Source organism: Oryx dammah, unplaced genomic scaffold (assembly GCF_014754425.2).
Source record: "Oryx dammah isolate SB20612 unplaced genomic scaffold, SCBI_Odam_1.1 HiC_scaffold_2, whole genome shotgun sequence".
Taxonomy (NCBI): domain Eukaryota; kingdom Metazoa; phylum Chordata; class Mammalia; order Artiodactyla; family Bovidae; genus Oryx; species Oryx dammah.
The window spans coordinates 39,570,105-39,642,193 of NW_024070186.1; the positions used below are offsets into that span (position 1 = coordinate 39,570,105).

Consider the following 72,089-nt stretch of genomic DNA (forward strand, 5'->3'; position numbering starts at 1 on the left):
GCAACTTTTTTCACCAGTGTTTAGGGGTTTCTTTTTCTTTATATGGGGCATTTCACATTCTTCTTGAGTAATCAAAATCACTGCAATTAAGTTAGTTAGGGTCTCATTGAGAAAAAGATTTCTTATGAGTATTAACCTTTCATTTTGATATAAAGTTATTAAATCTCTATATAAGAACTGTCACATAGATTGTTAGATATTTCTACCACTTTGGTATGATACAATATGATAGCCCTATAAACTTGTCTTTGACTATATAGTGAGAAGCTTAGCTTTGTCTAAACATAATACATAACATATTCTAAACTATGAGAGATTAAGAAAACAAAAGGTTTCTTTTTAAATGTAAATCAGGTTACGTTAATCCTCTGCTTATAACCCTCCCGTGGCTTTCCATTATATTTAAAATAAAATAAAAGTTTTTTTGCTTGGCCCCTGCTCCCTGCAGATGGTTCCAGCTCCCTCTCCACCACACACTGGTTTCCACCTCAGGGTCATTGTCTGCACCTGTCTCTCCTCCTTAAATGCTGGCTATTGACATTAAGCTTGCCCTTGACTCAAAAAAGTCTTTCCATAGGCCCACCTGCCACACACCTAAGGTGCCCTGGCTTCCATCTTCCATGATTGTTTTCTGTCTTCTTAACTCTTGTAAATATTTGAAATTACAACTTTTTTTTTTTTTTTTTTGCTTTTCAGTGTTTGTTTCCCTATTAAAACATAAGACCTTTAGAACAAAGGGACTTTCCTTTTCTAGTCTAATTCATAAGTGTTTTCCCAAGTCTAGAGAAGAGGCCAGCATATAGTGGGCTTCTAAATATTTTTTGAATGAAGAAACAAATAGATATTTAAAGCTGTTTATTCAGGGACTTCCCTGGTGGTCCAAGGGTTAAGACTTTGCCTTCCAGTGCAGGGGGTGCAAGTTTCATCCCTGCTCGGGGAACTAAGATCCTACATGCCTAACAGCCATAAAAACCAAGACAGAAGCAATGTAACAAATTCACTGAAGGCTTTAAAAAATGGTCCAGGTTAAAAAAAAAAAATCTTTAAAGCTGTTTGTTCAAAATATAAGGCTAATGTTACCAGAAGATTTTCTTTCTTTCATCAAAATATAATATTTCAGATGAAATATTAAAAAGCACAACTATTTAAGCATAGTAATTAAGCTGAAAGAAATTCAGTGGAGAATACTTGGATAATGCGAATGAATCATTACCACACAATTTCTCTTTCTTGGAAATATGCATTTTTGTGGAAAAGGTTGATTATCTTTTCCTTCAAGGGTAGAACCGCTGTATTGACAGAGTACCTATACAGCAAGTAAGAATGAAATTTTTATAAACAAAAAAATCTAGAATTAGATCAGTCGGTGAATGAATATATGCAATATGCAAAAAAAGAAAAATTAGTATCAAAATCCAAAAAAAGACAGGGTGAAGATGGAGAAAATATCCTAAATATTTGAAGATGAAAATATATTTGTATCTGGTCAACTTAGTTTAAAAATAGGTAAGTACCACAAAGTGGATGCCACAATAATCACAATATGATTATTCATTAGGATTTGATGGCCATAACTGGAATGACCTTTCGGTTAGCGTTTCACCTTGATTTTGCACTTTTCCCCTAGTTCCCTTCTTTTCCAAAGATCCTAGGCAACAGATGGAAAGAGAAGTATTAATTTGCAGAGAAGCAGCTTGTTACATGGACATTTTAAGTAACACACAAATCCTTGTACAAACATGGATCATGAGTTGTGCTTTTAATGAGAATGAATGCTGTCAAATTTGGATTTCAAGTATTTTAAAATTAAATGCTAAAAGTGTTTTGTTCCCAGTGACTAAAGAACTAGTTAGTTTTTAATTAAAACATAACTTCAAATACAAAGTAGTCAAGATTCCAGCTGTGCCTTTCAACCTTTTGTTCCTTTAAATTAAAAGTAGTCCCATCAGCCAGGTTAGAGTGACCATCAGATTATTAGCCAACAACACTTCAGGTCAGTTCAGTCGCTCAGTCGTGTCTCTTTGCGACCGCATGAACTGCAGCACGCCAGTCCTTCCTGTCCATCACCAACTGCTGGAGTCTACCCAAAACCATGTCCATTGAGTCAGTGATGCCATCTAACCATCTCATCCTCTATCGTCCCCTTCTCTTCCTGCTCTCAATCTTTCCCAGCATCAGGGTCTTTTCAAGTGAGTCAGCTCTTCACATCAGTTGGCCAAAGTACTGGAGTTTCAGTTTCAACATCAGTCCTACCAATGAACACCCAGGACTGATCTGCTTTAGGATGGACTAGTTGGATATCCTTGCAGTCCAAGGGGCTCTCAATGGTCTTCTCTAACACTATAGTTCAAAAGCATCAATTCTTTGGCACTCAGCTTTCTTTATAGTCCAACTCTCACATCCATAAATGACTACTGGAAACACTTAGACCATCCTTTACGTCCAAATAACATGTATATAAGTTTCTATTCAAACATTTTTAAAAAAACTTTGTAAGATGATAATATTAACATACAGAGGGAACTATAATCCAGAAGTCTAGAAATTGGCCATGTCTTTCAATGTTCTTTTGTGAGTGTTAAAGTCATAACTTAAAATTATAGGTATATCATCACTCGAAATGATACATAATCACAACTGTGCATATGCCAACTTCATATACACAAGGACAGAATAGACAGTGATGATTCACATACCAAAGGATATACTATTAAATGTTTGTAAATAAATAGCTCATCTATGACAGGATACGTCTTCTTCCTAAAATCATGTACACCTCATAAGTTTGTTTTTAATTAACAAATTGCATTGAAAATATTATTGCCAATAGCATCACATTCCCAAAGACGCCAAAGATACTATCTTCCCAAAGACGCCAAAACAGTGCTACATGTATTATCTTTTTCCATCCATTCTTTCTCTGGGGTTGGAAGTTTAACACCCCTTTACTACAGTGTTGCTTCTTTTTAGTAACGGAAACTGAGGGATTAATAAAGACTTCTCAGTGATCACAAAACAAAGTGATAGCAAAACTGGAGATTACTCTTGATCTCAAGTTCTCTCCAATTAGGCAATGTAGATTAATTTTATTCCAAGTGGTAACATAATGTTTAAAAAAAAAACGGTGGGGGGGGATATAGTCATTAATAGATTTTATTTAAGCTAGATTTCAAAACCACAGAGTTAATGTGTTGGCTTCTAAATTAAGTTCCATAATAAAAGAAAGTAGGCTTTAATAGGATGTTATTATTTAGTTCAAGATGCACCCTTTTCTTTCATCAAATTGCTATATTTTGCCTGAACGTCAAAGATCTTTGGGACTCAAGGAAATCTTCAATATTAAAAAAGGACATCATTGTTTGCTAGTATATCAAACTTTACAAGAATATCCAATAGAACTTTTCTTAAATGTGAAAATTTTACATACTTTGTTCTCAAAGTTTGTACATCTCAATCAGATTATCAGATTATATTTTTCTTTATAAAAGTATTCATGGGATTTCACTAGCCTTAGGCCTCTTCTGTTACATTTTTTTTTCCTTTTTGGAAAATAGTATAAAATGGCTTCACTGTAAGGGGTTATTAATAAGATATTATTCCAGGAATGAGACCCAAGGTAAATCAGAATAATAAATGAAGTACTTATTATTTAGACAATCGATATTTATTTCTAACAAATGCTCTTGGAACCTGAAAATTAGTCCTCCACTTTGTGTTTTTCTAACAATTTAGTGATTAAAATTATAGAAAATAGGGACTTCCCTGGCAGTGCAATAGTTAAGACTCTGTGCTTCCACTGTAGGAGGTGCAGGTTTGATTCCTGGTCAGGGAACTAAGGTATCACATGCTGCATGGTGCAGTCAAAAAAAAAAAAAATTTTTTTTAGTATAGAAAATAAATACAAGTTATTTCTAAATTCCAGAAAAATTTCTTTGCTGGAATAAAAACCATCCAATTCCTAATTCACACAAGATAATGCTCAATAAATGTCACTATCTGACTGGTAGTATTAACTCTAAAGAGTTACTTCTCTTTACCTAGGCAATTGCTTCATTTTTACTGAAAGTATAGCTTTCTTTTCTCTATCCCAGAGTGTTTAGATTATATACTATTACTATTTTAAATATAATATTCATTCATTGAGAAAAAAAAAAGTCAAGTTTTCTTGAGTATCTCTGGTTTACATCCCAGGATCTTGTGACTATAAAATAGTTTTCCATCTGGGAATCAATGCTTTCAAACTGTAGTGCTGGAGAAGACCCTTGAGAGTCCCTTGGACTGCAAGGAGATAAAATCAGTCAAACCTAAAGGAAATCAACTCTGAATATTCATTGGAACCATTCATGCTGAAGCTGAAACTCTAATACTTTGGCCACCTGATGTGAAGAGCCAACTCATTGGAAAAGACCCTGATGCTAGGAAAGACTGAAGGCAGGAGAAGAAGGGGATGACAGAAGATGAGATGGTTGGATGGCATCACTGATTCAATGGACATGAGTTTGAGCAAACTTGGGGAAAAAGTGAAGGACAGGGAAGCTTGGCATGCTGCAGTCCATGGGATCCCAAGGAGTCAGACATGACTTAGTGACTGAACAACAAATTCATAAGGGTAGATGATAACCTAGTAAAATTCGGGGGTATGATGCTCTCACATGATGAAAAGATCTTTCTGCCATAATTGTTTCGTGTTTTGTTTTTTTCCCAATCAGTGGAAATACTCCTTAGTTTCTAAGTCATTTTTCCCTCTGCATTGTTCTTCCTAAATGTACTTCTCATACATTGCTTCAAATTAAGTCTTTGAGGGAAGAATCAAGCACAGAACAGTCAAGCTGGAAGTGCTAGAGCAGTAACCAAGGATTCCCACAGTTTCCAACTGCAGTTTCTGGATCAGGCAAGAAACAGGATAGTTGCCTTAATACAGCTAGCCTTGAGTTTTGGTACTCCAGGGAGCTTCCCAGTTCCAGTGAGTTATACTACCAAGTTACCTATTATGAACCTTACACACACATACCCACACACATTTGTTGTTGTTTAATCACTAAGTTGTGTCTGACTCTTTTGCAACCTGATGCACTGTAGCCCACCAGGCTCCTCTGTCCATGGGATTTCCCAAGCAAGAATACCAGATTGGTTTGCCATTTTCTTCTCCAGGGGACCTTCCCAAGCCAGGGATTGAACCCATGTGTCCTGCATTGGCAGGAAGATTCACCACTGAGCCACTCAGGAAGTGCCCCCCCTCCAGCATACACATACATACTTGCATGTATATCCTGCTTTTAGTTACATGTTGGCTTTTAATTTTTTGTGGGCCAACCAGAAATTACATAGCTTTTTGTAGTTTCATCAGAGTTATATGATTTTTTGTTCTATATAAAATTTCAAACTTATGTACATAAAGCAAAATTCTTTTCATTTCTTAATAGAAATTTTATGCAGTGAATTCCTTACATTTTTAAATAGGAAATGTATAAAAGAAGCTAGGGCCTTAAAAGCTTTTGAAAACTTACTTTCAAGAGAACTATTAGTTTAAACCCACAAAAATCCTTCAACAGATAAATAAAAATTTTAACTTTATAGATATCATTTTTTGCTAAGGTGCCTTTAACATCTTTAACTCTATCCTTACTAGAAATATAGCCCATTACTGATGTCTTCTAAGTTACCTTTGTCATCACTTTCATTTCATAATATATCCTTTAAGGAGAAATAGTCTTATGGATTACTTAACATCTTAAATGTTTCCTTTAAATGTAAGAGTAGCATAACAAGCAATCGAGAAATTGATGTGGGGATTCCCCTGATGTGGTTAAGAATCCACCTTCCAATGCAGGGGACATGGGTTCAATCCCTGGTCCAGGAACTAAGAGTCTACATACCATGGGGCAATCAAGTCCAAGCACCACAACTAAGGCCTGACACAGCCAAATAAATAAATTGTGGATCACAATAAACTGTGGAAAATTCTGAAGGAGATGGGAATTCCAGACCACCTGACCTGCCTCCTGAGAAATCTATATGCAGGTCAGGAAGCAACAGTTAGAACTGGACATGGAACAACAGACTAGGTCCAAATAGGAAAAGGAGTACGTCAAGGCTGTTAATTGTCACCCTGCTTATTTAACTTATATGCAGAGTACATCATGAGAATCACTGGGCTGGATGAAGCACAAGCTGGAATCAAGATTGCCAGGAGAAATATCAATAACCTCAGATATGCAGATGACACCACCATTATGGCAGAAAGTGAAGAAGAACTAAAGAGCCTCTTGATGAAAGTGAAAGAGGAGAGTGAAAAAGTTGGCTTATAGCTCAACATTCAGAAAACGAAGATCATGGCATTTGGTCCCATCACTTCATGGCAAATAGATGGAGAAACAGTGGAAACAGTGGCACACCTTACTTCTTAGGGCTCCAAAATCACTGTAGATGGTGACTGAAGCCATGAAATTAAAAGACGCTTACTCCTTGGAAGGAAAGTTATCACCAACCTAGACAGCATATTCAAAAGCAGAGACATTACTCTGCCAACAAAGGTCTGTCTAGTCAAGGCTATGGTTTTTCCAGTAGTCATGTATGGATGTGAGAGTTGGACTATAAAGAAACCTGAGCGCCGAAGAATTGATGCTTTTGAACGGTGGTGTTGGAGAAGACTCTTGAGAGTCCCTTGGACTATAAGGAGATCCAACCAGTCCATCCTAAAGGAGATCAGTTCTGAGTGTTCATTGGAAGGACCGATGTTGAAGCTGAAAATCCAATACTTTGGCCACCTGATGTGAAGAGCTGACTCACTTGAAAAAACCCTGACGCTGGGAAAGATTGAAGGCGACAAAGGATGAGATGGTGGGATGGCATCACCGACTCAATGGCCATGAGTCTGAGTAAGCTCTGGGAGTTGGTGATGGACAGGGAGGCCTGGCGTGCTGCAGTCCATGGGGTCGCAAAGGGTCGGACACGAATGAGCAACTGAACTGAAGTGATAGACATATATGTATATATGAAGTTGTAATAATATAATGTAATTGGACAAGCAGGCATACAATATTTACTTTTCCAAAAGCTGCACACATAATATCACCCATTGATCACCACTTTTAACAATCTAGAAAATCAATCCAAAATGAAGTTTTTATAAACTCATATTTGATGTAACCAGTTGATCTAACTTATTTATGGAAAACTGTCTCTAACAATTACTGAAATTACAGGTTGAGTAATGAAACATTCCATTAGCTATTTTTGCCACAATAGCAGCATTATGTTACCCCTTGGTTCCTTTACTCTCTCCCACCCCCTTAAGAAGCAGGAATTTTATTATGTCGTCTTATTTCACATCCTGACCTCAGTCATTTGGTTTGAAATACATGTCTCCTAAAGTTTAATGACATAGACATATCCTTGTATATTATTTTCACCTAATGACCTAAAAAAGTTCTCTGAAATTTTAAATTATCAAAAATCCTTTGGGATAAAAAATATTTCTATTCTTCAAAGATTAGAGAACTGAATACAATAATTACCTTGATTTATGTCAGTCATGATATGATTGCTAAAGCTGTAATAGATATTAAACTTTGAATTCCATCAAGACACTTTAGATTTTACCTAAACAATGTGTCAAAGAGCCACCTTCCTCTTTTTTTTTTAACTATTTAAAAGAATGACGTTACCATTTTCTTTTGCCAGAGAGTAACTAAGTGGTGGTAAATTCTCCAGTACTTGCATAGCTGCTTTTTGGACAGGAAAGAGTGCTTTCTAACTTGCTCCGATTGTTCACGGCCCAATCCAAACCATCTAACACTCTGGCTCTAACTAAGAGTTTCAGAATAAACAAAAGAAAGAACTACAACTATTTAACGCAGTAGGTTCTACATTTATGGAGCCCATAAGCTGATTTCATGCTGAAAGTAAAAACAGTCTCAAGATGTTTAAACGAACTCTTCGATGCTGGAATCACAACAAACTCAAGAAAATTAGGAATATGTTGGTAACCTCTAATCTTTTTTTAAACTGACCTCATCCTGGGCAAGTAACCATCTCCTGATGCCATTGTTGGAGACTAAAATTTCTGGCTGAAAGATCCTTTTTCTGACTCAATCTGGCTTGCTATTCTTGGTTAATCGTCCCCATTTCTCTCAACATTTCACTCTTCTGACTATAGTGGATAACATTCATTTTCAGGAAAGGCTTTTTATAAGTGATTCGGTTCCTCCAGCCGTCTCCCTCTTTATCCTAGCTAAATCCCCCAACCTCCATTCCTATCGCCTTCTTTCACTAAGATTTTGCTAAACATTAGACACAGCAAGCACATGACCTCCAGTTTCCAATGTCTCCGAATAAACCGATATAAAAACCTTCAATTGGCGCGGCTGTAAGTTTTCCTAGAGTTGGAATTTTAGAGTTTTTCGTTCTTCAACTCTTAAAGACCTACAGGGCAAATTTAAATTAAAAAAATTTTTTTAAATTAAAAAAAAAAACCGCTCCCCGTTTTTAACCTTTAGCCCCGCCCACTACCCCCCAGCCTCCACGCGAAACTCTGCAGGAAACCGGAGGGGGCGGGGCGGTGACGTCACGACGCCGGTGCGTCACGGAACGGCGGCGGCTGCGGCGCTGGCGGTGGCTGCGGCAGCGGCGGCATTTTAGTCGGCAGCGGCGGCGGCAGCGGGGCTGCTGCTCCTCCCAGCATCCCTGGCGCGGCCATTTCAGCCCCATCTTGGCCGAGGGGAGGGAGCTGCAGCCGCCGCTTCAGCAGTTTGAATTTCAGTTTCTACAGGGCCTGCGAACCGGGCGCACCGTGGAAGAGTCGAAGAAGCTACCGCAGCTACCTCAGACAGCCGGCGCGCCGTCGCTTGCCGGCCTGCCGGCCGCCGCCCCTCACTCTCTCAGGAGCCGCGAGGGGAAGGCCGAGACCGCCGCCACCGCCCGCTCGCGGGGGTGGCTCCCCCTGTATAGGGGAGGACCGAGCCGGCTTTCCCCTCCCCCGGAGCAGGTTTCCGCCTGAGACAGTCGACATGGCCCTGGGACTGAGCTCCGGCTAGAGCCGGGGAGGGAGGGCCGCCCGCCCGCGCCGAAGCTCCGCCACCCGCCCGCGGCTCCTGGCTGAATCAGGGATCCCTGGCTCCGGACTCGCCACTCCTACTCCTTCCCTCGGCGTCCGAGAGCCCGGAGCTGACGCCGGCACTGGTTCGAAGAGCCGGAGCGGGGCAGCACCGCCCCTCACGCCGCCGCCGCCTCCCCTTCGCCCTCCCACTCCCACCCCCAGCCTAGGCCTGTTGACCGCGCGGAGCTGGATTGACCACGGCGGCCCGAAGACGCGAGGAGGAAGCAGCCGACCCGCCCCTGGGATAGTGGTCTCGCCGCCACTGGGGGGATTGAATTGAGGCGCCGCGACTGCGGGAGACTAGAAGGAAGGAGGAGCCGCCGCACGAGTGAGACGTGGGCAGAGCCGTAGAGACCGACTCGGATAAGGAAACGGGAGGAGGATGTCTCACGGAGCGACCGGCGCCCGGATCAGCCCGTGACTCTTACAGCGGCGGGCCTCAGACCCCAGCACGGACGCGGACTTTGTCTTTGGGGGCCAGTGTTCTGCCCTTCCTGGTTTCCGGCAAGATCGCGGAGGAGCCGGGTGCCTCTGCCCTTCCAGCCTTTCTCACCATGTCCAAGATGCCGGCCAAGAAGAAGAGCTGCTTCCAGATCACCAGTGTCACCACGGCCCAGGTGGCTACTAGCATCACCGAGGACACCGAGAGCCTGGACGACCCGGATGAGTCACGCACGGAGGACGTTTCTTCCGAGATATTCGACGTTTCTCGGGCCACGGATTACGGCCCCGAGGAGGTCTGCGAGCGCAGCTCCTCCGAAGAGACGCTCAACAATGTTGGGGATGCGGAGACTCCCGGAACCGTCTCCCCCAACCTTCTCCTGGACGGACAACTGGCGGCCGCGACAGCCGCTCCGGCCAACGGAGGAGGAGCCGTTTCGGCCCGGAGCGTGGCCGGCGTGCTGGCCAGCACCCTGTCGCCGGCCGCCACCTCAGTCCCCTCCTCGGGGGCCCCCGGCGTCCCCCCGGTCACAGGCCCGTCCGCCACGCCGGGAACTGCCGCCTCATCACAACCCCCCACCACTTGTAGTTCGCGTTTTCGCGTGATCAAGCTGGACCACGGCAGCGGGGAGCCTTATAGACGCGGCCGATGGACGTGTATGGAATACTATGAGCGGGATTCCGATAGCAGCGTCCTGACCCGGTCCGGGGATTGCATTAGGCACAGCAATACTTTTGACCAGACTGCGGAGCGGGACAGCGGCCTGGGCGCCACCGGAGGATCGGTGGTGGTGGTGGTGGCCTCCATGCCAGGCGCGCACGGGCCCGACTCGGGAACTGACAGCTCCTTGACTGCTGTGTCACAGCTACCCCAGTCGGAGAAAATGAGCCAACCCGCCCCGGCCCCGCCGCAGAGTTTTGGCGTTGGGCAGCCGCAGCCGCCGCCGCCGCCCGTAGGTGGGGCTGTGGCTCCAAGCTCTGCTTCGTTGCCGCTGTTCCCGGGAGCCGCGGCCGGGCCGCCGCAGAGGTTGGCAGCCCCGCCGCCCAGCCAGGCCCAGGGCGCCGGGCCCCCGGGGCCCAACGGACAGGGCCTGCCACTGACGAATGTAACCCTGGCGCAGCCCGGCCTGGCCGTGGGCGCTGCCACCGCGCCCCCGCCCCAGCAGTTCGCGTATTCTCAGCCTCAGATGCCGCCGGGCCATCTGCTGCCCGTCCCGCCCGCCGGCCAGAGTGAGTACCTGCAGCCGCCCAGCCCGGCGCAGCCCTCTTCCGCGGGCGCGGCCGCCGGTCTCCCCGCGGGCACCGGCCAGAATGTCGCCTCCACTGGCGCGCAGATGATGGCTGCGCCCTCCTTGCCCGGAGAAGCGGTGGCCCCTGGGCCGGGCCCCGCGCCTGGAGGACCGGCCGCGCCGGGTCAGCCGGCCGGAGTGCCCCCGGCTGCTTTGGGAGGCACGGCGCCGTCGGGCCTGGTTCCCGCCGGGGTCGGGCAGCCGCAGGCCGCGCCTCCGCCGCAGATGGGTGGCAGCGGCGCGCCGTCGGTCGTGCCCGGCGGCCCTCTCGCCGTGGTGCCCGGAGTTGCCAACGTGCCTGCAGCCGCGCCCGCTCCCAGCGTGCCTAGTGTGTCGACCACTTCTGTTACTATGCCAAATGTTCCCGCGCCCCTGGGCCAGGCGCCGCAGCTTTGCAGCCAGCCTCCGGTCAGCAGGAGCGGCAGCAGCATCCAGCACGTGGGGCTGCCCTTGGCGCCTGGCACAGCCAGTGCCCCGACGAGTCTACCGCAGTCTGACCTGAGCCAGTTTCAGACTCAGACCCAGCCTTTAGTCGGGCAAGTTGACGATACTAGAAGAAAATCAGAACCCCTACCTCAACCACCACTTTCTCTCATTGCTGAAAATAAGCCTGTTGTGAAGCCTCCTGTTGCAGATGCCCTGGCAAACCCCCTTCAATTAACACCCATGAACAGTCTCGCCACCTCTGTATTCAGCATAGCTATTCCTGTTGATGGTGATGAAGACAGGTATGGAAATCTTATTTGAAATATTTGATGGGAATGCTTGACCAAACGTTGTAGTTTAGGATGCAGCTGTGGGAGATTCTTTTGTTTCTTTTTTCCAATTTGAGGACCTTAACATTTATAAATATAAAAGATAGTTTGTATTTAATAAAATTGATTTATCGGTTCTTGAAAAGACATTCGTTTTAGATTACTGATGTAAAAATGATAGAATTGATGTCATAGCTGTTTATAAGCACCAAAGTGGATAGGGATGCAACATTGTTGATTCGAAAGGGTGGATATTAGTTTAATCTTCTCGATTTGTAAGTGGTAGCTAGTAGGTTATGCCCCGTACGATTGTCCCTTTATTAGATGTCGATCACACTTGAACACTTAATGGGAGAGTGTTTTGTCAGTGTGAGTTCTGAGACTGAGACATAAAATGAGTTAAGACTTTCCCATTCTGGAAAACCAGGAGGCCCTGTAATAGAGAAAGAACCATGTAAGGTATCTCTAGTGTATCTGGAAAGGGTGGAGAGATAATGATGAAATGTCAAATTCGGCTTTGAAGATCCTGTCTTCAGCCCCTTAATAAAAGAGGATAGGTCAGGAGGCTTCCTAATGACTTCTTTTAAGATGCCTTTTTTTTTTTTTTTTTAAGGCAGAAAGTGTATTGGAAAGATGTTCTTATTTTCCATCAATCTTTTTACTGTAGAAAGGGGAGATGTGAGACTCTGACAGAAGGGAAAGCTGTAGTTCTTAAAAATTAGAGTGATTTTATAGTAAAAATATGAACGTTAACAACTGGTTCCCTCTGTTTAGGGGGGATGCTTTTTAAACAGTTCAAGGGCAGATTGGTGTATTGCCATACCAAGTCCACTACAGTTGATGTTTGGTTATGATTTAATAAGGATTTTAAGTGGTTTTGAGGAAATGTCACATGAAATTTTGACGTAGTATGTATAATGCAAATTTTAAAAAACTAGCTTATTACCAAAAATTACATTTAAAAATCACAGAGAAAGTTTCAGGTACTTCACAGTTAGAAATTTATTTTCTTGGGGTTTTGTTTTGAGAAAGGTTTTATTTTACCTGTGGTAAAGGATCAGAAGTACCTTTATAGATTTCTGAAGTAACTGGTATCTAGAATACGTGAGACCTGTTAAAACTTTTTCTTATTTTCTTCTGAGTTTCTTCACATTCTTTTCATTTTGAATTATCCTTGTATTTTTGTTACATACTTCCGTGGGTTTGAAATGCTCACTGAAATTCATCCTCTCTTCAAAGTTCATCTTTTTTTATAGGAGATTTGCTTGTGGGGTGTCTGTGTTTTGAGAACCCTTACAGAATACCACATGTCCATAAGTGAGCTCAACTAGTTACTGAGAAATTTTATGTGGATGGGACTAGCAATTAAAGACCGATTCCACAAGCCACTCAGAAAAATCCTTCTCTACATTTTCTGCCATATTTCACTTTTCACACATTGGTGCACACCTGAAATGCCACTTGAGTTTATTTGTTCACCTTTGGTAATAATCAGCAGGCATCTTCCCTTTTCTAGCTGCCAGAAGCCAATTTTTTTGATGGGTTGGTAAATAATAATTTGCTTACCTCTCTGTTCCTGTTGTACATCCCTCCACCTCATATCTCTTCAAGAAATAATGACTGGTTTCTCAGCCCCTCAGCACCCCAAAAACACATGCACACCTGTGAATTGAATGTATTTTTCTCTCCTTCATACCTCTCAGTTTTTTTTCAGTTACATTTGTCAGAACTTTAATGTGATGATATGGTATGAAGCAGAGAGATCTGTTGATAAATGGGAACTCTGGGTTATATCCTTTAGGATATGACCTCAAAGATGCATTTATTTCTTCTCTTTATTAAAAGAGTTGGTAATTTCAAGAATCTTATTTCCAAACATATGACTATCTGAATTACAGATACTACTCTATCAGTGTTCTTATCAATTTTAACAGTTAACCAGTGCTGGGGTTTTCCTGTGTATATCCTCCTATTTTAAATGTGGCACTTCCCTCCCCGACCCTGTCTTTAAAATCTTCATTGCTTATCAAATGTGCATTTCTAATTTTTGCTATAGTCTTCCATTGGTTTCTAATTTAACATGCCAATTTCCAAGATGTAATCTTACACATTTGACTGTTTTGTCACTAGACCAACACACCTGGTGAAGGAATAAATCCATTAAGTAGAAATAATTTTGGGGTCTTTTTAAATTTGTTTTTTAATGGAAAGCCTTTGTAAAAGAGAGCACATTTTAAAGGTGTATGCTTGAAATTAAGTAACAGTTTTTCCAGTGGTATGTTTAAATTACTGAGATGAGTACTGTTGAGGAGATTGTACTAAAAAAAATCCCATTAAATATCTTTAATATGATTTTAAGTTGCCTTTAATTAAAATCTTCATACAGTTTTATTTGCAGTCATTCAGATGTAAACAAAATACTGGTGTGAGAGGTCTTGAGTAGTCATTAATAGGTTGACAAATTTCAGATCCTTAAATATATTTTTTTTAAAAGATGTTTGCCTTTTAAAAAGCCATTAAGATGTTAGTAAACACAATCTTATTTCTCTGAGAAAAGGAAGGAAAATGGAAGATAAAAAGATTCAGGTGGTTTAAGTTGATATATTAAACACTCTAGTAGATATTGGTTCTGTTACTTAATACAAGGATCTGTATTGTCTCATTTTGAGACCATTTAATTTAAAGAATCAGACCTTATATACTATTCATATCTTTAAAGGGGCTGATGGTTTTGTATGCCAAGTAAGAAAAGTCTTGAAGTTCTCAGTTAACATTGCCTATTGAGCTTATATTGTTAATTAGCATAACATTTTATATCATTCTAGCTTAATGGTCAGTTGTTGAGATTATTTAAGTTGATTTTGCATAAACTGGAGGATATATATATAATAGTGGTTGAAAACATGATTCGTAAAAAATGCATAGACATATCTACAGTAAATGTTACAAAAAATTTTTAAACTACCTATAGACTTAACAGACTCCTATTTGGTAAAAGGGGGAGGTGCAAAATATTACTGGCCCTTTTGGAAAAGGAATACAGCACAGATCGTTTTCCATAGATAACTGCCCAATGTGAACTCTGTAGGCCACATTCCAGGAACTCATGAATGGCTGCAATTGTGACCTGTCAACTGCAACCAAAAGACTGTTGAAAACCTGATTGTAAGGATCCTCTAGTGGCAGATATCTTTATATCTTAATAGTTTTATTTGTGTAGTTTGCTAATGACTGCTGATAAAAGAGTATAAATTGTGAGTGTTAAGTGGTGTGTCTTGGTATGTGCTATAAACACAGATTTTGTTTGTATAGTTGTATATATAGATATGTGTATGAGATATACATATAATTTTTTAATGAAGTTTTTTTTTTTTTTTTTACTTGACATTTAAGAGAATTAGTAAATGTGTATTGGGAGGCAAAACTGTCACTCTTATCTGTGTTTTAAAAACCTGTAAGTAACTTCCCAGAGCTCTGAAAAAACTTAACTGCATTTAGTCTTTAAAAGTGAAAGCTCCTTACTTGAATCTGTATTTCTTTGGGAGCTTATGGTTCCTTATCAATATTGAATTTTGCCTTGTGGCTTTGTAGTTGATGTTTAAATCACATACTAGATACCATCTTATGCCTAAGTACTCTTACTAAGGATTTTGTAATCAAAGTTTGATTGACATCATATGAGTGACATGTTATTTAGTATAAAAACTGATACTGATGCATTCATCAGAGTGCCTCACTGGTATGCTTTAGTCATAAAACCTGGCTCTAAGTCAAGGAAATTATGATACATTTCCAGAAAGGCCAGTGATCAAAAAGTGCCTGAAATTCTTAAAACCAGGAATTGTATCAGCAGGCATATGGCCTTTTTTATTCACAGTGACACAGTTGTTTAAAAGTTTCTGTGAACTAAATTGTATGGACTGAACATGGGTTAACTTTTTTAGAAAATACAAGGGCTTTTATGTGTGTGGATAAGATACATTGCCAAGTAACTAATTTATTAAGTCTTTTTCTTGGAAGCGATGGAGGGTATTTTGAATTATAGTGAGAAGTTTTTCTTTTTTTTTCAGTACTGGTGGTGGGGTATATGTTTTCTCCCTTATGAGAATAAATGTAAGACCAGTCTGTTCTTTGGGAATTTTGATAGCACTAATTTGGAAATAATAAAACATGATACTAGATTTATGGCCTGGTACTTGGTAATTCAGTCGGTAAAGAATCTGCCTGCAGTGCAGGAGACCCAGGTTCGATCCCTGGGTTGGGAAGATCCCCTGGAGAAGGAAATGGCAACCCACTCCAGTATCCTTGCCTGGAAAATCTCAAGACAGAGGAGCCTGGTGGGCTGCAGTCCATGGGGTCGCAAAGAGTCGGGCACGACTGAGTGACTAACACACTTAGTCTTTCTCAGCACCAGAAGAAGTTGGAGGGTGCTCTGGAGTCCTCTCTAGAGTCCTCTTGTAACAAAGAGCTGCCCCACCGATCAGATGGTAAAGAAACCAAAATGAATCTCTTCCCTGAGGAATGGTTTGATAGGGGAGTATAAAAGAATCTTGACTTTTTTTTCCCTAAAATGGTAGAAGCTGAGGGATTTAGGGAGTAGGAAGTAATAGCAGATAACCAAGACAGAAGTAAATATAGTGAAATAATATGAAATATGGTCTCGAAAGGAATAGGAACCATACCATGTTACTAGTAAGGAACAGTGGTCTAATTTCTTCTTTTAATAATTCTTTTAGACCAGTATGTATTTCCTTTTCCAAAAAGATACTGTTTATTTCTTAATTGAATTACTCTCTAAATGGAAGAGAGGCTTTACAAAAACAGGTATAACTGGTTAAATGTAGCCTGAATAATAATGTTCTAAGGAATCTTTTTATTAGTGGGAAGAGCAGATTTTTAATAAGAAGTCTTAATTGTTGACAGTGTTGAAGGGATATGTGTAGCAAAATTTCTGAATTGTAATAAATCCCTTTTTTCTTTATACTAAATCAGTAGTCTTGTGATTTGAAGCTGTTATTTTAAATCATGTAATACAAATTACTGCCTCCACAGAGAATATGCGTTCCTGAATCATTTGTATAATTAATTAGGTCTTTACCAGAATAATTCTTGAACACACCAGATTATTCAATATTTGTTATATTCTTAATCTGGTTTTGCTTAGGGTAAAAATTGGGACTCCTGTGTAAAGATTTAGGAACAGTAATTTGTATCATTCTTATACATCATTTCGTGATTTTTCATAATATTTTAATGTATACTCTTCAGATTTGACTGGTAACATTAAGGTATATTGATTATCTGCTCTACCTCTAAAAAGTATGTGATTGGTTCTATTTTTAAATCAGGTGAATTAAATTTCATCTATGCTACTTTGGACTGCTTACCACTCAAAGCCTCAAGTCAGGTTAAAGTTTTTAGTTTTATGTCTTTGTACTCAAGCTACCTTTTGTTAAAAAAGAATGAACTCATATTCTTTAAGTTGTACATTTATATATGATGGTTATGTGAAAATTTTGTAGATCATTGAGTTAATAATGTTCACCATGGACATAGACAATTAGTAAAAGTCCTGATAATTTATACTCATCATAGTAGGCAAGACAAATAAGTGAAGTCTAAATGTTAAGTTACTTAAAGCCTCCTTTCCCATAAACTCTTACTAAAATCTGATTAAAGAATATAGATATCTAGAAGAGAAACAATGATTAATTTGTCAATATTATAAATAATGCTAGTGTGTTTTAAATGTTATCGGTAAAGATTTAGGCTATCCATCTTCATTGTTACACAAGTAAATTGTTTAATATGTGTATGAAGGATACTCAAAGTTTAAGGCTGACTGGTTTCTAAAATAGAATTAGAATTCAGTTTTAATAATTGGTATTATAAGTAAACCAAAACAAATCCATGTAATATGGTCTACCTAGCTTTTGAAAACAAAGGAGAGGGGGCTCTTGATCAAATAATCTATAGTGTGTTTAGTTATGTACCATATGGCATATCATGAGTGACCATTAAAGATGATGGAATCAAGAGTCTTCGGTTTTGATCCAAAAATGTAATTGCATGACATGGATATAATTAGAGAAAAGGAGACATTGGTTCAGGCCAGAAAAATTCATGATATAATAAGTGGTTCAGAAACTTGTGTTCTAATCCTGGCTTTTCCACCGTTTAGCTGATTTATTTGATCAAGTCATTTAATTTTCTTGGTTTTCCTCATTGGTAAAATTAAAGTTTGAGCCTTTGGTCAGACTTTAAGATTACCTAAGTCCATACATGAGAGAGCTGCCAACTTAAACCTTCCTCTTGGTAAAACCCCTTTCCTGCCCTTAGACTAATGTGTGACCCAAAAAATGAAGTTTACAAATACTCTGTAAGCAAGTTGAATGCCCAGGAAAAACATTTGTAATATGTCAGTCATTCAGCTTTCTCTGCGTTCTCTGAGTAGTACAAACTGAGATACAGAAATAAGACTTATCTTCTCCTTTAAGATCTCGGGATTTATGGAAACAGTTACCAATTGTATACTTCATTGTAGGCTGTGATGGAATATTTAAGTTATTAATGTGAACAATTTAGGACATCAAGTCAGATTTGTGTAGGGAGGGAATAGTTAGACTGATTTCTCTTTAAATTATTTTCTGCATAGGTAATATATTTATACAGGTTAAAATTCAAAATATGCAAGTATAAGTTGAAAGCCTTTCTGCCACCTCTGTTCTTCTACCCAATTTCTGTCCTCAGAAGCAACCCATTATTACTTTTGCATTCTATGGAAGCTAACTCTTTGAACTGAATCTTAAGAGTCACTCAGATTGGGTCACTGATGAAAGAAGCAGATGATTTTCTAAGTAGGAGGGCAGTTTTGTGTTACAGTGTGGAAGAGTAAGACTGTCAGATGTGGAACATGATGTGATTAATTTGACAGTAACCAGAGTGTTTAAAGGCTTAAATGTCACAGAAAGAAATTGAGATTTTTACCATTTAAGTTTGTGATTGCTGTTCTTGAAGTTTCTTGAAGCTTTTATTGTTTAAGTAGTATGTATCTTGGAACCATTTCAATACCCTTTTATAGTGATTATTGTATTTTTAATTAAAATCTTGTGATAAAGTTGTATATAAGGAAATCCTGGGGGAGATCTGAATCCCAGAGCTACTCCAATAGAATGGACTAAATAACTTGGTATATACCTGGCTCCAGGTTCATGCATTCTGCTTGCCTTAAGTATTCTGTTTGCCCCAGTAGTACCTTAATAATGGTAAACTATTTGGTATATGTTAATATACTCTACCAAAAGTTGATTTTTATATAACATATTTAGAAATCATAACCCTGTATTAAACACAGACCAGGCTAAATTGTTTTAGAGCCTATGTATACATAATCTCATTTCATCTTTTCAGCGATTGTAGTGACTGTTTTTCTCCCTGTGTTTATGGATTAAGGAAACTGAGGATTTGAGTCACATAGCTGTTAAGTCAAACAAGGCATAGGGTCAGATTCAGGCTTTCTGACTCCATAGCCAGCTCTTCGATATTCCCAGGGTTAATTTGATTACTTTCCTGGCTATGAGATAGGATAAAGGAAAAGCATCTGGAGACACTGATCTATTGTGTTGTAACCTTTTACCTAAAGAATGTTTTTTAAATCATTTAAAGTTTGTAGATGATAATGTTGGAGAGATGGCCCTTGTTCCTTTGCTTACTGTGTTTCCCTGGTTTCTATTTAGAGATTTCTAAAGTTGAGGTACATATGTTTTTTCTTGCTATTATAGTTGGCAACCCTACAGAGATAGTATCTTAGTTTAGCAGGTAGACATATGTCACATTTAACTTACTTTCTCAGGTATTACATTCATGTACTTGATAATTATCATGACAGACTACTCAGTATATAAACTCAGAGAATGTTTATTGTCTGTTGGTTTTGAAATTTTTTTTACAAATAGGAAAACAATGTTTTCCTGTAGCAGGCTGAAATAAATTGAGAGTAAGCCACACCTCAGTCTTTGAAGAAGTGCTTCTTTAGCTTTATATTTAAATTAGTATCTTATATTTATATATAAATACTTTATATTTAGTTTACATTGACATCAAATATGTTAGAAAAGTGGTTTCAATTTCTTGAGCAGAAGAGCATTTGTGTCCAAATCTCCAAAAAATTCAGTATTTCTAAAAAATTTTTAGTATCAGTTGCTTCTTGATGCCTTCAAATATCATAGACTATAAACTTGAAATGCTCCCCACTAACAGTGTTTTTCTTGGACTCTTGATTTCCTCAATTTTACGCCATTCCAAAACAAAAGTCTTTGATCTGACCCTTCAGTATTACAAATGGCCCTTTTGAAATTCGCCATCAACTAGGTTTCGTAGACTTGACTCCTTTAATCTGTGCCTGCTAATCAGTGTTTTGAGATTAATTGTTGCTGTTCGCTAAAAACCTCTCCATGTTTGGATAACATCCCAGCTTAAGTATTCCAGAAACCAAAAATTTCATATTTTTAAGACTATCTAAATGTTTATCCCTGGAATCTCAACTATTTAAAAAATTTTATACTGCTTAGATTGTATAACTCCATATGGCTTATTTATTTTGAATATATATGTAAAAAGGAATTGTTAACTGCCAGCTCTTGCAACCTAAATGTTTTTGTTGACATGTTTTAAAGACTTCTAAGTACATTTATAGTATTGCATTTCACAGATTTTTTTTCTTTCTTGCCCCCAGGATACACATCTAACTGCAGATACATTCTTTTACACTTCTGCCTTTGACTTATGAGAAACATTTCATTATTAGTATCTGTGCTAAAATGCTGGAATTTCATAACTAAAGTCTTGTGACTTTATTTAAAACTAATTTATTTGCATTTGGATTTAATTTAAATTAAATGTATACGTTTATATTTTTCCAAAATTGGGATCTAATGATCTTTTAAAGTACATCACCCTTAAAAATATATTGTAAATGTTCTTTAATGAATTTTTAATTCCAGACTTACAAGGTAACTTTTAACTTTATTCTTTGTTATTTTCTTGTATTCACTACCTTCCTCTTTGTGTCACTTTGTTTATTAAACCCAAGGTCTCCAAACAGACCTGTGTGAATAGCAAATTTGTTCCCATATGATCTTGGGTGAGACTACTAAAGAAAGCCAAATTGAGTTTTCAGTTGGTTTAGTTGGCTTTCATTTAATTTGGCAGACAGATTTTCTAAATACAATGGAAAAAAAAAAAGAGCCATGGTAAATACATCTAGAGAGGGTACAAGTTATTAAACAATAGCAACCTCTTAATTCTTTCTTGATATTAGTCAGTCTAGTCAGTGCCTTCAATTGCCTTGGACTTAGTCAAGAGAAAAGTGCAGAAATAGTATAAAGAATAGAAAGGAGTTAAAGTAGGGAAAGCGAAAAGAACACATACTGAAGACTCCTAATTAATCATGCTGGCATCTAGTGTCTATCTGCCTTTCTTAGTTTGGGATCATCTAAAAGGTTCCTTCTGGTTAAAATTTAAAATGCTCTTTTTTTTTTTAATTCAGTAGATAATGTATCTTAACTTGAATTTTGTAATCATGGAATTCTATTGAATGTTTTATTTGATGATCAACGATACTTAATACTTGGTTGTTATTCCAGTAGAACTTGGAAATAGTTTTTCTTATTGTACTAATAATACTTCAGACTCTCTTAAGGCACTAGTTAGGATCTCAGAATTTCCCTGTTGTATCTGAAGTTCATTTTGATGATAAAGATAATAGCTGTCACTTACTGAGCATTGACAGAATGCCAGGAACTTTATATATAGTCTCAGATCTTGAACCACCCTGCAAGGCTAACTGGTAATATCACCATTTAACTGATAAAGAGACAGACCTAGAAAGGTTAAAAATTAACTCTGCTGTATGCTTAGCATAGCAGTTTGAGTATAAATTCTGGGACCAGATTGCCACTTAACTAGCTTTGTGACATTCGGCAGGTTCTCTCTGATCCAGTTCCGATGTCCATGAAATGGGAATAAAAATAGCACCTACCTCTTAAGACTATTGTAGTATTGAGCTAATAAATGTAAAGCACTTAGAGTCTGGTATGCAATCAGCACTTAGCTTGCTGCTATGACTTTGCTACAGCACGCATCAGGAATTATGGAAGTGGCATGGCAGGTGTGCAGGTTGGAAGCTGGGGGGCTGGAAATACGCTGGGGGGGTGGGGGGCAGAGAGACTGGCAGTCGCCTGAGAACAACTTCTGAGATGTGAAGTGAAACAAGCATGCTGGGAGCTTGTCCTGTCAAGATTCTGTAGGATAGCCCTAGGGAATATTTCTCCAGGGAATCAGTAGAACTGGATGGTGATAAAGGCGTATAAGCTCTTACCCGTTAAGGGGACACTGTACAAATGCAAGAAATTAGAAAGCTCCCCTCTAGTTGCAGCACCATTTTTTGTCTTAACCCAGGGAAACCATACATAAATGGACTCTGAAGGTGGAAGTTATGCAGAGTTCAACCAAGAAAAGGACTCGGTCACCATCAAATCCTATCAAGTCGGTCCTGTGAAAAATTTTTATATTATGAAGGTTTAATTTATCTTATGTGAACACTATACCTGAGAACAGCTTTGTTAAACTGTTGACATGTGTAGGGATTTATAAAGGCATCTGATAAAAAATAGTTGCTGACTAAGCTATGACTTGATCATGCTCATAGGCATATAAACACACACACAACTGGATGCTAGTTAGTATTTAATTTTATCTGTATTGCCCCATTCTTTTCCTGCATTGTTGTTGGGGTCTGCTGGATTTTTGTCCAGCTTTTAAATTTCTTTTGAAATGTTTTTAATCAAGCTAATGTGGGTTTTTTTTTTTTTTAATTAAAGTGGTTGCACTGTGCTAGAAATCTAAAATATTCCTTCTTTTTTTGAAAAGTAGTGATTTTACTGTTCTTTCTCAACTTCATTTCCATTTGATTCTTGGGTCTCACAGGAATCCTTCAACTGCTTTCTACCAAGCGTTCCATTTGAACACGGTTCAGGAATCAAAGAACCTCTGGGATAGGTATGAATACTTGCATATGAAATGCATACATGCAACAGTGTATGCATGAATTGCTTTGCACAGTTTCTCTTTGTTAAAACTGATCTTTATTATGTTGGGTGGGAAATCACATGGTATCTAGCATGAGATAAAGCAGCAAAATAAACCAAAAGGACAATATGTATTTTAAATAGAATATAAACATACTTTCTTTGCACTTTAAAGTAAATTTTTGAAGGGCTTACTCTATTGGATTTTATTACATGAAATATCCCCTTACCCATGTGTGTTTAATATAAAAATATGTTCTATTAAAAAAAACCTACAGTTAACTTTATGCTGTTTTATATCATTTCTCTCTAAAAAGCCTCAGTGACTCAAAGCAGAATGTTATTTCGTGCTAAGAAATTGGGGAAGGGAAAAGACTAAGGTATCAAAGTAGCAATCGTTTAATTCTTGGCAAGAAAGTTTAACCTTAAGCTTATTTGCTAGAATTCACTATATCTGATTACAGTTTTATAAACCCCTAAAATAGTTTTTCTCACAGAAATGATGTATAAATTTTTTTTGTAACTTTTTAAAGTGTAGACTGAAGTCTTGGATTTCACATATGGCAAAAGATACTTTGGTTTATCTTTCTGCTTAATACACATTTTAGATAGTATATGCTCTGTTCACTTATTTTGCTGAATATTTGTTAGCACTCCATCAATCTGTGTCTTAATTAACAGAAGTTGAGTGCAAACAATGTTTTTAAAATTCACACAAAGCTTTGTTAGATTCTTTTAACTCTGCCTGGCAGCGCATTTGTGTCCTTTGGCATAGTTTGGATAACACTCATGGACTGAACTCCCATCTCTCATTAGAATAAAGTATTGCTGCGTGCATGTACATGTCATGCTAAGACATGATCTGTAGCAGTCTTTTAATTCTTAGGCTTGATTTACTGTATCTCAGGATATTTTCTAACAAACTATCTTTTTGATAATGTGTTCCTTACTTAACTGGAAATGTTTTAAAATGGTTGCTTATAGAACAAGAAGTTTATAGTGTATAGTGCTGTATTTATAGATTCAATTTTAGATTGTACAGCTATAGCAATATCAAGACATAAATGTAAATTGTGGCATGAAACAGCATGAAGTTTTAATCATTCAGATGGCTTACCAGTGTAGCCAGGGTGAGTACTTTAGAAAGGAAAAATCACACTGTTCTTAGAAATGTTATAAAATGTTTTTTAGATATATGATAATTTATTTGAAATAGCTAACTTTCATGAGCTACCATGATAGCAATATGAATAATACCTATCATTTTCATCAAAATAATGTAGAAAGGTTTGAACTTTACTTTTTATAATTTGGATCTAATTAAAAGATTTCTTTTCATTATAAAGCAGCCATACAAGTTGCCTCCTCATCATCTGTTACCACTAAATACATCTGTTTTCTTTTTTAGATCCTAGAAATATTTAAGGTATCAGAAGTGAGGCAAGTTGCTATATCTATAGTTTCTCATGGGTTGAAAATATTTTCTCTTCTCCTTGGAGCCTCTTTTGTCCAGAGCCAAAGAGGTGTAATGGATACTTGGATAGTTGTCTATAGTGTATTAGTGCCAAAATATAATCAGAACTTTTATTCTAGATCAGCCATTCTTCACTGTAAATTGACATGTTGTTACTAAGATGATAAACTCAACCCCGTGGAAACTGACTAGTTGTTTCCTTTTAGCTTTTCATCTAGTTTAATTTTCAGTTGAGAAGAGGAGTAGTGGCTGGCTTTGTTAGTTCTAAGCATCTACAGCTTCAATTGGCAGATATCTATAAACTTTTTAGTAGTTTAATACCTGGTAAAGTATTGTGGGACTGTTTATTCTTTTTCTTTTTTTTCTTTTTTTTTTTGATAGAAAAATGGATTTTTTTTTTTCTGACAGAAAGAGAAAGTTATGGTCGCTTAGTCTTGTTAGACTCTTTGCAGCCCCATGGTTTTTACAGTCCATGGAGTTATCTAGGGCAGGATACTGGAGGGGGTAACTTTTCCATTCTCCAGGGGATTTTTCTGACTCTCCTGTTTATTCTTTTTCATTGCAGACAGAGGTTGAAGATTAATGTGTGTTAAGCTTTGAAAAATATCTCACCTTATTGCCTTGTTCATTTTTGACTATTATAAATTTAAGCTTTTTAAAGTATTACTAATTTGGCGAGTCAGTATTTTTTAAGGATGATATTATTAAATAGAATCCATTAAAGGATTTAAGGGGCTATAAATTCCTTACAACATTTACTCACTAAGAGGTATAAATTTGTCTATCAGTGTGGATATATATGGTATTTCAGGCTCCCGTTTATGAAATCTTGGAAATCATTTTCGGCAGGGGCAGCTTTTAAGCCCTGTGCCAATTTTTATTAAACCTGCCCTAGATATCTGAAGATCCTTGGGTTTGGAAGACTGGGATCTTTTTTTCCTAGAATTCTTTTAGCAGACTATCTTTCATCAAAATATAGGTAACTGATATATCTTTCTCACATTGATTTAGAGCTATCTAATGGCCTTTTTGTTTTCTCTACTATTTAAATTAGAATTAGCAAGCTGAGAGACTTTGTGTCAGTCTGCCTCTGCCTATATTTAGATAGTTCCTCTTTCTGTTGATATCCAGTGCTTTATTCAGTTATACTAAAGTCAAAGCTCCTGTCAAGCCTTCCTTTCCCTTTTCCTGTTGGTGCCATCATTTTCTGTCTTCCCCATTTGTCATTTGCAGAGTCCTCAGGGAATCAGTCAGCTGAAACCATCACCAAATAAAGAGCAGTAGATTCTAGTAGCTAAAATAATACAACTTTTTCTGAGGAAACCCAAATTAATTGCATTGACTGTTTTATTAAAATGAATAATGTAGCTTCCAGGTTTCACTTTTTAAGCCCTGTGCCAGTGTTTAGTGATAGCCTAGCCCTTTGGCATTTCAGAAGAGTAACTTGAGAATTTGACTTCCTATTTTTCTTCTTTAAAAAACCAACTTTCCAAACTTAATTATTGGCATTGCTTTGTTGCATCACAGAATTAGTTTAGAAAGTTATCCTGATAAATCACTAAGGGATAGGCTCTCATTGGGAGTTCTTTGTGTTCATAAGCTAAGGGTAAGAATTTATAGCAAACAACTTTTACCCTGTTGTAAATATCGGGTCAGGAAGATAGAGTACTAAAGGGAAGAGATTTTACCTCAGGTAGACTAAAGAAAAAAATCAGGTAGCTTGTAAGGATTTATCCTTATTGATAAACACTTAGAAATGTTTCTGCCTTAATGAAGAAAATACTTAAAATGTAGTTAAACAATTAGAGTAACAGTGGCTAGATACACCATCCGCTTGCGTCTTTTTGTCCTTCCTTATGACAGCACCAAAATTTAAAAGAGAAATGAATAAAGAAAGTAGTACATATGAATTATTAGCTGAAAGTGAGTAAGTCTTTGGGTCTTTTACTCGGTTACTTGACTTCATTAAGTCTTTATAGTGATGATTTACTTTTCTCTATTTATATCTGGTTTCTAAATTGTTGCATTAAAATGTTCTTATTAAGTAACATCAAGTATTTTGTGTTAGGAGTATCCCAAGTGGCTCAGTGGTAAAGAATCTGCCTGCCGAAGTAGGAGATACAGGTTTGATCGCTGGGTTGGAAGATTCCCTGGAGAAGGAAATGGCAACCACTCCAGTATTCTTGCCTGGGAAATCCCATGGACAGAAGGGCCTGGCGGGCTGCAGTTCATGGGTTGGCAAAAGAGTCTAATATAACTTAGCAACGAAACAACAACAACAAAAAATTTTGTGTTAGAAAAGGTGTCCAACATTTCCTATGGTTATGAGATTCCACTTTTGAAGTTAAGAGTAAATCAGAACTAAACCATGAGACAATTTGTTCTGTCCTCCTCCAGGAAGCTTGGATACATCATTAACACCCACTTATTAACGCAAATGGAAAAAAATCAAGTTTCAAAGAATTAACCATGGTGGGCTACTTGTTAGAGATTGTAACTGGTTAGTGTGCTCTCTTGATAATTACACTGTAAGTACTTTGAGGATATGAACCCAAACTGTTGTGTAACCATATCCGATACATTTCTTAATAATTTGTACCTTAAGTACTTACATAATTTATTATCTGATTGTATTTTGACCAATTCCAATTAAGGGTATCTAGTAGAGGATAATCAAGAGATGCTAAAAATTAGAGAAAGTTTTTAATAGCCTGTCATCTTTTTCCCATGTGGCACTAGTGGTAAAGAACACACCTGCCAGTGCAGGAGACATAAGAGACGTAAGAGTTCAGTCCTTGGGTCGAGAAGATCGTGGAGGAGGGAATGGCAGCCCACTCCAGTATTGCCTGGAGTATCCCATGGACAGAGGAACGTGGCAGGCTGTAGTCCATGGGGTCACAAAGAGTTGGACATGACCTAAAGTGACTTAGCACGTCACCTTTTTTAGGACTGGATCTCAGAGTTAGATGAAAACCTAAGAACATGCTTATAAAATGTTCAAATGACATTAAAGCAGGAAGTCATAGCTATTATTGGATGATAGCATTTGTGAATTTAACTGTCTAAAGTATGTGCAGAAATTCAGAAAGTAAAAGAACATGTATGTAAATTCAGGAAGGTTGAAACTTAGCTGAATAGGTAGAGTAAAAAGTATCTAGATACACTAGTTGGCTGCGTTTTATAGTTACTGCTTAGCAGATCACAGGCCTGCCACAAAAGCTAATGTAATGTGAGGCAATATTTATATAACTAGAATAAATAGGAAAAGATGGTGACAGTCCTCCTGTACTTCATTTCTGTAGGCTGGTTCCTCTAAATACAAAGCTAACTAGAAAATCTAATTTATATTCCACCTGGACAGCCAGGTGGGTATTTCAGTAGGAAGACTTGAGCTTATTTTCTGAAAGAAAATGGGTCCTCTGGGAAATAGCCCTGCCATCACTAGAAATAATAAAGCAGTCTTCCTGGCTGTTAGGAATGTTTGAGGTTAAGAGCCAGTTACTTTTAAAATCCCTACTGTGCAGAGTATTATTGCGCCGCTTAGTTCTAAAGAAAGAAAAGAGGTAAGAAAAGTTTTGAAGTTGATCTGCTTCGTTCTGTTTTGTCTTTGTTGCCCATTAGTTTTAGAAAACCTCACAGAGCTGTGTATTTATTTAAGGAATGGAGGCTTAACAGACCTTTGGAAGGTTAATGGAAGGTTAATAAAATTCTTTCCCTATTAGGACAGATTTCCCATGTCAGAGGCAATTAAGTTGTGGCCACAAATTGGGAAACCAGTGATTGGGTAGAATTCAGTTGTGCGGGCATGCTCAGTTGCTTCCTTCAGTCGTGTCTGGCTCTTTGTGACCCTATGGACTATACAGCCTGCCAGGCTCCTCCAGGCAAGAATACTGGGGCAAGTTGCCATTTCCTTCTCAAGGGGATCTTCCTGACCTAGGGATCAAACCCTGGGTAGATCCTGCATTGAAGGGAAATCCGTTACCATTGAGTTACCTGGGAAGCCCCAGGTTTTGGTCATGCAGAGTTAAAGGACTGAGAAGGTACATTGTGGTTAGAGGAAATACTGTGAACCACTGTGGAAGTATATGGTAAGGATGGTTAAATTTGATTGGTGCGTAAAACATTTGAAGATGACAGAGAAAAGATGGTAGATTCGTTAGAGATCAAAGATATTAGGAAGGTGATGAAGGTCTGAATTAGGCAATAGAGATGAACAAAGGGGTTTCCTAGGTGGCGCTAGCAATAAAGAGCCTGCCTGCCAATGCCAGAGATATTAGAAACATAGATTTGATCCCTGGGTTGGGAAGATTCCCTGGAGAAGGTAATGGTAATCCACTCCAGTATTTTTGCCTGGAGAATCCCATGGACAGAGGAGCCTGGTGGGCTACAGTCCATAGGGCTGCAAAGAGACAAGGCTGAAGTAACTTGGTGCGCTCGCACTTACGCAAGGAAAGGCTGATGAGAGAATGTATATCAGAAGGTTAGGATTAAAGAATTCTGCTGCTGATTAGGTATGACAGGGAAACAGTCAAATTTGACTTTGCCAGACCTAACTGAAGGAGTAGTGGTACCATTACTAGTAATAGTGAAATTATTGGTTTGGGAAGAGGAAAATAGTAATGAGATTTTGCTTTGAGTTGAAGAGCCAGTGGAAGGTCAAGGTGGAAATATTCAGGGTGCAGCTCTAGCTGCAAACCTGCAGATTGGTGGAGAAGTTAAGGCTAGAAGAGATTGAAGGATCTTTTATTTATTTGTTTCTTAGTGTATATTATTATTTTATTCTAGAATTCAGGCTTTAGGAAAGGCTCATGTTTTCTAGGAGCAGAGTAGTGGAAAAGGGAGCAGGCCAGGAGGACAGGCCTTGGGCAACACTATCTACATTTAGAGAATGAGGGAAACTTTGAAGAAGATAAGTGGTCTTAGAGACTAAAAGATTCTAAGAATATTAATTTTTACCCAAAAAGAAGGGAAAATGTTTGAATCTCTATTTTGAAAAAATTTCAAGTTTACAGGAAAATTACAAGAATAATACTATTGACCCTTAATGCAGGGATAAGGGGGTAACCAACCTTCTATGCATGAAAATTCCTGTGTAACATAGTCAGCTCTCCATAGCCACAGAGTTCCTCCATATTTGTGGTTTTGTATACATGGATTCAGCCAACCTTAGACTGTAGTGCTGTAGTATGACTATTGGAAAAATCCACATATTAAGTGAACCCACACAGTTCAAATCCATATTGTTCAAGAGTCAGCTGTACAAAAGCATTTCAGTAATCTTAACAGATTTGACATTTGTTAGCATTTAGTCACACTTGCTTTATCACCCTAACATACTGTTTAGGAACCATTTAAGAGTAACTTGCAGATATCATGTTCATTAATCCCCAGATACTTTAGCATATATTTCCTACTATGTAAAAATAGTACAGCTACCAAATTCAGATTTGTTAGACTTACCTAATATGTAACATACAGTTCATGTACACATTCTGTTGGTTGTCCCAGTAATGTCCTTCATGACCATTTTTTACCTGATCAAAGAGCCTAAAAAGATCACAGATTACATTTAATTATGAAACATTTGTCTTATTCCTGCTGTCTTATATAAATGAATATTGTATCCGTCTTTAAGATCGTTTAAATAGTCACTAAAAAAGGAAGTGCCAGAGTTCTGCTTGAATAACAGGGAAAAATGCATCTGCCTTTTTACAGATGCATGTCTTTTTACAGTCTATGTTACAGGGGTTGGGAAGGAGAGAGATGAAAGGGTGTGCTGACTAGAATCCAGCTAAAACAACTGCTGGGAGTGGAGAAGTTTTTAAGAAGAATCATATTTCTTAAAGTTTAGTAAGGAGCAACAAAGGAAGGAGAACATGCAGATATTAATGAGGGTGTATCCCTTACAAGAGAAATTGAGGTATATTCATATACCAGTTTTTCTGTACTATGGTTTTTATACATTAAGCTGGGATTTTAATTATCTTAAGTAGAGAAAAATAGTATAATTTGAAGACATTCTTATTCACCACTTAGGTTTACAAAATATGTGATTGCTGTCCTTTATAGTCTGTTTTATCCTCCTAGTTTTATTGTGATAGTTGCTTAAGGTGGATTGTTTGCTGCTAGATTTTTAACCATAGATCTGTGTATCTCATTGTCTGAAGTCATGTTTCAGTGGATCCTAAGCATTTGTTCTCCTGTCAGCTTTTCTGTGACTAACAGAAATGGGGACACCTGACATGCTGATACTATTTTCAGCACGTGACTGGACTTCAGAATTGGTGATGAGAAATTATTAACTGCTCATCGATTATGATATGCTTCTTTGTGCATGTGCTTACTGCCTTCCTCTTTAGTTAATAAATTTTCTCCATATACATCACCACAACCTACCTACTCTGAAAGATTATGATAGTTATTTTTAGGATGAAACTTGAAAAGCAGTTTTAAAACGTGGAAATAGTTGGTAAGGTCTCTTTATTTATTGTTGATATTAATTGTTTAACTTTTCACTGAATAGATTTTAAGTAAATCAAACTCTTGAACAGAACAATGTGTGTGTAATTTGCTAAACCCATCTCTTTTTTTTTCCTACAGAATCTAGAACTCTGTAGCAAAGCTTTTTAAGAAAAGACTCTTACTGAGTTTGTTCAGATGACAAGGAAATTCAAATATAGCCTGAAATTGTTGAACCAGATCAAACATACAACATCTGTTTGGAGGTTTTTTTCCATTCTAGTTCCTAACAGTTTAAAAATATGAATTCATACCTCTTCTATGTACTGAAACCTGCAGATAGTTCTGGCAACCTATTGAGAAGAAAGAAATATTAAGTGGAATTACTTTAATATTTTTATTTTCAGCAAGATTTGGGTTGGTAGGTAGTTAGACAAAAGAAATGACTGATTCCATTGCAACTGACATTCTTTGTGTGTGTGCATGTAATTGACTAATATTCTGAATCATGCAGATCAGGAAATGTGTTAGATTTTTGTGATTGCCATAGATCATTTATATGCATTTGCTTACTAGAAATTAGCTTCTATGTTTAGGTTTCACTTGACGACTTCTAAAATATTTTCCACATTTGACAAGTAAATTTAGATAGACGGTAATAATTTAGAATATGTATTCATTGATAAATACCCTCAAATAGCATTTTTATGCTGTTTCCTGGTTATTGTCAAAGTGTAAAGATTTTGGTTATAAATAGAAAAAGATATGGAGGGTCCGCATGGTATTTTTTTCAGTTTTTAATTTAATGGTGATATTTGGCATGGAAAAGTGGTGGTGTAACCTATATCCTGGAAGCCAAAAACATCTTTCTACATGTCTACTTGGTGGTAATATCAAGATAAAGAAGTATTCTCCTTCTAGCCCTGTGCACTATTAGGAGGAGAACAAGAAGGGAAAAACAGTTGTTGTGTCTGACTAATCCCACTCCTGTTCACAGTGTCTATTAACCATTAATCTTCAGAAAATTTCTGTATTTACAGCAACTGTTTCTTAGATATTACTAACCTGGTCCAGAAAATGTTGCTAAATACATATTTGGAATGGTCATAACATAGTTTGTTTCACAACATTAGATGTTAACTCTTAAACATAACATGATGATACTTAAAATTTTAAGAACAGTTCTGTTTGCTTTATGTTAACTGTTCTTGGGCTTCCCTGGTGGCTCAGAGGTTAAAGCGTTTGCCTGCAAGGTGGGAGACCTGGGTTCAGTCCCTGGGTCGGGAAGATCCCCTGGAGAAGGAAATGGCAACCCACTCCAGTATTCTTGCCTGGAGAATCCCATGGATGGAGGAGCCTGGTAGGTTACAGTCCACGGGGTTGCAAAGAGTCGGACACAACTGAGCGACTTCACTTTCACTTTAACTGTTCTTAACAAAGCTCAAAGTCAAATATGCAGCTTTCTGTTAACAAAGCCTGCAGCATGTTACTGCGTATATTTGCGTAATACAATGCTGGCTTCCTCTTACTTTGTTTTTCCATTTTTATCTTCTCCCACCCCCAATTTCAATTTTTTGGGTTTTTTTTTTTTTCGGTATCCCGTATAAACTTTTTTTTGAAAGAGAAGTATAAATCATTGTGAGTAAACATGATCGATCTATCTATAACTATCTTGTTAAAGCTCTTTTTCCAAAGCTATATTGTGAGTAAACATGATCGATCTATCTATAACTATCTTGTTAAAGCTCTTTTTCCAAAGCTATATTATTTTATATGTTAATGTCTTGAAACACTGTCTTTCCAGTATTCTTATTCTACTAGGTACATTTGGACTGATTTTTTTTCCATAAGTTTATCTTTGATATTTCTAGCCTGGTTTCTCTTAGACATATGAAAGTCCTTATGTAATTATCAGGGGCATGAGAGGTTGGTCCATATCCCCCCTTTCTCCATTAAAAAATAAGCATTTCTGACCTTTTATAGAGAAGCAAGCATTGATTTTTATAATGTGTAGGAAATCTCAGAACAGTGTAGTGAACTTTTTAAAGAATTGTTGTTTATACTTTGAAAGTGAAATTTTGTACCAAAAGAAGCTAAGCACATGCATTCAAATAGCAAGTTCCTTTAGGAACTCATTAGGTTTGTCTGATTTCACTTACAAGTTTTCAGATGACGACTTGGAAATTGCAAATGGTCTACCTCTTTGCCCCATGCCACTCTTTTATTTTGTTAATAGAAGTTTGCCATAAAGTTAGCTAAATGATGGTAAACTTTAGCCTGGTTCTTGCTGGGCTAAAAGAACATTTAATAGCTCATTCTCAGTTCAGTAGAAATTTTTTCCTCAAAAATTAAAGAATGAAATGATAACTATAGGAAATACTCAAGATTTGTTTTTTATAGCAGTCTTGCCAGAGATTCAAGATTATGAATAACTTCTAAATAACATTCATTTTTAGGAGAATTCTAAGTTAAATTTTAAAGGATATCTAAATTAATCTTAACTTTTAATGTACAAGCACTTCATTTACTCAATTTTATTTCAAATTTTTAATAAGAATTTCCTACATGTTAGAATTTAGTGATTGAAACTCTTCAGTTGTGAGCCTTGTTCTTGGTAGGAACTAATTTTGAGAATACATGCTTAAGTGTCACAGTACAAATAATTAAATCTGCTTTATATGGCTGGTTTAATTCTATCTTTCAGAGATTTTTTTTCCAGGCATTTATTATGACAGTGCTTTTTGTTGGTAGGTCCTTTACTAAAAGACCGAGTAGTCTGCCATTTAAATGACCAGTTCATCAAAGTCTTACAGACAAGCAGCTTACCAGCATTACTGATTATATAGTTCAAGAAGCATTTACTTATGGCTGTGTATTGTATCTTCTCATGGGACTTGTCCCTCAAAAAAGTAAATCATTAAAATAACTTCTTATGGTAGTATTTTGGTTGATAGGAGATGAGAGTTGTGTAAAAACATTCTAAAAGCATTTCGATAGTAATGTTGATGAAATGACCACAACCTTCAACTATTGTTTATCCTAATAAATAAGGATTTTTGCCTTCACCAGGTGATTACATTGTAAGGCTGTCCTTTGAAAATAAAATCTTTGATTTTGTTGAAGTCAAATGTGTTGTCAGGTTACATTTGGAAAGATTTTATTTGTAAATTGAAAAAATTCAAGTAGACCTTCAGATTACATAGAAGACTTTTAAATGACCATGTGTATTTATAACAGCATAATTCCAGCCCCCTATATTTGGGTCAAAATCTCTGGAGATGGCTGCAGAGTTTCCTTTACAATGCTGTCTTTGAGTCTTTTATAACTTTGCACATCTGATCTTCCTCAATAAGGGCTTTCCTCTTTCCCCCTCCCCTTTACCCAATTATGCCATCTTATTTAGGGGTTTAATGTAGGCAGAAATGTGCCCATAAATGTGTGGGTTGCCTTTCTATGGTTTACTGCCAACTATAAATATATATCAGCATTCTTATCAAACAGAAAATTCAAGCAGAAAACGATAATACTACCTTCCAATGATTAAAACAGGTGCCCAATTGAAAGTTTTTTTAGAAAAAATTTAATAAATTTAAGATTATATTCTCAATGAAGTAATTTTTACAATTATTCAATCTTTCTATCCCCGTATTTTCTCCCATGCCTATAGCGACTTAGCAGCAGCAGCATACAGAGATGAGCAGTAGGATTACTTTTGAATAGGATACATTTGTTATATCTATTACATAAAACATGTACTAAAATTTTATTCTTTCCATCATGTTGTCTAATTTTAAAACTGAGGATGATAAAGATAGACTTGGATTTAGGTATTAAGTTAAATGCTGTCTTGAGCATTTAATGATTGATATAGATTATTACTGATCCAGCCACCTGTGCTGTGTAAGTCTAGAAACTGGTATGGTTGTGGACCAAACAGTATAACTCAAGTGCCATTCTGCAGGACTACAAAGCTATCTATACCAGGTTATGGTGTTAAATCATAATTTCTGGATCATGATCTTAAACCTTCGATGGGTTACATTTCTACTTGACTCTTTACTGACAAGTATTCCTGATGGCCTGAAAGTCCATGTTATTTAAAGCTTGAAGTATCCAGATCAAATATGAAATTATTTTACATTTTAAAAAAAGTACAAAAAATATCAGTTGTGTAATCATGGTAGAACATAAACCTTTGCTATAAAAGATTTTTAAAGGCTATTTGATTAAAACACTTATTTACTTAAACTCTTTGCTAGAATTTTTTTTAGAATTCAGCATCGGAGGAGGAATGTGACATAATAATGATCGAAAGCCGAAAGTTTAAAAGTTGTGATGCCCTCACATGGTTGAAGGGTTATTCTAGCTTCTAAGGACTGAATGTTGTCCACAAGAGTGTCTCATCAGGTCATAAATTGGTAAGACTTAATGGATTAGATTTTATGTATTATACCTGATGTTATTGTATTGAGATGAATATTTATGAACAAACTGAGCACATTGTATAACATAAGAGTATAGTATTAAATATATACGTTAAAACTTGGAATTTTAAATACTTGGAGTATGTAATCCTTTCAGGCTGTATCTTTGCAATGGTGTTTAATAAACAGTTTAAAAAATAAAGTGACATCCTATATCATAGTATGATTATTTAAATGTTGTTATCGCATCTGCTGTAGATGCTTACAATATACTTAGGGACCCCATATACCTTCTAGTTAATATCCCAAGAAATATTTGAGAAATACATTTTACATCCATTTTTTTCATAAAATATAATTTAAATTAATTACTTACAGGATTTTATTTTTCATAAAAAAAGCCATTTTTCATGCTGTCTCTAAAAATAAAAGCTGAAGAAACTCTCAGTTCTTAATTGAGAATACCTAAGATGATAATATCAAATGAAAATAATATATCAGAAGTCATTATACATTATTTGTATACCCTGAAAAAACATTTCCTTTCAGAATTGTGTTCTGCTTAGAAAGCAGAAATTTGTAAACTTGTGTTATAATATGTCTTCTAATTTTGCTATGTTTTACATAGCTGTATTTTGTAGGGGAACTCTTAATATGGTTTAGATTAGGATAATACAGTTTAGATTTAGGATATCTTAATCCTCAATCAGATCATCATATTTGCATATGAATAAAAAGAATCTGTTAAGATATATTTCCACAGTTATACAGAAAATATTAGAATTAATATTTTTCATTAAAATACGGTACACACATTCTGCAAGTCTGTCAGGTATTTGAAAAAGCATCATCTAAATAGACTATGGTATCTATTTCTAACCTTAATCAGAGGTATGTTATTCTTTTGTACACATTCATACTAATTCTTTTTAATTCTAAATTGCTTCAGATAATAGTATTCCATGACTTCATTTTGATCATATTTTTGTATATAAACTTAAAAGTTTCTTAAACCAGTAATAGCAATCAGTGGTAGTCTGGAAGGAAATACAAGAAACTAATATCAGTTGTCCCTTATTCTATATATGTTTTTCGTTTTTATTTTTTAATAAGTTCTAATTTCTTTAGTAAGATATCTATATTTAGTAGTCAATGGGTAGGCTTCAGAGGGTCATGAAGCCTGTGGAATTTTGGATAGAACATTATGTATGTTTTCAGTGAAAGGTTCAGAGCATTTGCCAGGTTTTCAAAAACAGTTGGGTAACATTGCTAGTGAATGTTTGTGTCTAAGGGACAGGCCTTGTTAGACGCCCAAATACGTGACTTATGAAAGAAATTTTTAATGAGTACACTAATCTGTAACTCTTACTGATATTTATCCAAGGCTAGTTTATTATGAGTGATCATTAGACTGATGGAACAAATCAGAGCCTAATTGCTTTTAGTTTAGAATAAATCCTTTCAGTCTCTGTGATCAAGTGCTAATTGAATTTCTCCACAGAGTAGTTGTCTTTTTTTTTTGCTACTTAGGGATTACTATATGTCAGGGACTGCTAAGTAAAAATACACAACATGATAACATGCCAAGTATTTTTGACCTGTTATTTCATTTAATTTTCACAGCAGATGTATAGATACTATCAATAGACTCAGTTTATAGAGTAGGAAAGTGAAAACTTAGATTAAGGAACTTTCTCAGGTCACATAGCCATTAAGTGGTGAAACTAGGGTTCAGATCTAGCTTTCTAAGTGGAACCTGGGCTCTCAGTTGTATGCAGATCTAGAGAGTAACCCTGGAAAACTTGAAGGATAAGATAAGGGAGAATATCATATTGTATGAAGATATGAATACATAAATTTGATTTCCTTTGAATTTTAGTAGCAGGGGGTCATCCTCATTATAAAACCATTTTTTAAAGCACTTGCCAAAAAATAAATTTGATAGGTTGCTTACTATCTAAAGTTGTTTATTGCATTGTAAAATAACCTCCATTTAAATTTAATGCTTGTAATTATAAACAAGTATATATGTATTAGAAAGTTTTAGTACTTACTGGAATAGTAGTATACTAAGTGTAACCATTAAGGAGTTCACCCTTTAGTATTAGGATCTATAAATAGGAAACACCATCAGCAGTTTAAAAAGCTACTTCAGACTGCAAATTTTGGGATAGGGAGATGAGTCAAATGTAAAAACCTCTGCTAACCTACATCATATTTGCCCTTAGTTGTGAATAACCATTAAGAAACCTATTTTATATTTACTTCTTAAATATTTATGTAACATTTATTTTTTGGGGGTCTTAAAAACGGGATTTTTTTTGTTGAGCAACTACTTGGTGCAAGTCCTTTTCATTGGTTTAATTTTATCTTCAGATGAACTCCAAACTTTATAACCTTTAGCCTGTTTTTAAGTGTTTGTAACAGAGACACATACCTGTGTCTAAATATGGCTTAGTAAATCTATGATAATATTACTGCTTAAAGCAAAAACAAATGAAACTATACCTTACTAATACAAATTGTGTAGTTAACATGTTAAGTATTTAGCATGTGCCAGACACAAATGCATTATCTCACTGAATCCTAGCATCTGGTACTATTTATTATCCTTTGAGTTAGAAGGGAATGTAGTGGTCACTTACTCAAACCACTTGTCTTATACTTAAATTATGTCTACCACATACCTTCCAAGTTGTCATCTAGTCTTTGAACACCTCCGGTGATGTTTATCTTAGCTTCCTGGTCTTCTTTCTTTTTCCATTTCATGTTTCAACCTTTTATAAACCCTTCTTGTATAGCAGAGACTCTAAAATGTGAAGCAGAAAAATACCTTGCCATCATTTAAAGAGTTAGTAGAGAGGTTAGGTTCATGTAAAAATGTAAGCTGTACTACAAATTCTATGAAAACATTGAACTGAGAATATTCTGTAGTTACTTCTGTTAGTTTTCATAGCAGTTGTAGTCAAGAATATGGGTTCCAGTTCATGGCCATAAGTCATGGTTTTTAGTTCTGAAGTTCTTTTTCAGTGGATAAGGAGACATTGCTTAACATCTTAGATATCGCAAGATGTTTCCTCTCTTCCTAATTGTTGATTCTAGAGGTGATACAAGGGTTTCATGGGACTGCTTTATATGTGCATTGATCACCAGTATAAAAAGAGTGAAGTATATCTGAATGTCTTCAGAATCCTGGATCCACTTAGAACTTTTACTTGTTCATGATACACACTTAAAGATATGACAGTTTGAGTTGTCCGCTTTCTCTGACCTGACCAAACCAGCAAACCTTTGAACTCCTCTTTCCACTTTCAGGATAGCCTTTGGTTTCATTTTCTTCTTCCCTATGACTGAATTTTAAAGTCCAGCTTTATTTTCCACAAAGTCTACTATGACTTTGTCATCCCCATAGAACTGCTAAGTTTCACTGGCATAATGTCAGAAGTAACCTGAAAATGCATAGTGCACTGACTTTTCTTTTCCTCATACTTAGAGTTTCTCTACTTCGGTTGCCTATGTTATATAGAAACTGTTATACTTTCTTCCTTTTCAGTGAACAACAACCAGATGAAAAGAATATCAGAAAAAAGTTTATTGGCTTTTTATTTAAGCTGACTTTGTCAGGGAGGAAAAAAAATTCTAATGAAGTCTTCTCTTTTTTATTATGTTCCTGTGATATCCTTAGTTTCTAACAGTTTAAGTATCTCGTTGATTTCTTAACTCTTTTCCCAGCACAGTAAGCTCAACTTGCCATAAGTTCATGTTGAACTTACAAAATATAATTAGATAATATATTAAATACTATATGTTTTATTCCATCCTTTTTTCAGTTAAATGTTCAATATCAATTATATGCAGAGTGTTATAATAAGTAGACCCTCGAGATAGACACAGTTCCTACCTTTAAGGTTTAATTCAAGGAAGAAGAGCATTCAGTGAAGACAACAAAAACAATTATTTATGGAAGAGTCAGAGGGATAGGGCCTATTGGCCAGAAAGGAAGAGGGCAAAGATTATGTTGGTAAAGCATCCCATTTCATTTTATTATCTCTAGAATTTAAATTGATTTAACAAATTTCAGGTCATGATGTAAGTCTAGAAACCATCATAAAAATTTTACATAAATTGATGTGTACAAACTATTGTAAAGTTCTGACACTAGTCATGTCTATTTTATAGAATTGTTATTGCCTATAATAATTCAGGATATGGATCTAGGTTGAAATGAGAAAAAGCAGGGAGTCCCTGGTTGGTCCAGTGGTTAGGACATGACAGTTTCACTGCCACGGGCCCAGATTAAAAAGAAGAAATGAGAAAAAGTAATTAGCTGTTAAAACTTTTTGCCGCTGAAGATGTGCATTTTTTAGCACATTTCTCCATGAGTGAGAAAACCTTGTAACTCTTTAAATTTTATAATACTGCTACTTTATACTTTATTGTCCAAGAATCCCTTTTTGAGTTAAGTAATTCTAAAGCAGTGATACTCAACTAAGGGAAATGTAGTTTAGAAGCAAAACAACACTTTATCCCACTCTTTTGAGTTGTTAGTAATATTTATTGTTGAAATGTCATGTAACACTACAAGAAGGGTGTGAAATATTTTTGGTTAAACTGGTTTTTGGAAATTTTTATGTTGGATTAAACTGATTAAGTTATATTTTAGTGACCTTTGGAAAAGTTTTTTACAGTAAGTTGAGATTATTTGTATCTAAACGATGAAATTTTAAGATCCTATCAAAGAATTTTATGAATGTTCAATTCACAGGAATGCTGTGCTTCATAAACATTGATGTAAGTTTAAATCTCAAGTCACACAATTTTTATTAGCATATATTTTGTGACTGCATTGAATCTTTAACAAAGAGTACAAAGTAATCAAAGAAATCAAGTAGATTTAAAGCATAACTAGCATTATTTTTCTTTGGGAAAGACCATAAAGACTGTTTCTTAATATTAATCATAATTTTTGTTTATACCTTACTGCTTCATTTTTAATCCAAGATACACTGGGATAGTAAACCTTAAACACTGTCAAAATCCAAATTGATCCAAACAATAGAAGGAACAAAATATTTTTAAGTACTACTATTGTAAAAAGTCTCATGTAATCCTTACAGCAATCCTTTATAGTAGGTACAAACCATGACCCATTTTACAGATGAGGAAACTGGTTTCAGTATGCTAACTTACTAAGTGCACCTCATTAGTGAGTAGGGGAGTTGGGATTTTAAAACAAGCTTGTCTAATTGTAAAGCCTGTGTTCTTAAACCCTTTTATTACTCTTGGAGAATTCAGCGTTTTGCTTAGGCAGCTGCTAAGAAGTCAACTGTCTTACCCCCAGAGTGAAGCAGAGAGCAAAAGACAGTTAAACCAAACGGTAGTGAAGTGACAACCTAAACAGTTTTAAATCTTCAGGGCATGCCTTCACAGTACTCTTCTTAGATTTGTTGAAGATGAGCAACTTAATTCTTTGCTCAAACCCAGGCCAACCTATATTTTTGAAACATCCCAAATGCAAAACATTAATTGATTTATTAAAAGTAAAATAGACCAGATTCTTTTTTCCCTGGTACAGTATTCTCTTCACTTTATTGAAAGGTAATGACCGTGCTTGGAGCTGTCCCTTTAGTCTAATTCATAATGAAGCAACTATATCTTTAAAAACCTCATGATACTTTTACTTTTATTCTTCTGGGTTTATCCCTATTTTGAAACAGTTCCTTGATAACCTCCATTCTTATTTATTACTATTCTTGGACTTTGGGGACAGATTAGGAAGGGATATAATATGGTAAAGAAAGGTTAATTATTAACCTGGGAACAAAAGCTGAGTTTTAGTCAGATAACCCTAATGGTTAACCTGATACAGTTTTACTTTGTCAAATATATTGTCCATAGAATTATGCTTTTTCTATAAAAGCTTTTTTAAATAACATCTCTGCAGGCATAAATGAAGAGATTAGCTGTAAGACAAACAGAAATTATGATCTCTTCACTGATATTTGGCATTTGATATTCAAGGGGATAGTCTCATTTTGACTCATTTGGTTAGGCCTCATTGCAGAAATGGGATTGAGAGGATTTTTTCAAGAATAGCTGCTTAGTTTAAAAAATTAATATGTGGAATGCTTGAGAAAGAAGAGACAATTACGAGGATATTCAGTGAAAGAAATAATTAGCTTTCTCAAGAAAGGGTAGTTTTTGCCCAGCCCTTCTTCTGTAGCTTTTTACCTGCTGATCTTCTCCAGTGTCCTGGCCCTGTTTGTCTTCACTCTTTAACTAGGCTCATCTCTCACAGTTCGAGCTACCTACCACATTCTGACAACTCTCAAATCTAGACTCCTTGCCAAAGATTACTCTATAGAGTTCTACATACCTATTTCTAGTAACCTTATTTCTCAACTTGTGTTTCTCCATCGTGATCTATATCTCAGAGTCAGCAGTCCCAAATGTAGCTTAAAATGTCTCATTTCCATCTGCAAGTTTCTTTGCCACTCAGTACCCACCCCTCAAAAAATCTTAACAATCTTTCTTATGACACATTAATGATCTCCCCACTCCTGAGTTGCTCCATACTAAAAACTGCAGTCATTCTTGGTGTTTTCTATGTTATAGGTGACTCTCATTTTTATCATCCCTCTGATTTCTCAAAGATTCTCTGTGCTTGAGTTATAAAACTTTCATTTTGCATTTTGCAGTGTCTAGCTATTCCCTTTACTCCTTTACTTGCTTGGGTAACTTTTTTAAGACTTGTCTTGAATGTTACTATCCTTTCTTCTCACTGAATCTGCACCCCTCTTCCCTTCCCTTCCCTCCCCTCCCCTACCCACCCAAACACACACACCACCACATTGAAGTAGTTAGGGTTTCAAAAGTCTCTAAAACTAAATAATGAAGGAAAAAAGCCCAATAAGAGTAACTTGCCTCTGGACATAGTAAACCTGAGGTGAGGCTAAGTTGCAATGTGTATTTGCTAATTCCACATGTAGTGGTCTTCTCTGTGATGAACACTGTCTGACTTCATGTTCTTTCACCCAATATTTGTTGAGCATTGTGTGTGTGCAGAGGAGACAGATTCGATTTTTATTTTATTTTTTTACAAAAGTGCCATCTAGAAAGGTAAATGTTACTGAGATTTGGCTATTAGGAAATAAGAGGCAGATGTTTGTTCAGAATTTATCACCTGTTACCACCAAAGGTATTTGAATTACCTAGGTATACAGATTATTTCATTAATATTAGCAAAAACATACAGCAAGTTTAGTTTCAAATTGAAAATGAGAAATGAGAGTAAGGAATGTTTCCTCAATTATTTGTTTTGTGTTTGGTTAAAATAGTACCATTACTCAAGTTTATTAAATACCAAGGAATGTTGGAAAAGTTTTGCTATTAAGTGTAGGAAATGATTTAGAGGTGATCCAGTACAGCTATTTCGTGTTACAACTTTACAGGAAAAAAGGCCCGACAGTCAGCATAGCAGGTAATGTATTCAGGACTCAAAATTCCAAGTATACAGTTTTTGAGTCTTTAAGTTCTGTAGCATTGTTTATCAAATGTCTGCCAGCCTCATGGTAGGTTGTTAGCGCTTTTGTGTGGTAGGAGATTGATGAAACTGTTAGAACACACCGTATATATGGAGTGCTGCAAGTGTAGCGTGAAGTATGACTTACTGTATTACTTCTGGAAGAGTTACAGAAGGCTTTCCAGAAGAGAAAATATTTGAGCTGAAAGCTCTAAAAGAATGGTAGAGTATTTAGAGAGTGAGAAGCAGTATCAACAAAGAGAATAAAAGTAAACCACGGAGCATCTTAAGGAGTTTAGACTTTTCAGTTCAAAAGTTGCAGGCATTTGGAGTTGGGAGGAGGTGAGGTGGGATAACGTAAAAGTTAGCATTAGAGATACATATAGTAAGCTAGTTCCTGATTCTTCCCCCACTTTTCCTGCCACACACACTTTGGCCCATTTGTATGTGATTGCTGAAGAATTCGAAGTTACTTTAAAAATTATAGATGAATTTAGCTACATAAAAAGGTTGTTTTATAATAGGCCCGCTGCTAGGTAAAAATTTATTCAATGCTTCTTGGCCTCTGAAATGAAATGCAAATCTTAAGAGCTTTACATTTTTGTTTTTATTGCCCTTGACATTCTTTTTTATTATGTTCTTTCTCCAGTTTTGTTCATTTTCATATACTTCCATCATGAAAATTTCTTTAGTTTGTAACAGTGTTATTTCCTCATAGTCAAAAGGAAGGAATGCCATCTTGTTAACCATTTAAAGGAGAATTGATATTATAGTCCTTTCCCTGAAAGTCTTTTTCTTAATCTTTATCCTTTTCCTAACACAGCTGGAAAAATTCGAGCTTTTATGTGTTTGTAATGTCTTCATTCATATTAAGAATTTTTATTGATCTTTTCTCTTCTACTGATGTTTTGTTTTTTGTAGGAAAGATAGGTCTTAAAGTATCAGAAACCATAGAACTTTTACTAGGTTAACCTATATGGTACTTTAATCACCAAATTCTGATATTTTTAGATGTTGATTAACTATCAGCTTCTGTCCCGGCAAACTAAAGGGAATGGCTTTAGAATATCTAAAATGAATATGTGGAACTATATCCACTATGTTATTTTTCAGTATAACTATGTTAAATAGGTTTTTGTTAGTTATTCTGAACATGAGTTGGGAAAAATACCTTCCTAATCTCTCTCATTCTTTTTTTACTCTCAGATACCAGTGTACATCTCAGTCTAGATAATTGTCAGTCGTATACTGTTTTCCCAGTCTCCAGGAAGTAAAGTTAGCCAGGACTATAGTGTCAAATTTTAAATTTAGGCTTAAACACCTCCGTTATGTGTCCTTCACTCCCCTGTAATTTCGCTATCACCAAATTACCAGTTGCTGCTTTGTAAACAGTAAAATGAAATCTCTTTCAAGAGAGTCTCCTTTAAATGTAAGCACTCCAACATTGGTGAACATGCTACCCTCCTCCTACCCCTTTCTCACACCCTTTCTTTTTTCAATCTGACTCAGGAAGGAAGTAACTTTTTCATTGTGTCAAACCTTGCCTAATGCTAGTCTAATAAGAAATAACAGTTAGTGCATAAGCTCATTTATCTTATATAATTTATCTTATGTAGATATGATTTTTCATGTACTTATTACAGTTAAGTATTTAACTTGAGCTCCCACGGTAAAACGTCTGCCTGCAATGCGGGAGACCCGGGTTCAAATAGAATGTTAAACTTTCTTAGTCTATTAGAATGTTTGGACTATAATGGTAAAATTGCTATGCTGTTTTCCTTTTATATAAGTCTCCTGATTAAATTCTTATATCTTCCATCTTGACTGTTGTAAGAGAAAAATATTTTTAGTTTGGCTAGTTTTTAAGTTGTTTCCTTAGAGTAGCTCAAGAAAAATATGTATATAATTATATCAGAATTTTACTATCAAATAATAATTCCTCCAAAATATCATAACATTGAAGTGTAAAGAAATCTGGGAAAAAATAAAAAAGATCTTACTAATACTTTATTTGAAATTCATTTTTTAATGCAACACTGTGTAAGCTTATGTAGCCTGTTGTATCTTAGATACTTATCTGAGAGACTTTTACTATTTAGTTACCAGCATCACTTTAAACAGAAATAACTATACTGCGAGTTATGTTTTTAAGTGATTTTAATTCACCCTAAGCCAAGGAAATAAATTTTACAAATCACAAGTATCATGTATATTAATAGTTTCCTGTGTTAAACATAGTACCTAATCTTTCAGAAAGAAAAAGTTCCAAAAGCAAGTGTTGTTGGTCCTCTTCCCTCCTTTCTTCCTTTCCTGTTTCCTGTCTGCCATTTGGTCATGTCTTAGGTTCACACTGTAATAACTCCTTGATGAATCATTTTCATTTTGGAAAATGTTTTTCAGTATTCTTCAAAGTGCGTGAAAGTAGTCTTCAATCCCTGTTCCCCTTGTGCCTTGCCTTCGCAAACAGATAACTTTCTTTGTGTCTGTTTCCAGTCTGTCTGCATATACAAGCAAATACATAATCTCCCTCTTCACATAAATGATAATGTATACACATCATACAGTTTCCATCTCAGTACACAGAACAGCATCTTTGTGGGTTTTTTTTTCCCCTTACTAAATGGCTAGTATTAAATGAATGGCTATACCATGATTTATTTAAACCCCTTCCTTATTGCTAGTCAGAAACCTTGCTGTTACGAACAACGTTGTAATGAGTAGTTTCGTCAGTACATTTTTCCTTTGTATGTAAAAATATCTGTTGAATAAATACCTACTTGTAGTATTGCTGACTTGAAGAGTGAGGGTGTGTATGTACGTGCAAAATTTATTAGATGTAACCAAATTGCTCTCTATAAGGATTATACCATTATACCATTTTTCATCAGCACAGTAAGAGAAGGCCCATTTTCCCACAGCCTCACTAATTTTGCATTAAATTTTAATATGTTTGCCAGTGTGTTTAGGGAAATAATATCACATATTATAGTTTTAGTCTATATTTTTATTATGAGATAAGAGTATTTTTTAATGTCTTGTGAATGTTCATGTGTATTGTACCCATTTTTCTACTGGGGCTTCTTGTCTTACAGATTTATAGAAGTACTTCATATATTTTGAGGCATATAGTTAGAAAGGCCTCTCCCACTCCAAAACAGGAAAGAATTCCTTCCTAAATGGACATTTTTAAGGTCACTGATACAGATATGTGGTTGACTTGGACAAAGGGAATCTGAGGTAGGAGAGGGACTTTATATTGATGGTATACCTTTTTGTGTGTACCCGCTGAATTTATTTGACTTCACTGGTGTCTCAGATTGTAAAGCATCTTCCTACAATGTGGGAGACCTGGGTTCAATGCTTGGGTTGGGAGGATCCCCTGGAAAGGAAGTGGCAACCCATTCCAGTACTGTTGCCTGTAGAATCCCATGGATGGAGGAGCCTGGTGGGCTATAGGCCATGGTGTTGCAGAGAGTCGGACATGACTGAGTGACTTCACTTTCACTTTCTTTTCACTGAATTTATTCTTTACCATGTACTTGTATCTCCTTTTAAGTTTTATGTGGAATACTTATAGATAAGTTGCCCCCCAAAAAAAGAAGTGCAGGGAGGTCTTATTTACCCCTTCACCCAGTTCTTCCCCCAATGGTAAAATTTTGCATGACTATAATATAACACCTGAAGTCCAGAAACTGACATTGGTATAATCCACAGTGTGTATCCTTTTTTCCTCTTTTTAAATATTCTTTTCTGAAACAAAATTTCAGGATTTTGACCTGAAATTAATTAGATGAATGTAAAATATGCTAAGGGCATTGGTGAGCAAGGTTTTTATAGATGCTGAAAACAAATATCAATCTTTGTATTTTTAGCTGGGTTTTTAATATTTCCTTGGTAAAAAGCTTTTTTCACGGTAAGATTGAGTACTTGATAACATTTAGTTTTGTGAATAGCCGTTTTACCTGCTTGCTTAGCATGATAATAGCTTTTATGGTCCACAGAAATCACTTATTTTGTGTTACTGAGAACACAGTGGGACTTTTGCCTATGTTTTTTAAACCATGAAATTAAACAGATTGTTTTTACATTGGTAGAACTTATGGTTAATAATTAGGGTACATACAATTTGAGTTCTTAGTTTAATTTTCTGTTAATTTTGTCTAACAGTTTTATTCTTAACCACAGAGGTTTGCATTTAGCCAGAGACGGTATGAATTTTTATCTACATAGGCTCTTTTTTGGAAGGAGGATTGTTACTTGCTCTTAATTGTGAGAAAATGTAAATATTTTTTAAAATTCCTTTTACAGAAAGGGTAGTAGTTTTTTTTGTTGTTTTTTAACCTTGATAAGCTTGCTGAGCTGTAGATTCATTGGATTTCTTCTTTTGCAATCAGCTACTTAACAATTACTTTCTAAAAATAAAACACACATTTCTTTGAGAGGAGGCAAAGTGTAATCCAGATTAAAATTAAACCATTTCTAGCACTAATGATATAGAGCTTATTATGGGGGGTGGGCAAGGGGATGAAGATTGTAAATGATGTATTGGAAACAGTATGTGATTCTTGAGGACTGGCCTCCAAGAAAGACTATAGCTTCTACTTTTAAGTTTAAAAAGAATTGATTTTACCTGGTTTGGGTAAAGGTGCTTGAACCTTAGTGTATGAGATTGCCAATTCAGTCAAATAAGTTCTTATCACACAACATTTTATTTTGTGATTTGTGGAATTCCTGTTTTAATTGTATTGTGATTCAACAGAGAAGATTAGGAAGGTCTTTGAGTAAAGCAAGGTAATTTTTAAAATAATATTCTGCATATGGATCTGTGTAGTCTTAAGGTACCCTCAACTTTCTAACAAAAGAACATTTTAGCCCTTAGCAGAGAATCAAACTATGCTGGTTGTCTAAAGATCACTGAGCAAGTGCCTTTTCCTAGAAGCTACCTACCTTGTTTTCAGACCTGAACCTCTTCTAGGAATATGCTAGATAAGATAAATGGCATGTCATGAACATAGGATCCATGCTTGTGGTTTCACTACTAAGTTTAAGCACTTTTCACAATGCACACAACTCTTATTTCTTTTAGGTCATTATAGATAGTTGCTTTCTTCCTTTCACAGTCTTAATGTTGTGATAGGAAAAGCATGTGTTTTGACGTTAATTAGGTTAGGTGGGCTTCCCTGGTGGTGCAGAGGTTAAAGCGTCTGCCTGCAATGTGGGAGACCTGGGTTCGATCTCTGGGTCGGGAAGATCCCCTGGAGAAGGAAATGGGAACCCACTCCAGTATTCTTGCCTGGAGAATCCCATGGACAGAGGAGCTTGGTGGGCTACCGTCCACGGGTCGCATAGAGTCGGACACAACTGAGCGACTTCACTTTCACCTTCACTTTCTAGGGTTGTCTCTGAGTAAGTTGCTAGGCTTCAGTTTCCTCAACTGTAAAATGAGAGTATTACTCAGGCTTGGAGTAAGAACTCACTAACGTGTGTGTGCTGCCATGAAGTGAGAAGTCATTTGTGTTCCTTTCCTCTACCTTGTCGCTTTGTTAATAAGCATTTGTGGGACTTCCCTGGCAGACCAGTGGTTTCCACTATGCTCTTCCACTGCAGGGGTTGCGGGTTCAGTTCCTAGTGGGGAGCTAAGGTCCCGCATGCTGCACAGTGTGGCCAGAAAATGATTGAGTTTTTAAGTGGCATTTCTATTGAGAAGAAAGACAACAGTAGTCAAAGTGTAATAGTGAAGAAATTTGCACTATTTTTATCTTAAACAGTAGTCATGATGTCTCTCTCCACATTAATAAAGAAAAGTTTTGATTTCTCATAAGGTATTTTTCTTCAATATGAGATCAAGTTAAGCCTAACTTTGCCTTCACTGGTTTTAATTTTTAGAGAGGAAAGACGGGATGATTTGCAGTCACTGAGCTGAGAGCATGGATGAAAGAGTTAGCCTATTAAGAAGGATGCAAATGTAAGACACTTGTGAAGACGGAGCGAAGTCTCCTATCTGGCCCCTTGTCTTCTCAGTGAGGTTGCAAGTAATCTAATGTGATAAGAGTAAGCAGGCCTGGGGAGAAAAACTGTGGTGGGGAACCAATTGTGGTAAATTAAAAGAGGAACAGCATGAAAGTCCATCCAACACTGATACTTAAGTTTTAATTTTCTCTTAAGTTTTACTTTTCTTACAAATGTGATTGTAATTTATTTAGAGCACTATCAAGCTCCTTTCAGGTCCTTTGGGAGCCACAATTCCAAGAAACGAACATTCATTATATAAAAAAGTAATAGTCATTCTTGTGTTTTTTCTCACAGTTCTATATTTCTGTCCATTCCCTCAGTACCCACAATTTTTAATTCATCTAATAAATGCTAATCCACCTATGAATTTATTCTAAGAGTGACCCATAGTAAACGGAAAGTTTCTTTATGAAAATTATCCCCTTTTGTAGCACTGTATAGTTTATCAGAATAGTTACAAAGTGTTAGGAAGCCTTCTCTTAAGGAACTTAAGTTCGGAAACTGGTTATTAATCACCCAGTTATAGTGTAGTGAATGCAATAAGAAAGAAAACAAGGCCTAATACTGTAATATTAGGTCAGGGAAGCAAATAAAAGAAAATTATTCATTCTGCTGCAGCTAATCATTCTCATTTTAAAAGATCGTAAACCCCAAACCACTATGTTGACTTTGAACACAATAGAAAACACCTTATTACCCTCATTGATCCCATGTTCTGGGATCATCAAATAGAATACCCTCCTATTTGTTTTTATTTAAAACTACCATATTGGTGCTTACTTGCTTAGTCGCTGTGTCCAACTCTTTTGAGCCACCACGCTCCTCTGTCTACAAGATTTCCCAGGCAGGAATACTGGAGTGAGTTGCCATTTTCATGTCCAGGGGATTGAACCCAAGTCTCCTATATTGCAGGCAGACTCTACCACTGAGCCACTTGGGAAGCCCATTTTGTATCTTTATTTTTAAAGCAGGTTTTTAAAGCAGTAGTTCTCAAACTTTAGTTTCTTTCATATCAGCTGGAGGAGTTATTAAAATAGATTTTTTAAATCCCACCTCAAAAGTAGGTCTGAGTGGACCAGAATATTTGCATTTCTAACAAGTTCCCAGATTATGCTGATGATGCTCCTGGTCCAGGGACCACACGGAGAACTACTGATTTATTTAAACTCAAAAAAATATAATAGCTTCCTAATATGAACCAGTGATTGTTTCTAATATATTCAGTAACTGTTGTCATATTGACTCTTTCTGTACACACCTGAGCTCCTGTGTGCCAAGCACTGTTCTCTTCACAGAGGTGAAGATGATAATGAACCTCACTCAAAGAGCTCAGTCTGATAGAGCTAACAGTGGTAGTATTATTTAAAGTCACTTAATCCTCACAGGAGTTTTGTGAATTGGGGTTTATAATCCTTCCTCCTTGCTCAGTCACCTCCGACTCTACAACCCTGTGCACAGTAGCCCACCAGGCTCCTCTGTCCATGGGATTTCCCAGGCAAGAATCCTGAAGATACCATCCTTATTTTAGATTTAAAAGAAAAAAAAAGCTGAGATCTAGGAAGGTTAAACAATTTCCTAGAATTCACAGTGAGTATATAGAGGGGCCAGAATTTCATGGTTATGCACTGTAAAAAGTTTGTGTTTATTTTAGTGAAACCACAAAAGGGATGGAATATTGGTTCACCTTAGGAAACTAGAAGGCATTCCAGAAGAGATGGCAGTGAACATCTTAAAAAACAAGTAGAAGAAAGCCAGGTGAATTGGAACTATGCGAAGATGTATACGTCAGGACTGGGGTTAAAATAACTTGAGGTTATTTTATCAACAAAGAGTAGGATGCTAATTATTGTTCCTTAGCTGAGGAAATGGTTTGAAAATTGATTAGGTTTTATTTTAGTTATCAGAAAAGAAATCTTTTAAGAGTTTGGGATTTATTTAGATTTTTTGTTTGTCTGCTCATTAGTATGTAAAACTGGTATTAAAGTTAGCATTTACAATAGCCTATTTTAAACTGACATATTAAAAGAATTTATTGTATTTGTCATGAAATGATTTCAGTTATCCCTTGATACAGAATAAAAAAGTATAATCTAGGATTCTTAGGCAAATTCTCATCTAAATGCCTGTTACCATCTTTTTTGCCAAATTATGGCCAGTATTGGTAACTTTATCCATATGGTGTCTGAACTGAACTTTACACTAAAGTTTTATATAGTTCTGTAGTTTATAGTTACATGAAGCCATATTTAGTCTCTACAAGCATTTAAAGTCTAACATATATAAGTATTAATGATCTATATATCCTTTCCAGTTATTAGGTATACAGAAGCTCCTTTTCATCTTAGCAAGAGCCGGAAGTGAAGTAGTATGCTATTATTAATATTGTAAATGCTCAGATAAACAAGCTTAGTGTTTTCCATGCATTGACTCAGAGTTTAGAGGATTAAAAAGTTCAAAGGCCACTGAGGCATAGATACCAACCCCTTCATTTTACAGATGAGGAAACTGAGGCCCGAGGAAGCTAAATAGATGATTTACTGATGTAGGGTAGTGAGTAACAAAACCAGGATTGTAACCATATCTACTTAGATTACAATATAAAACACACCACTACATCAGATAGGATATTTCTGAGCCTCAATCTGATATAACATTGAGTGTCCCCATCATTTAAAGTAAAATAGTCTTCAGATATATTAGCACCTAAATTTATCACTAAATACTAAATGAAGAATGTATAGTAAAGTTTTATATAAAAATAAAGACCTTTTCCTGTATTGAAATAGTAGATTAATATGTCAGATTTATATTTATAAGAAAAATCTAATAACTGTTCTTTAAAATTTACAAAAACACCAAGAAAAGGATATAGGTCCTTGCTGTATACATAGGAAAATATAAACTGCCAAAGAGGATAATTATTCAGCCTTCTGTGTCATTATCATATACACCTAAAATGATATTTGAACTTGAGATGTACTTACCAGCTAAACTTTCCAATTGTTTCTAGGAAAAATTGGTCTAAACCACATACCTTAGTTGGTGATTTTTGCCAGGTAGCAAGCTACAGTCAAAGCATGCGGGTCTGCCAGACAGTTGAGTTCCTTGTTAACCAACCTTCCAAGTACTGTTTGCCCAAAAGCCCTCTGAATCATTTTTACAAGCCAGTTTTTAAAATTTAAAAATGAGATATTAAAAATATAAAAATCTATAGGAGTAATCATCTGAATTTACTGCAATAAGTAACCACTGAAATTTTTGCATGAAAGCTAATTAGAATATATAGTTAGTAAATGAAGAGATGTGGAGCAGATACTGCTCATTTGAAATATATCTTAAGGTCACTGAATTGAGAACTCCTGGATAGAACTGGGAGTTAATTTTTAAAGTAGCATATATATTTCATAGGCAAGTTGGAAATGTTGAAACTACAAAGGATTTTTAGAAATCACCTATTTGCTGAGATCCTCATTTTCAAAGTGAGAGCTTGGAGTATGAAATTCTGAAAATAGACTAATAGTCTATTTTAAATTACTATTTTGGTTTTAAGTAAAACACAAATGTTTTTATTTACTTTAAGAGTTGGAAGGGAGCTTACATTTTTTTAGAATAATTTAATGAAATATTCTAATTTTTTCCAGTGCATCTGGGGGAGGTGGTGTAGCCATTGACAACAAAATAGAACAAGCAATGGTAAGTAAAAATTTATAGTCTTCTCATTTCATACACTCTTGGGTTTTATCAGTCCTAAAAAACAAGTATCTAATTTCTTTAAACCAAGATGACCAAAGTATATTTTTCAATAATAATTTTTAGTTGAAAATGCTAAAACATTGAGAATTTTTAGTCTAAAAATACCACTGGAGTAAGTACTTTTCCTACTTGAACATCTTACATTTCATGTTACGCTATTGATAAGGACCATTTGGGGGGATATATATAATCAACATGCATTTGATCTCCTAAATATCTCAGCATCAAGAATAACTTAAAGACCTGGACTTCTCTGATGGTCCAGTGGACAGAGAATGTATTACTCAGCTTTAATAAATAGACTTGTTTCTGTTGACTCTGGTTCTGATTCCTGCTGTTACTTTCAGTTTTTCTTAAAGATTTATACTCAACATTATTAAAAGTATTTTGATTCAAGTTATTAAAACCATAAATAGGTTGTAAATAAAGGCCATTAGTCTGCTTTTTTTTTAATCCTAAGATTTTGAAGTTGGAAATTACAGGTCACTTTATTTTTTAAAGCATTACTATAACTAGTTTAATAGCAGTTTAGTTTCCTTTGTTCTCTTCATCTGACATCTAAGTATATGATTTTAAACTTTTTTTTAATTCTAAGCTTTATTAAATGACAATTTAAGGAGCTGGTATTTTTTATTTTAATCACTCCAGACTTTGAAAAGAAAATTCTGGACTTGCTGCCCCAGTTGGGAACTAGATTTTTTTCCACTCCATCTTCCTCAGGGTTGGTCAGGAAACAGTAGAAACATAAAAAGCAAGAGCAGGAAAATTAACATAAAATCATCTTGTGTTTATAAGGCACAACACAATCGTCTTATGTTTATAAGGAGAACCAGATAGCAACTCCTTCCCCTTTCAGCCTTTTTGACATTCCTAATTTTGTTTTTCACAGGATCTGGTGAAAAGCCATTTGATGTATGCAGTAAGAGAAGAAGTGGAAGTTCTAAAGGAACAAATAAAAGAATTAGTTGAAAGAAACTCTTTACTTGAACGAGAAAATGCACTGTTAAAATCTCTTTCAAACAATGATCAATTATCCCAACTCCCAGCCCAACAGGCCAATCTTGGTAGCACTTCTCAACAGCAAGCAGTGATAGCACAGCCTCCGCAGCCAACGCAACCTCCACAGCAGCCGAATGTCTCCTCAGCATAAAGCTTTCTTGCCTCATTAAGAAAAAAACTGAAAGCAGTCTATCCTTGTGTGCCACTGGTGTTCTTTCCACTTTATACGAAAGCAAGTAGCCATGCTTCAGTTGTGTGTTTGGCCCTTTCAGTATTAGACAATCATTCTACAAGAGCTTTTCCTCTCTTTGAGATGTCATGCAGCGCTGTTGGTGTCCAGTTTCTGTCATCAGTACACAAGGAGAGTAATAGATGAGGTGTATTAAAGTGAGCAGAGTTTGCATTTCACCTGGTGCACACGAGTAGGGTCTTTTAAGAGCTTTGGTGGCTCTCCCATGTTTCCTATTACCCATGGATTTACCCTGAGCCTTCCTATCATATTATAAATAACAGTTCATCTAAAGAGCCACTTTTCTTTCAATATCAGTAACATTTGCCTACATAAGTTTTCATTTATTTGTGTTTTATTTATTACAGGGCTGCTATTTTCATAATGTACATGAACAATGTCACAGAACTTTTTTAATTTTTTTGAATAATTATAAGTATCAGTAAAGGAATTGAAAGACAGGATTGCATTTAATAGATAAAACGTTTAGGCAATAATTGAACAAAAGAATCCTGGCATATTTCTAACACTAATGGCAATTTACCTTCGGTATTTATTTTCAGTAGTAAAGACCCAGCTTGAATGTAAATTTTGTATAGTGTAAGTATGAAGAACATAGTGCAACTGTACAGGTAGTCACCAGTTATTGTGATATAATAAATAATTGGGCTATTTTGATGAAGAAAACTGTTCATTTGTTTCTACTTTCTAATAGAAATTGCCACGATTCCTCTGCTTTTTGACATTTCGTATGACTTTTTTCGGGTGGGAATAAAAAGCTGTGAAATTGTTCAACCTACTTTGTAACCAAAGAAGCAAAGCTGTGTAATGGAGTTTTGTTTGTTTTCTTCTTTTTTTATAATGCACATTCTTTATGTATTTTTTATTTAGTGTTTTCTCGGTCACAATTTTCTTTGCTGTCTAGCATGACCTGCATGCCCTATAATCTTTGAACCACTTTCGTACCTCATGTTTTCATCCAGCACTCTTATTGTAATATGTACTAGTCTGTGAACAATGTCAAATAAAAAAGAACGAACAGGTAGTGTGGTGGAGCTGAGCTAGTGTATTATACACTAGTTGTAAAAATAAAAATGAAGTGAGCCATCTTTTGTTCATTTAAAATGGTGTTTTGAATTTCGTATGCAGAAAACGTTTTGTTACATTGCAGATTTTAATGTATTTAATAAATGCAACATGCAGATTAAGTGCAGTGTATACTGAGTATTTAAATTAAAATGTACATTTCATAAATACAGTTTCAAGAGAAAGCATCATTTTGTGTATACTAACACATTAAGTGTATGTCAGAAATTGATGTATAAATATATATTTTAACACATTTTCTGAAATTAAACTGCAGTTTTGTTGAAATATTTGCCTCTATATGTGTTCACAATTTAATTTGATTAGATTTGTATTTTCACAGTTCCAGATATTCCTTCAGTGAAAACCTGTTACTAATGACTTAAGGATGGTTCTTAAATCTTCAAGGTAAAATAACTTAAAGAATGCAAGAACAGTGAGCAATATTTGTACTCGATACTCATATTATGTCAATGACATTTAAGTAGGAAATCCTTGTCTACCAAAACTTTTACTTGAATTCAGAAAGGTGCCTGGAGAAATTAAGATGCTCTATATCTATAGCCAACTAGCTAATCAGGAGTTACTGAGAATCAATAATTAGCGCTCTGCATTAAAAGAAGACACGTTCTTTATTAAAAATAAAAAGCCACAAACTAAATGCATAAAATCAGAGTGTACATGGAACTTCCAATTATTTTATATTCTAGTTATGCTGCAGGATATAGTCACTAAAAACAGAACTTTAATGTTAATAGAAATAACTAAAGGAACTTAAGTCCTTAGGCTTGAAGAAGCAACCCGAAGATACGGAGTAAGATTGCTAAGTAGAGCTGTATCAGATGAGCTAGGAAGTGAAACTTCCGTGTTGGGATGTTTACCAAAAGGCTCTCTGGGTGTGCCCCTGAAGTTCGAACAGTATATTTAATACAGGTGGAGAAAAACTAGTATTAGAAAAAGTTGGGATTTTTGTGAAAATATCAATTTTGGTGTTGGGAGTAGAAAAACGCTATAATTCCTAAGTAATAGTCATAAAGGAAATGATTCATATGTTTAAAATGGTAATTAAAAGCAATTATTACTATTACATTTTTTAAAAATCATAGTAGAGTACATGAATAGTTCACAGAAATAAATGGCAGTTTCTAAGGGTTTAACCGCTAGTAATCTAAGAAATACAAATTAATATTTAACAAAATTATTTGTCTTTAAATAGCAGGACCTAATGTAGAAAGGCAAGCTTTCTGTGAATGTCTAAAAAGTAAGTTGGCAAAAATGTACTGAGCCTTAAATATTAACAAACTTCAATTTAATGACATGAGAGATAACTAATGGTGCCATGTTCAAAAAATGCAAAACTAGTAGTGCCTGTCGTTTGCTTCCCAACTCCCCTGCCTTCCCTTTGGACCTGTGAAAGGAAGCCTGTATATCCATACCTACTCTCATGAGTCCCCCACTCCAAAGTCAGGGACAACTTAGCGTGGGAAAGCTATATGCTTGTCTGCATCAGATAGACTATTTTAAAGCAACATCAAGCATTCCTCCAATTGATTAAATCTTTAAATTTCAGTTTTACCTCTGATATTTAGGGTCTCCAATTAACACATAGCTGGAATATCAATTTACTAAGATACCAGTTTAGGAGCACAGTCTTTGTATGAATGCCATCTGTAATTTTCTCAGTGAAATGCTCATAGGCCAGGGTACCACAGAGGTTTTCTGTTTATTTAGCCAACTGCAAAATCATAGGACATTTTGTTTCTGATATGGCAATGTGTACAAACTTTATTGCCACCCCCCAAAAAAGGGGTTGTGAGATGTACATGGTTATTTTAACTCATAATTTTTTGTCCAAAAATAGCTGGATATTGCCAATTCTATTTCCAATGTTCTGAACTAAGCATAACAAGTATAAAGACAGGAATGCTTTATTATCAAGCCCTCAATGATGGCCAATTAAAACTCATTCTGTCATGGGTCAGAGATGAGGGTATTTCTCCAAGTTCCAAAGACTAGTCATTTCTGGACCTTTAAAAAAAAATGGAAGGGGGAAAAGGGGTGCAGTGTACTTAAGATTATAGTAACCAAAATATCTCTTTATGAAAATTCTTTGTAGAACCAGAATTAAAATATCACTGGATTTTCTGGAAGCAAATTTTTAAGATGAAGTTTTTTTTTAAGGAAGTTATAGCTCAGTGGCAGGCACTTTGTGATGTGACTCAATTCTCTTTAATAATTGAATTCAATTGAAAAGGACAAAGCCCACCCTTCAACATTCAGAGTTTAAGGATTTAGACAAACCAAGAGATACAATGGCAATAATAAAGATCTGTTATGCACCATCAAGTATGGCTTTGTTAGGGAAGATTTCTCAAAGAGGTGACCTGAGTCTTGAAGGTCACAAAAGTAAAACAGTGCTCAAAGAGTATAAGCAAGGCTTGGGTAGCTACAGAAGTGTTTCCCAGGAGGCAGGCAGTCAACGACTGCCTGGGTAGTCTGGCATCGATTAGGAAAGCAGGAATGATTTAGTGAATTTAAGCAATTGGATTGTAATTAGAATTTCATTTCAGGAAAATCATTCCAGCAGTGCATAAGAGGTCGTTGAGGGGTAAAACTAAAAGCTGACAGATAATTTAAGGAGGACAGTAGTATTACGTGAAAGAAATGATGGATAGGCAAAATTACATAGGCAATCTTCTGACATTCATGAAGGAAGTTGGTCTTGAGTCTTTCTGTATCATCTTTGCCTCCATGATGAACATTCCATTCCCAGCATCAGGTGCCTCTTGCTCCAAGGAAAGATCAGAGAGAACTCTAAATCTTAGTTTGAGTAAGACTTTTGCATCCATTCTATATCTATGAAATGAAAGTCTTTGTTTCCTGTTTAAGGATTTCAAGAATTTAAATAAAGGGTAGGGGGGACTAGACAAGCCTTGGCTGTCTTTTAATGCCTTTGTGTAAATCCAGTCCTAAAGGTAAGCCAAATTTAGCCCTTTTATAGTGACTAAGGATTAGAGTGGCCCAGAAGGATGAATTCAAGGTCTGTGCCTCAGAGCTCTCTCTTCCTCCCCAGAAAGGATAATATGGGTTCTACCTCCATTGGAGACATGTGACAACCCAAATCAGAATGGGTTCTGCTAGGCTGTAGCCTTATTCTTTGACACAGTTCAGTTCAGGTTTCTTTCTGCCCTATGAGCCCCTGCCTAAGCAAAACTGGACATTTTCTTCCCCCTCCTGGCTAGTAATCCATGTTTCTATATTCTAGCAATACTAATAGTTTCTTATTTAGAGATGTATATTTGCATCCTGTTTTTTCCCTTTTTTGACTTTCCAGAATGCATTCCAGTTTCATTTATTTCTCTAGCAGGTTTCAGAATTTTTATGGTAAGATCAGCTCTTTATAAGCATGTATTCCTTTCATCAGTAGAGAGATTCTTGTAAAAGTGCTTCTTAATGATTTCCTTCAGTTCACTACAATTGGATTGACATGTGTTCACAAATAAAAATGCTAAGCGGGGCACTATACAAAGAAAGTTAAAGGTCTTAGATGGCTTTTTTGTTTTTAGCAGAATCATCAAAAAGTAAGACAGCCTTTCAGGATTGATAATGGTAAAGTAAGAAGCTGCTGTTTTGCACTGGCACAATCTACTTGGCTCATAGAACTTGTTCAACATTCTTGGACCATGTGAGTTAGATTTATTTTTCCTTCTCCTCATCAGGGAAACTGATAGATTAAATAGTTCGGGGAATTTTCCCAAGGTCTAATGTCTTATGTTGAGCTATTAAACAGAGCATTGAAGTTTATGAACTAAGGCATTACCCATGAGAGCCAAAGTCACTCCTCTGAAAGAAGGAAAAGGTGTGCTAACTTTAATCATAAAAATAACTGAATTTTAAAATATAGCAAATGTAACACTTGCTTTCCCATAAAAAGTTGAATTTACCTTTTTAATTCATTCTTTTGGATGCCTGATATATTTCTGTATAACAACCATAAAGTATGGTTGCCCACTTAAATTCAGAATGTTTTCCAGATCTCAGTTCTCGCTGTCATTTAGCAGGCAAGCAGTGTATCTATAGATAGATCATACCTGAGGCAGTCCATGAACAGCAAGGGAACATTTTTCTCACACACGGGTGTGAACTGTCAGGTCAGTGTCTAATTCTAGTGTTCCTACTTTAAGAAAACAATAAAAATTCACAAAATATATATAATTTAATCAGGTGGCAGATGGACAGAAAAAAATATACATAACTTCATTATGCCCCTAAATCTTTTTTTTAGAAACTTGAGTTTTGTTTTTTTATTTTATAGGAACACTCTTGAAATGCAGTTCAATTCTAGTTCAAGTCAGGCACTGCCTGCAGCCTGAATGGAACGTTTGGGAGTAGAAAAATGAGGCATGATTTAAACACTTCAGGAGTTCATGGTCCAATGTAAAAGTAAAAGCTAGAGCATCACATTGTTTTTCAAAGTATATCTCATGATTTGTGGACCTCATTTCATTTGTGGAATGAAACATTCTTATAAATGAACAGTAATATTGCCATGCCATGTGAAACCCTTTGACATTACCAGGAAACAATTTTAAATCACCAAAAAGCTTTAACATCAAATACTTCTAGAAAGAGGGGACCTGGCGAAAACACCTTCCATCTCTATATTTAGCCTGCAAGGTATCCCCTAAGAAAGGAACTAGTCTGAAAGAGAAGTTTACACATTTCTTAATACTCTAAGTTTGTAGATAACAGAATTGATTTAAATAAAAAGAATTCTTGTATCATGAATTATATCATCTATTGTCCAATAGACAACACATTCATTATCTTAGCTGACAAAATCAGCTACCATTCAGTGAACCAAGTTAATAATAACTCAGGTACCTAATACCAAAATTAAATCTGATAAAGCTGAGAATCCAGAAAGAAACACACATGTTGAGTAAATGATAAAAGTGACATTTCAAATCAATAAGGGAAGAATGGATTATTCAGCAAATAGTACTAAGACAACATAACCTTTTGGTAAAAAATTTTAGATCTCTAACTCACAAAAATTAATTCCAGTAGGACTCACGCCTTTTGGTCACATACACATATTTAGAAATATCCCTGTGAAAATGTACGTAAGCAAGAAGTTTTGCAAGTTGTTTGTGAAGAGATGCCCAACTTTAGACAAATGAGAATGCACATTAAAACACAAGAGACTATCTCAGATCCAATTGGCAAAATATTTAAAATATAAATCAAGAGTGTGAGGAAACAGGATTCCTACCTTACCAGGGAGCATATAAATTAGCACAGCCACTTCTAAAGACAACCAAATGGTATCCATTACAATTTTAAATTCACATGCCCTATGACCCAATATTTTTCAATTTTTAATGAAACACACTTTACACACTTTTATTCATAATGTAGCTTCTTCTACGGTGATGTCCGTTGTTCCTTTGGTTGTAACTATAAAACTGGAAAAACCAAAATATGCATCTAGGGAATGGAGCATGGTACGTGTTCTACATGGTACATGTTATAGATCATTAGGTGTCAGTGAAAAAGAATTGAGAGTCCTACATGCACTGACATGGAAAGATCTCTTAAGATACAATGTTAAGGTTTTTAAAAGTTTAGGGGAAAATAGAAGGATAATACATGAAATACACATGGTACCACTGATGTTAAAACACATACCACACCCATTCACACAAATACTGTATAGTGTACATCTTAAGTACCTAATTGTGTATTATAAAAATGTACAGAGACGGTCTGGAAGGGTACTAACCAAACTGTTCACAGTAGTTTGGTGGAGTGCATTAGCTTTACCTGTAACGTTTGATGTTTTTGAGTATGCATTCATGTATTGTTTGTGTAATGGACCAATTAATAAATTAGAAATAAAATAAAATAGAAGATGTTTTCTTCTTGTCTGTTGCTAAAGTCTCTCCTGGTGCTTTGGATCTTATCCTCAGCCTTGCTCCCCACAATTGCTTTCCCCTCAGTTCTCTCCCATTTCTTTTCCTTGGCTCTCTCGTCTGGCTTCATGGCATCAATATTTACACAGGCTCAAATTGGTAAACAAATGATAAGTAACCCCTCTTCCTCAACTAGGAATGTGCCTCCTCCGCTTGCCCTTACTGTTCCTTCTGCCTTTCTATTTCTTTGCCATCCACTGCATGTCACACACAATCTGACTGAGTCCCCACTGTGACCCCAAACCATTTTTGTCATGATCACCAGTGGTCACTTTGCTACTAATTCCTTTCAATGCATTTCATTCTTACCTTATTGAACTGTTTTACCTAATTTCAGCTTCTTATCATTTGTTTAGCCTAGTAGATAGTTTTCTATCTCTTCATTTTCCTCCTTTTCATTTTTTAAGGGTTTCTCTTGTAATATATATGTGTGTGTGTGTGTGTGTGTGTGTGTATACAAAGTTGAATTTTTTTAACCTAATCTATCTTTTGGGTGTGGGGGAAGGCAGCCGGCTTGGCTTACAGGATCTTAGTTCCCAACCAGGGATTGAATCCGGGCTCTCTGCAGTGGAAATGAGGAGTCCTAACCACTGAACCCCCAGGGAATTCCCCAATCTATATTTTAATAGATTAATTAGCTGTTTCCATCTATTATCATCACTGGCCCTTTTAGATATGTTTCTGCCATCTTGTTTTGTGTTTTCTCCTTGAAATGTTTTTTAGATTCCCGCCCTCCCCCACTTTTCCCCTTTTCTTGCCTTTTGTTTTCTTATTCATTTTTATCTCTTCTAAGGGTTGGGAAGTTATACATTCCATGTCCATTCTTCCAGGGATTTATCTTACAGTTTTTATCATTTTGTTGTGGAAATTTTCAATTATGTACAAAAGTAAACAGCATAATGAATTTCTATGTACCTATCATTCAGCTTAAACCATTACCTAATCTTCTATTATTTACACTTGTGCCCCATTTCCCCCATGGACCTCTGGATTATACAGAAAGAAATTCAAGATACCATAACACTTAATACATTTTTAAAATAAAACATCTTTAAAATATAAGGTTTCTTTTAAAAAATAATTGTACTATTATCCCACTACAGAAGTAACAATAATTCTTTAATATCATTAAAAATAGTCAATGTCTATGTTCCTCTGCTTATCTTAAATTTTTTTCATAGTGCATTTGTTTGAATTTGAATCAAAATAATGTCCATACTTTGCAATTGGTTGGCATTCTTGTTAAGTCTCTCTTAATCTACAGATTCCTCACTTCCCTCTTTTCCTCTTGAAATTAAAAATCAGAGTTGTTTGTCCAACAACTTTCCCAAGTTTTCCTGATTACATTCTTGTAGAGTCACTGATCCCTGCATTTCCTGTAAATTAGTTAGATCTAGAGGCTTAATCAGATTTGGGTTCATATCTTATCAAGATTAATTCATAAGCAGTGGTGTATACTTCCATCACATAAGGTCTGGCTATACCTATTTTGTGATTATGGCAGCACTGATAAGCATTACCTAGACCCATTAACCTATTAACTCTCTCGTTCCTTCTCACTCATTAGCAAGACAGTTTCTCTAGAGAGAAAATTACCCTTTTTAATTATTCAATGACCTTGAAAAAGTGAAAGTGAAGTCGCTCAGTCGTATCCGATTATTTGCAACCCCATGGACTGTAGCCTACCAGGTTCCTCCATCCATGGGGTTTTCCAGGCAAGAATACTGGAGTGGGTTGCCATTTCTTCCTCTAGGAGAGTCTCCCGAGCCAGGGATTGAACCCGTGTCCCCCGCATTGTAGGCAGACACTTTACCATCTGGGCCGCCAGGGAGGTCCTAGTGACCTTGAGGCACAGTTCATATAAGGAGGTCAGGGGCTTAATTCTTTCCTTTAATTTCTCAGTTTTCAAAATCATAAGTTGAGTATCTAGAAAGCAATAAAAAGTAAATGAGTGACTGAGGAAGACTTCCTTGATATTTTATTCTGAGAAGAAGAGAGAATAAAGTGAGTTGATCTTGGATGGTCTATTTCAGGGGCTGGTAGGGAGACACCAGGAAATAACTATTCCCAAAAAGCTGAGGTTGGGAAATGGCAACCTGAAAACTTGTCTTTACTGCTGAGTCTGGGAGTAACTTGTGAGTCAAGAGTACCTTGAGGGAATAGAGACAGGAAGCCCCTATCTGGGCAGCTTGGGGGCTGGGTCAGAGCAGCATACACTGCCAGAGAAAGCAGGTCAGGGTGCCCTGAGGACCCAGGGAGTGAAGAAGAGTTACACAAACGGAGTCCTGGATTATTGTGTGCTTAGTCTATGCCAAATGGAGACTGGAAATACTCTCCTTACAAGCTGACGACAAGCCAGGAAGTTTCCTAAGAAACACAGCATGGGATGGGTAACATTTAGCTTATGCCGCATTTTCTTCTAGCAAGGCTATAAAATCAACAACACTGGTGCCCATGTGTTCTGTTTATTGCCTTTGTTAACCATGTCTTAACTCTTTACAAGGATCAACTTATTATTCTGTGGTCTTCCCCTGGACACAAGAAGAGACTTCAGTATTGAGACATGAGCTTAAGTGCCTCCTAGTAACTACTCCTCTCCTCCTCCTGTCTTTCGCCATCCTCTGGCCCTTTCCTCTCCCCTCTCCCACCCCACTGTCCTCAGTAAACAAACGCTCTTTGGGAAAGATTGAGAAGGAACCTCTTCCCAGAAATACCATCATCTTTTTAAAGGGGACTCTTGAAGGCTACCCCATCCTGCTCTCCAGAGAGAATGAGCAAATAAAAATGGCACCAGCTACAGAAACACGCCCACCCCTGGCTTCCAGTGACCTTGAGTTCCAAACCTGTGAGTTTTGGCTTTTTCCCTGCCTTCAGCTTTCTGAACTCGTCCAGCTCAGCATTAGGTAATCTCTGTGATGATGGCTGACTCATCTGGGAATGCAGTTTTCCTGGAGGTTTGCTTTGCTCAGATAATCACACCTTGGGGGTGGGGAACAACAAAAACTGGTTAACAGAGGCTTCTACCCCTGGATATTCAAGAATGTTGCTGGCACAGGGTAGGGAATCTCAGGGGGAGAAAGAGAAAAGACATCCGTGTTCTGGAACCAACTTGTGGGATATAAAGTTGTTATTTAGTCGATAAGTCACGTCCAACTCTTTTGCAACCCCATGGACTGTATAGCCCACCAGGCTCCTCTGCCCAGTGAGAATCCTAGAGTGGGTTGTCATTTCCTTCTCCAGGGTATCCTCCCAACCCAGGGATGGAACCAGAGTCTTCTACATTGGCGGGCAGAGTCACCTGGGAAGCCCCGGACATAAGGTGAAGAATCCAGAATGGATGAGAGGCCACCTGCCAACGCAGAGGACGCAGGTTCAGCCCCTGGGCCAGGAAGTTTTCACCTGCTAGAGGGGCAGGGACACCCACTGAGTCCATGCTGCAGAGCCTTCCAGCTTCAGCTGCTGAGCCCACGTGCTGCAGCTACTTGAAGCCCGTGTGCTTAGAGCCCGTGCTCAGTAACAAGAGAAGCCACCACAATGGGAAGCCCACACAGCTAGGGAACAGCGCCCACTGGCCGCAACCAGAGAAAGCCCACACACAGCAAAGAAGATCCAGTGCAACCAAAAACAAAAATAGTAGTAAATAAATACTTTTTTTAAAAAAACAAAGAGAATCCCTCCTTTGCCATTCACAGCCGAGGACCTTCAAGCCAGATTGCCCTCAGAGGTAAGATCTGTGCGTGCAGGGACTTCGCCTAGTTGTACGTTTGGTACCTAATACGGTTACTAAATGGATAAATGAACAAGGGCTTGCACATAGGTTACACATTTCTTTGAGTGTTCTGATCTGTAAACATAGCCTGAGATAACAAGTCCTAGGCTTGTTGTGAGGATGAAACAAGGTGAAATACATGCATTGCTTAACTGGAACCCGGCGCATAGTGAGCACTTCACGACCTAAAGCCCTAGGAAAAGACTGGGTGATTTTTAGGACCTGAGAATAGCACCCATGATAATAGAGGTCACCTAGATAAGTTAAACCACCTTCTACAAAGTCATTTTCCCCCTTTATCTCATTAAGTCCTCACAACTATCCTAGTAAGTCTTGGGAAAGCAAATATTTTGCTCATTTGACAGATAGGGAAACAAGTGTAGAGAATCCAGAGAGAGATCTTGTAATCTGTGTAAGATCTCAGATCTGGTTAGCGGTGGAACTAGATTCCAGGCTATGGAAAAAAACCACATCCCATGTTTTTGTTCCCATTGTACTTAAGTGAGTTAGACACCATAGGAAGAAAAAGCTCCTTTTCTAGAACAAATTACATTGAAGCTATACACAAATTATTCCTATTCATTGATTCATCTATTTGATTTCATCGAGGCAGGTCTATGATTCAAAAGATGGCCATGTGGCAGCCTGAATGGAAGGGGAGTTTAAGGGAGAATGGATACATGTAAATGTATGGCTGAGTCCTTTTACTGTCCACCTGGAACTATCACAACATTGTTAACTGGCTATACTCGAATATAAAATCTAAATCTGACTCATCCTCAACCCTAGTCTGCAGAGTTAATCTCTGCTAACAGTTTTTTCTGCATACAATTAAGAAATACATGCATATACACATTTTGTGGGGTTTTTTTTAACATAAATGGGATCATACTAAACATACTCTTCTTCACCTTGCTTTCTACAATCTACAGTAATCATGGACATCCTTCCATAACAGTATAATCTAGACAATAAAATGCAACATAAACTATTTTAAATAAATAATTTGATGAGTTTTGACAAGTGTACATAGTCATATAACCACAACCACAGTCAAGATGAAGAGCAACTCTATCACCTTAAAAATTCCCTCCTGCCCCTTTGAAGTTGAGTCCTACCCATCTCCTGCCCTAGGCTGTTTTTTCTGTTGTTGTTCGGGAGGATTTTGTTTTCGGTCTTTTTGTTTGAAGTTTTAGATTTCCTTTATCTTAAAGTTCATATAAATGAAATTATGCAGAATTAATCTTTTGAACCTGGCTTCTTTTGCTCGTTGAAGTATTTTTGGAAATTCATATTTGTTGCTCTATCAGTAATTCATTTCTTTGTATCCCTGATTAGCATCATAGAGTTGCACCACAGTGCATCCATTCAGTGTCAGTGAATAACTGGGCTGCTTCCTGTTTAGAACTGTTATGAATAAAGCTGTAGGAACATTTGTGTACAGATCTTTGTATGGATACATTGGTTTCTTTTCTCTTGGATAAATACCCATGAATGACTCATATGGTAAGTATATAGTTCAGTTGATTTTTTAAATGGCCAAAATGTTTTCCAAAGTGTTTACATGTCTTACTTTCTCAATGAGAGTTCCAGTTGCTCCACATTCTTACCAGGACTTGGTATTGTCACTCTTTAATTTTAGACTTCAAAGAAGTATGTAGTGGTATTTCACTGTGACTTTTTTTTTTCTTTTTTTCTTTTGGCCACATGGCGGCATGTGTGATCTTAGTTCCCCAACCAGGTATCAAACCCATGTCCCCTGCAGTGGAAACATGAAGTCCTGACCACTGAACCACCAGGGATGTCCCTCACTGTGATTTTTAAAATTTGCATTTCCCTTGTAACTGATGATGCTGAGCATCGTTTCATGTGCTTATTGGCCATGACGATATCTTTTTTTGTGAAGTGTCTGCAAATCTTTTATTCATTTTTATTAGCTTATTTGGTCTCTTATTATTTAAGTTGTAAGATATCTTTATGTATTCTTTATACAATCTTTCATTAGAGATAGGTATTGCAAATATTTTCTCTCAGCCTGTTTTCATTTTGACTAGAACATTTTAATTTGATGAAATATAGTTTATCAAAATTTTCTTTTATAGTTTATGTTCTTTCAGTCTAATCTAAGCAATCTTTGCCTACTCCAAAGTCAAGATGATTTTCTCCTTTGTTCTCTCCCAGAGTTTTTATGTAGTTAGCTTTTATATTTAAGTCTGTGATCCATTTTGAGTTAACTTAATGGCAACCCACTCCAGTATTCTTGCCTGGAGAATCCCATGGACGGAGAAGCCTGGTAGGCTACAGTCCATGGGGTCGCAAAGAGTCGGACACGACTGAGCGACTTCACTTCACTTGTGTATGTAGTATGGAATAAGAGGGCTCCCCAGGTGGCGCTAGTCGTCAAGAATCCGCCTGCAATGCGGGAGATGTAAAAGACATAGGTCCAATCCCTGGGTTTGATCCCTGGGTTGGGAAGATCCCCTAGAGGAAGGGATGGCAACCTACTCCAGTATTCTTGCCTGGAGAATTCCATGGATTGAGGAGCCTGGAGGGCTATAGTCCATTGGGTCCCAAAGAGTCAGACACAACTGAAGCAAGTTAGCGTGCACACGAGATAAGAGCTTAAATTTACCCTTTTGCATATTGATTCCAATTGAAAATATTACCCTTTCCCTATTGAATCTTAGAATCTTAGTTTAAAAAAATGGTTGATTATAAATGTAAAACTCACACAATGTAAATATAACCCCTAATGTTGTCAATTCTGTTCCATTGATCTACATGTGTATCTTTGTGTAAATACTATATGCTCAATTTCTGTAGCTTTATAGCACATTTTATTATTTTTTTGAAAGGTCTTCCTTGTTTTTTTTATTGAAGTATAGTTAATTTACAATGTTCTGTTAATTATTGCTATACAGCAAAGTAATTCAGTTTGCATATATATATTTGAATATATATATGTATATATAAACCCTTTTCCATTATGGCTTATCATAGGATATGAATATAGTTCTCTGTGCTATTCAATAGGACCTTGTTTGCAAGTTTTAAAATAGGATAGTTTAAGTCTTCAAATTTCTTCTTTTTTTTTAAATTGTTTTGGCTATTTTCCCATCCAAGTACTAACCAAGCCAGACGCTACTTAGCTTCCTAGATCAGATGAGATAAGGTGCGTTAAGGGTGGTATGGACGTAGACTGTTTTGGTAAGTCTAAGTTCTCTACATTTCCATTTAAAATTCAGGATCAGTCCATCAATATCTACCCCCAAAAAAGGCTGATGATATTTTGATAGGGATTTATTGAAACTGTAGATCAATTTGGGGAGAAATACCATCTCAATATTGAGTCTTCTAATCCATGAACATAGAATTCCTCTCCATTTCTTTAAGTCTTTATCTTACCAATATTTTGTAATTCTCAGTGTATAGTTCTTTTTTTTTTAAATGAAATTGCCATTAGACCCATTTATTTTTTGATTGATTTTTAGCTGCACTGGGTCTTCTTTGCTGCATGTGGGCTTTTTCTAGTTGTGGCGAGCAGGGGCTACTCTTCACGGCAGTATGCAGGCTTCTCATTAGGGTGGTTTCTATGTTTTAGACCACCTGTTCCAGACCACGTGCTCTAGGTGCCCCAGCTTCTGTAGTTGCGGAACACAGACACAGGCTCAGTAGTTGCAGCTCGTGGCACCTAGAGCACTAGCTCAGTAGTTTTGGCACATGGGTGTAGTTGTCCCATGGCATGTGGAATTTTCCCGGACCAGGGATCAAACCCATGTCCTCTTTACCACTGAGCCACCAGGGAAACCCACCTTAGCTTGATCACCTCTTTCTCCATGTAAGATGATATTACATCTTTGTTATTGGCTTACAATAACATCCATCTCTGTTATTGTAAGCCACCAAGTTTGCGGCAATTTGTATGGGAGCCACAGGAAACTAATGCACAGGGTTTTCACTTTTTCTTCCCCCTTACTGAAGTATTTTACAGCAAGCGTTAGTCGCTTAGTCCTGTCTGACTCTTTGCAACCCTACAGACAGTAGCCCTCCAGATTCCTCTGTCCATGGGATTCTCCAGCCAAGAATACTGGAGTGGGTTGCCATGTGTTTCTCCAGGGGATCTTCCCGACCCAGGGATGGAACCCAGGTCTCCTGCATTGCAGGCAGAGTCTTTACAATCGAAGCCACCAGGGAAGCCCATTTTTATAGCAAATCTCAGCTCAAATGTTATCATTTAACCTTTTCTTCTTTCTCCTCCCCTCCCCATTTCCTATAAATAGGAGTGCACCTCTAGGGGCCTCCTTAGATTCAAGTGCACATTGTTGGCTAGAAGCTTCCTACCTGGTGCTCTGTGCCTCAAACTGCTTCACACTGGCAGACACAGTATCTGATTGTTCCTTAATGCATTTGTAATGAGGCCCCGAATCTAAAATAACTTAGGCAATCCCCTCTTAAAGACAATTTCCAAACTAATTTTAAACCTACATTTAAAATGTGTCTTCCAAGCCAGGCATAAAAACAGTGTTTCAAATAATATCTGATCTGAAAATATTTCACTATTCCCATTCACCCTTAATAAAATCATCCCCAACTTTCTGGCTTCTAATTCTAGACTAACTGCTGCTAAGCTTCTGTCTCCAGCTAGCACTGAATCACCCGTGCTGCAGTTCCCCTGAATGATCAAACAAAACAGGAAGAAAATAGACAACTGTCAAATAACTAGTTTTCCAAGGGGCATGCAATATGCAGTTTTCCAATAGGGATCTTCACTTTTCCTCCTCAGTTGCTCTGTAATGAGAATGTATCTATTTTTTCTGGTCGCTGTCTCTCTCTCTCCCCAGCTGCTCTCTGTCTCTGGAAGTTTCTCCCTGGAAACTCAATCATCCAAGGGTTTCTTCTTTCTCTGTCCTTCACCCTAGAATACTTCCCTACCAAAACCACCTATCTAACAGACGGCACCAGGTTCAGAGTTTATCCCCTGGTCCAGTAACTAAGGACCAGGTATTATTATCAAAATAAACATCTTTTGTGTTACAAGGGAAATGTGCTGGACTGAGTCAAAGGACACAGTTCAAGTCCTGGCTCTGGTTCTGTATGTCTTAAATCTTTTTTAGGGAAGTTCATATGATGTAGGGTTGAGTTCTCCACCCTGTGAGATGACCCTGTGTCGACACTTGGCAAGGGGATCAAACCAGTCAATCCTAAAGGAAGACATTCCTGAATATTCACTGGAAAGACTGATGCTGAAGCTGAAGCTCCAATATTTTGGCCACCTGATGTGAAGAACTGACTCATTGGAAAAGACCCTGATGCTAGGAAAGATTGAAGGCAGGAGAAGAAGGGAAAGACAGAGGATGAGATGGTTGGATGGCATCACCGACTTGATGAACATGAGTTTGAGCAAGCTCCAGGAGTTGATGATGGACAGGGAGGCCTGGTGTGCTGCAGTCCAGGGGTGGTAAAGAGTTGGACAGGACTGAGCAACTGAACTGAACTGAACTGAGACACTTATCTAGCAAAAAATTATATTCACTCACATAGAAAGTTATGCAAACTAATGTCCAGTTTGTGTGATTCAGTTCAGTTCAGTTCAGTTCAGTTGCTCAGTCGTGTCCGACTCTTTGCAACCCCATGAATCGCAGCACGCCAGGCCTCCCTGTCCATCACCAACTCCCGGAGTTCACTCAGACTCACGTCCATTGAGTCCGTGATGCCATCCAGCCATCTCATCCTCTGTCGTCCCCTTCTCCTCCTGCCTCCAATCCCTCCCAGCATCAGAGTCTTTTCCAATGAGTCAACTCTTTGCATGAGGTGGCCAAAGTACTGGAGTTTCAGCTTTAGCATCATTCCTTCCAAAGAAATCCCAGGACTGATCTCCTTTAGAATGGACTGGTGGTTTGTGTGATTAGGTCACCTCTATTGTGACCTAATCACCTCTATTGTGCCTTTAACACCTCTCTTTTAACATTGGCTATTCATTTTGTTCCTTCTAATTGTAGTAAAACACACATTATAAAGTTTTCCATTTTGTTTTTTAAATATTTATCTACTTACATATCTATTTAACTGCATTGGGTCTTAGTTGTGGCACTTTGTTTGTGGATCTTCGTTACGGCACAAGGATTCTAGCTGTGGTTCAAAGGCTTAGTTGCCCCGTGGCATGTGGGATCTCAGTTCCCAGACCAGGGAAGGAACCCACATCTCATGCATTGCAAGGCAGATTCTCAACCACTGGGCCACCAGGGAAGACCCTTAACTGTTTAAGCATACGGTTCAGTGGCATTAAGCTCATTCCCATTGTTGTGCAACTATCACCACCATTCATCCACAGAATGATTTTCATATTGAAAAATTGAAATTTCACATTCTCCCTGACCCCAGACCCCTCTGGCAACCACAATTCTACTGTCTGTCTCTATGAATTTGACTACTCTAAGTACATCATATAATTGAAATCATTCACAGTATTTGTCTTTCTGGCTCACTTCACTTAGCATAATATCCTCAAGATTCACCAGTGTTGTAGTTTAAGGTATGAATAATATTCCATTGTGTTTATACACCACATTCTGTTTTTTCACTCATTCATTGATGAACACTCGGGTTTCTCCCTTTTGTCTATTGCCAAAACTGCTGCTATGAACATGGGTGTCACGTTGCCTATTCTTCCTTTTCATAAAGAAATGGTGAGGCTCAAGCATCTCTTTTCTTGTGTGTAGAGGCGTAGTTCTAGAAGGTCTTGTCGGTCTTTACAGAATCGTTCAACTTCAGCTTCTTCAGTATTACTGGTTGGGTCATAGACTCGTATTACTGTGATATTGAATGGTTTGCCTTGGAAACGAACAGAGATCATTCTGTCATTTTTAAGACTGCATCCAAGTACTGCATTTCAGACTCTTTTGTTGACTATGATGGCTACTCCATTTTTTCCTAAGGGATTCTTGCCCGCGGTAGTAGATATAATGGTCACCTGACTTAAATTCACCCATTCCGATCCATTTTAGTTCGCTGATTCCTAAAATGTCCATATTCACTCTTGCCATCTCCTGTTTGACCACTTCCAATTTACCTTGATTCATGGAGGTAGGTTCCTATGCAATATCATTCTTTACAGCTTCGGACTTTACTTCCATCACCAGTCAACATCCACAACTGGGTGTTGTTTTTGCTTTGGCTCCGTCTCTTCATTTTTTCTGGAGTTATATGGGGCTGGGGGTCAGGGAGAATATAAAGTTTCCAGTAGCATATTGGGCACCTACTGACCTGGGGAGTTCATTTTCCAGTGTCCTATCTTTTTGCCTTTTCATACTGTTCATGGGGTTCTCAAGGCAAGAATACTGAAGTGGTTTGCCATTCCCTTCTCCAGAGGACCATGTTTTGTCAGTACTCTCCACCATGACCCATTCGTCTTGATTGGCCCTACACAGCATGGCTCATAGTGTCATTGAGTTAGACAAAGCCTGGTCCATGTGATCAGTTTGATTAGTTTTCTGTGATTGTGGTTTTCATTCTGTCTGCCCTCTGATGGATAAGGAAAAGAGGCTTATAGAAGCTTCCTGATGGGAGAGACAGGCACAGGAGGACCTAGAGGAGCTATCCCACGTTGAAGGTCAGGAATGGCGGTGGTAAGGAGATACCCCTCGTCCAAGGTAAGGAGCAGCGGCTGTGCTTTGCTGGAGCAGCCGTGAAGAGATACCCCACGCCCGGATCATGGAAAA

The 72,089-nt window shown here is 37.0% G+C and overlaps 1 protein-coding gene across 4 annotated transcripts; it reads left to right on the forward strand.

The window, feature by feature from the left end:
* The first annotated feature begins 6,693 nt into the window (after positions 1–6,693).
* On the forward strand, positions 6,694–55,300 carry TSC22D2 (TSC22 domain family member 2). Of its 4 annotated transcripts, XR_005719907.1 has the most exons (5): positions 6,694–11,555; positions 22,569–22,640; positions 34,862–35,020; positions 52,202–52,253; positions 53,203–55,300. XR_005719907.1 is itself a non-coding variant. In XM_040234762.1 (4 exons), exons 1-4 carry the CDS (start codon positions 9,652–9,654, stop codon positions 53,461–53,463), a joined length of 2,289 nt encoding a protein of 762 aa, XP_040090696.1. In that variant the 5' UTR covers positions 6,694–9,651; the 3' UTR covers positions 53,464–55,300. The 4 variants fall into 4 exon arrangements, 2 of the variants coding, with proteins under 2 accessions (XP_040090696.1, XP_040090706.1); XR_005719908.1 differs by lacking the exon at positions 22,569–22,640; XM_040234762.1 differs by lacking the exon at positions 34,862–35,020.
* The last annotated feature ends 16,789 nt before the right edge of the window (positions 55,301–72,089 follow it).

Excerpts from the sequence above, each read along its gene's own strand:
- TSC22D2 (XM_040234762.1), top strand. The coding sequence starts at position 9,652 with ATGTCCAAGATGCCGGCCAAGAAGAAGAGCTGCTTCCAGATCACCAGT. Across the intron at positions 11,556-22,568 it reads GTTGATGGTGATGAAGACAG|GAATCCTTCAACTGCTTTCT; the intron begins GTATGGAAATCT and ends TGGGTCTCACAG. Across the intron at positions 22,641-52,201 it reads TCAAAGAACCTCTGGGATAG|TGCATCTGGGGGAGGTGGTG; the intron begins GTATGAATACTT and ends AATTTTTTCCAG.